This window comes from Strigops habroptila, chromosome 5, assembly GCF_004027225.2.
Source record: "Strigops habroptila isolate Jane chromosome 5, bStrHab1.2.pri, whole genome shotgun sequence".
NCBI lineage: Eukaryota > Metazoa > Chordata > Aves > Psittaciformes > Psittacidae > Strigops > Strigops habroptila.
The window spans coordinates 63,399,149-63,471,237 of NC_044281.2; the positions used below are offsets into that span (position 1 = coordinate 63,399,149).

Genomic DNA, 72,089 nt, shown 5'->3' on the forward strand with positions numbered 1-72,089 from the left:
TTTATATTACAGATTAAGTTAATATACAAGTGTTTGCTTTAAATAAAATTACAGACATCAGTATTTACAGAGAAAAAAATTCATATTTTTTTTTTTTTTTTTAAATTTCATTGGAGTAAAAAAATTCTCTGTGAAGTTTCTACCCACAGGAAATGTCATGTTCTGAGAGAAGTCAGCCTCCTTCAAGGATTAATGGAGACAAAAAAACCTAAGCAGGCTTACGTTTGAACTCAACAAGTTGATTGAGGAACTGCAATGGGCTGGTTACCTGCATTAAGTTGTAACAAGACTGAAAGAACTTTGGGGGCCCCTTCTGCATCTATGTCCTATTCCTTCAAGGAAGAATGGAAGGGAATCCGTGAGTATTTTCCATTACAATTGCCTCAGATATGGGACCAGGCCAGCACCCAGCATGTTCTCTCAGACCTCAAAGATTAATGGTCTTCCTCCTGCTGAACTACGAGGATTCTGAACCAAGCTTATGATCCCATTGTACAGCCACTGTATAAATACTCAAAGGCAACCTCTGCTGCCACAGAGGCGAACAACCACAGCAGACCAAGGTGGAAGAGAGGATTTTACAAAGAGGGCAGCTGGCTGACCCTTCATTATATGTATCTTTTGTATCAGTATGGCCGCGAGTCAGGAGCCAAGTTTGTTGATTCCCAAACAAATACTGACCTATGTGTTCCCTCAGACTGGCTAGCAAGTGCCAGAGAGACTTACAAGGAGGTCTCTGCATTTGGTAGACCTGCATAAAGAACAGGAGGAAGAACTGCATTGCTCAGTAATGCATGAGCTGCAGATGGTAGAGGTCTCTCAGATTAGCTCTGTGCAAACACTTATCCTGAGAGCTCTATGTAGGGGTGTACACTGCCACTGGATCATGCAAAAACTGAATAAGGTTGTGTTACTAAGAGACCTGCACCCCATCCTGGATGGAGGCAGGATACCTGCCTATTAAATCATAGGAAATTCTGAGCCTTAGTATACGGAACAAGCCCTTAATTTGAATGGCCAACTTAATATGTTTGAACTATTTCACATAACAAGTTCCAATTTTTAACAGTTTCCTTTGGTGTGCAGACACTCAAAGAGCTCTCCATGCATGCCAGCATACTCCCCAGAAGCCCACAGCTCTTTGAAAGCCAGCCTGAAACACCTTTCCATACAGCCATGGTGAAGGGAGGACGACTTGAAGCACAGCTGAGTTTCTGGCTCTCCTGCCCTGTGAACTGAAATGCCATCTCCTTTGGTATCTTCCGTGGCAAATGAGGAACTGAATCCAAGTGCACACCAAATGCAGACAAGAAAAGGTCCTGCTAATGGCAACCACACCTTGTTGCCACCATGTCTTTATAGTTTTTCAGGACCACATTTTCTTTGTCATCAAAGTAGAGAAGATTGAGGGACTTCAATTCATCTGGTACACAGCAAGGCGTACTGATATCCTGAGACAGTTTAAGTGTATGGACTATGGACTGAACTGTAGCATGGTTTGTTGCATTTAGACTTTCCCCCAACGGAAAGAGACAGGATCCTCTGCAATAAAATGCATTGTATCCATTTGGGTAAATAATCCATCCTGACCAGCCAATAGCACGGAAGTCAACGTAGAGTTCCCTTCGATGACAGGCTGTTACCTGGCTTTTGGCAGAAGGGACTTCAGCAGCTCGAGGTCTCCTGCTCATGCCTGCATTGCTGCTTTCAGTGACCTGAGTTTCACGAGGCATGCGTGAAGCATCATTTTTGGCAGGCTTCATCTCTGGTTCTGAAAGTAAGTCGTGTGTTAATCTTTCTCAAAATAAATTGATTTTTTAAGTACAGTGTTCTGCATGAAAGCCTATTCTGTAAATCTACGTCAAAGTCTTATGAGTAGATTTTAAAGTGGCACCTAAACTGTGAAAGTCCCAGAAGGGGTGTGTATTCAATTGCCATTTCAGCCATAGTTCAAAACTTGCCAAATGTTGTGTTTCAGTTGGTGGTGGCCTGAAAGACCTCAGCTTAACAGAAATATAAAGGAAAAGCTCTGTGATATGCTAAACACATTCTGTGAGCTCCACATGCCCTTTTCAGGGTTGAATCTGGTAAATAATGGTATTAATGGTCTTTATAACACCACACCTGCAACACATCACACTGAGCAGTGTTAAAAGAGGGTGGAGAACACAGGCTTTTTCTATCCCCAGTAGTATCCTCCTAGGAACTCCACCCATACACTTGCAAAACAGAGTCTGTGTTTCTGTAAAGTTTTTTGGGGTTTTTTTTTCCTCCAATTTTTGGATCTGAAAAAAATTACCACTAGGTTTATGGACCTTTGCTAGAGAATGAAGCTTAGTGACAATAAGTTTGCTTTCTTAGGGTGTCTTCTGAGAAGTCTTGTCAAATGTGTGTGGAGACCTCCAGATCCATGTACAGAGGCTGAAATAAACTGATGTACAGGCTGGTAGAACAATCTGCACAGATTCACTGACTGTAAACAACAGGCAGGTCTAGGGAGTTTCTTCATTGAGAAATGGGTATCAATTTCTCAGTCCTGGCACAGTATCCCATACAGAGCTTGATGCTCATTACTTTGGGATCTAGGACTTCACTATAAAAAATTTCTTTGGAAAACAAAAATAAACAGGCCAGCCTCATCTTTGGTTTTAATCAATTTCACCACCTACGTAATATTGACACAAGTCCTACCTACTTTCTTCCTTACATGCAGATGCAATTGTTTACCAGAAAACCCTGCAAATCCAAAACAGAATAATTTTTGTGCCTTCTCCCAGCTTTTGGTCTTTGCATTTATCAGGCTCTAAAATTCAGCCTTAGTTGGTTTTACTGGAAGACCAGTGGGGGAGGTAAAACACTGTGTTTTGTAATTTAAGGGAGGAGGGCGTTGCCTGTGATGAAAGCAGCCTTTAGTCACAATGCTAAATAGTCACTGAAGTTAAAGAGGTGCTTAAAAACCAAGGCAAGAACAGAGAAGTTTAAATTGCTTATTTAACAACCTCTTCCAGTCTTGAAAACTGCGCTTAATAACTCTACTTACAGTTGCTTTACCAGCTTTTTCACAAAGTTTTCCAGGTCACTGAGTTTTTTCAGCCTAAACCCAAACAACTTCCACACAAACTTCACCACCACAAAAGTAATATAAATAGTAATTTAAAAAAGTAAAATTCACACCCATTTCAAAACAAAATAAACCAGGTTTTCCCTAAGCTTTATGAGTATTTCCTGCAAAAACAGTTTGATTGAGGAGAAAGGCAGTTTAAGATGCTGGGTGACCTACTAGCAAGAACTGTCAAATCAGACGAATCAGTGACAAAACTGAACTTCAAACCTGTTCAAGACTGAGACTAGGTATATATGAGGCAGCAGAAGGGACCTGAAGATAAACAGGGAGTTCATATTCTAAAACAGATCTGCTACTCTCATGTGAACTTACTTGTGGCAGAGGGTATGAAGCTGGAAGACCTCCGTTTGTTACTGTTGGTGAAGAGGACAAGGAGAGCATTTCTACTCTCCTGCAAAGTGCCCTGGCTCTTAGCAAACTTAACCAGGTTGTGCTCAATTCTATTGTTGAATACATGTGTTGTAGTTATCAAAAAGCCATGGTTGGAGCTGCTGTTTCCAACCCACTTGGAAACCTGCCAATGACAGGGAAATGAAAAAATATTGTTTCAATATTCTTATTACAACATTACGATTAAGCAATGATTATATTAGGAAAAAGGAACAGGCAACAAGCTATGAGAGTGTAAGGACATATATTATGACAGAAGTGAGGTAAATGTAGAGCTGAGACTCAATTGAGTTTAATATTTAAACCAGTAATTCAACGTCTAAAAATACAAAATACCATATGCATTCCCCAAAGCTACATTTACAGGAGGATAATTAATTTCAGAGAATTTACTAGTGAATAGATGAGTCTAGGAGTTAAAATTAACATTAAAATAAATCCTCTCTGACTTTAGCCAGGAATTTATTTTTCATAGCAATCTTAATAACAGAATATGAACTCTCCAGACTTTTCATATCATTAAAACTAATTTAAATCTAACAAACATGGCATTTTAAGAAATTAACTCACAATCAAGCAAATTTACTTTCTCTAATTGTTATAATTACAGACTAACAGATAAGGCCAGGCCATTTTCAAGCAGGGCTATCATGACTTAAGATGCAACTCAACCAATTATTCAAGCATGCTGCTCAATCTGATCATAAAGCTTAGGCAACGAAAAACACTGTCCGAGAGTACAGCTAAAAACCCAAGAAACAATTATGTTTTAAATGACATTTGGATTTTTGCTATGGAAAGGCATTCACACACTGTTACAGTTTCAGGGTATCTACAAAACAAATCTTGAACTAACAAATAAAGAACTCTACAGAGGAAGAAGTTGAATGAAAAACAATCCAACCATTATAAATTCCAGAAATACAACATCAAAGCACACTACTCTGTAGTAATGTGATCAGAATAAAAGGAAAATGAAAACCTACTCTTAGTACGCTATCAGTGTCATCTACTTTGGCAGCCAAAAGACTAACATGTTTTAATCACAATGACATACTTGGCCTGATGTCCCTCCAATCTACTAGGTTTGGGTTACTCAATTCCCATCGTGCCTGAGCTGCTAGCAGCATATAAACACTTCTCCTTCAATTCAGGTAGCACCAGGTGTGCTTTTAAGCGTAGGGAGAAAGCTTCTCCCTCTGCTGCTGCCCTTCAGTTCAAATCGACCATAAAACCCAGCACGAGGGCAATGCTAGAGTCAGGAGCTGACTTGTCATTTTAAGAGATTTAGAACTCAGTCAGAACTCTGCTTACTGCCTGTGTGACGTTGAATACTTCCCAGCCTTCTGTGTAGACGGACAATAACCTTGAAGCAACGAGATGTTTTTTTTGTGGTTTGCTTCCACTCTCCAAGAGCTCATACACTTCCACCTGGATGAGAGAAATACAGTAAGAAAGCAGTAAGAAATGAAATCAATTATTCTTCCAGCAAAACCCGGAGCATGAAGATTATGCACATTTCTGCCACATCATAGTTGTAAAATTATACTATCATTCTAAGCCAGGTAAAAAGTAATTTTTGGGCAGTTTAACAGGAAAAAAAAAGTATCACTAGATACATCTACTTCTAGCTGTATTCAGAGGCAGGATACTGGACTGTTTGATACTACAGAAAAATATCCTGACCATCCCTTTTATTTCTGTTTTGAACATCTGATACCATGAAAGTCTTCTGTTCCTCCACATCTTTATCTTCAGGTTTGCAAAATGTCTAACCCTGCTTTTTCCCAAGGGAGCAGATACACTCAAGTTCGGAGTCCTCACCTGCCCTATTTTCCTATGAATCCATGACTGCTATTACTATTTTTTTAGAACAGCTCTAGCAGATAAATTTCGATTCTAAACCCAAAGCATCCCAAAACCCAGAAAAGCACGGTGTGGTTTCAGATAGGTCCGACACAGGTATTTTTAGGGAGAGCTCACTGCCATAGCGGCAAAGGACAGCACACATACAGCCAAAGCGAAAACCTTGTGTCTATTTCTTTGCATGCTGTAGGCAAAGTGAGGATGACAAACAAAAGTAAAGCACGGTAAGTGGTTGCACTCCTCACTTCCAGTATCATTAACAAAGAAAGCGCAAGTGAGTGTTTAGCTGACAGATTATTTCCCCACTTACTTTGCAGAAGTGTTTCACATCAGACCTCCTAGACACATGTGTCCTCTTCAGCTTGAAGACCCTGAACTCGGCTTTCAGCATCTGCTCGCCCTTCTCCATTGCGCTGATGTCGAAGTAGAAGTGGTGCTGGTCCACGTGAACTGGAAAAAAGCCCTCTTTAGCAACCACGCAAGGCCCCGCATTCAAGCCGTGCCCCGCGTTTCCACAGCAGCGGCCAGGCAGCTCCAGCCTGCAGCGGGACGCGAGGCGGAGGGTCCCGCAGGCAGCAGGCACAGCGGCCGCTCCCCGTCCGGGGAATGCCGCAGCTACGGGAACTGCCCTCCCGGCTCGGCCCCGCCGCGCCCCGACCGGGACCCTGGCCCACCTCGGTCCTCGAAGCTGCGCACCACGTCGCTCTCCAGCAGCCCCGGGGCGCGGGTGATGCCGTTCGCGTCGGCCACCTTGTTGAAGAGATCCACCATGAACTGGGGCGGCTTCTTGCGGGGCAGGACGTCGGGCGGCAGCTCCTCGATGTCGAAGACCTCCCGCAGCCGCTGCAAGGCCGCCGCCAGGACCTCGTCCCGCGGGCCGGGGCGCAGGGGCAGGCCGCTGGCCGCCGGCAGGATCAGCAGCCCGGCCAGGGCAAGGGCCAGCCCCAGGCCTGCCATGGCTTAGGGAGGCCGCCGCGGCTGTGACCGCCCTGGGGTAAGGGACAGCGGCCCTTCCACGGGCCCCGGCCCGCCGAGGCTGAGGGCGGTGAGGCGAGTGCGCGGAGCGCGGGGCAGGGTGCTCAGCCCTACGGCCGCTGCCCCGGGGATGGGCGGCCGCACCTCGCCCGGGCCATCAAGGCTCCTTAAAGGCTCAATGGGGCTTCCCATTACCATCAGAGGGCCGCCGGCTGAGCTCGGGGGAATGACTCTGGATTTGAGGGGAAGCCAAGTGTCCGCGAAGAAAACCGCACCTGCGACAACCTCATTCTTTAAATTCGCTTTGTTTTAAAAGGCTTTGATGTGGGCATTGCTGATCGCAGATGCTGCTTCCTGCCATTGCCACAGCAGTAAAGCGTAGACTTGAAAAGGCGCGGGAGCCTCCGTACCTTCCAGGTTCACAGCTTACAGCATCCACCCGGTGCGGTACCCTCTGGGCACTGGGTGGGCTCGGCGGGTCGGGGCCCGCCGTTACCCCGGACTCTAACCCCGGCCCACGGTCAGGGGTTTAGGGACGGGGTTCGGGTTTCTGCTACTGCAGTGCAGCCAGAGCAGCCAAGCTGCGAAGGAGTTAGCGACGGGGGGAGGCATATGCATTCCGAAAGCTACCTTCAGGCTTAGCTGAACCAGCTTTCAATAATTTGTCTTTTTTTTTTTTACATCCTTTGGTTGATTAAGGACGTTTCCCCCCATCCGCTCCAAAACCCCCCCCAAACCAGAAACCAAACCCCCCTAAAATCCCAAACCCTAAGCATTCTGTATACTAGTCCTTTTCACAGACTGACAACTTACTGAGAAGCAAGTATACATTCTATGATTCTTCATGCAGAAGTTCTGCTTGTGCCACAGAGCCCTGTGTTCCCTTTCCAGGCAGGAAAGCAAAGAGAGATAGGTTATAAGGCAGGTAAAAATATCCTCATGCTTAGGCATACTGTGTTAGACAGGAGTACTTGCACTGAGCGAGCATGTGGGCCCGTAAGGGAATGAGGTGGTGACAAAAAGGCTACAGCTACACAGACTCCCATATTAGCCCTCTGAAGAAATAAGAGGTTTAACCATCTGGACTGGTCGAATAGCTCTTAAAGAGGAATTTCTCACCTGCTGCTGCTCCAAACCTGAAGTTTCTGGGGCAGTCAGCTACTCAGCTCTTCAGCTCCAGACTCCCTGTCACTCATTCCAGCCTTCAGCTACTGTAGCCACATGCTTGGAAAAAAAAAAAAAAGACAGTTATTAGTGCTATGTTTTTTTTCACCAAGAGGCAAGCTTGTCGATCCAGTTTACCACATGAGGTGCAGAGGACTGATGGAGGAAAATGAGAAGCAGTCATGGGTTAATTGGAGCAGCATAAAGAGCACTGTTGCTGCACGTAAAGCTACAACCAACTTTGATCCTCAGAACTCTCCAGCTAACTTCTAAGGGCTGCGGGTGTCACAGCTCATGGCTAACAGCAGTGCTGGATAACGTAATATCCACTCAACTACCTGCCTAAGAGCATGGAAAGAGACTAGTGATATATGAGAAATCATCACTAGACTGTTTTTCAGTTTTCTTAAAAGCTTTCTTCCACTCCACTTCTTCTTCACATGCTTATCCTCATAAACCCTACCCTGCTCTTGGGCCTCTTCATTTACTCCTAGTATCCTCTTTAGGCACATACCTCCATTTCTACTCTCCTGGTGCTGCTTCCAGACATTAATGTCTGGAAACACATAGCTAGGGTTCCCAAAGAACCTTTACTCTGCCCTAGAGGCAGAGATTTATGAAAAAAACCCTCTCTGTTTAATATAAGCTGGGACCACAAACAACGAAATGCCTCTATCACAGTAGTGCGACTGCAGAAATTCTAGTGTACAGTTAGCCAAACGTAACCCACTGAGTGCTGTGTTCTTTTATTTTCATATTTCTGATTAGGCAAACAACATAATGAAAGCCTTGCTCCCTGTTCTTTCGTAAGGCTGCATGACTCACCACTTATGTAAGCCTTATGCAGGAGTTGGTCATAGCTCCACTGATGATACTACGTACTGGTTTGCAATTAGTGCAAGGCTTCAACCTCCCTGTTCTGTACAATAAAATTAGGTTCTCTCAACTTACATGTTGTGAGCAGTGTGGCTTTGGGAGCCCAGGAAAAGCAGGGAATCTGTAGGGAACTATGATAGATAGTTAACGACTCAAAATTTTAGGTGGATTCTCTAAAGAGTTCAGCATTGGCATTGTTTTTCCTTCTCTCAAATGACTGGATAAACAGCTTGGAGGGTTTGAAGAGTTAAAAGTCATCTGGTTTTCAGGTATAGCTTATGGGTAAGAATGGTGGGATTTATTATGTAGCCTGCCACATCATCTTTGATGCCATTATAACTAATATGAAATGGCAGTATTGAAAAAGCATGGTTCTTGCATGGTGTATTTAGTGGGCAGAGCAAAATTTACTCGTTAGCCTTCATTGTGCATTTCAGAACCTTAGGAAGTTTGGGCTTAAACGCAAGTCCAACCCTGCCATTCAGAAATGAAGAGGTCAGCTCAGAATATACACTCCTTTCTCCCATCATTTCATGTTAGCACAAACAGTAAGAAACTAGCGGATAGAGCAGGCTGGAAGTTGCTTCTTTCTCAACGCAGCTGTCTGATGTTTCATGTGCTCTCCGTGCAGGTTCTCTAGTTCCTAGTTTAGTGACTCAACACAGGGAAGAATATTTTTCTGCTCCCTGGATGCAACTATGATGCACCACAGTAAAATCACAGTGTTTTTTGCAGGCAAGGAGCAAAAACACAAGGTATTTCACTCACTTCATAGCAGCTGCCTTAGACCCATTTAAAAAAGAGGAATGGCCCTTGTATGAAAGATGTCAGACTTCTCTACTTTTAATGATAGTAAAGGCAGCAAAAACCAATGTTGCCAGCAAAAGTAAAGAATTAATAATGAAAGCTTCATTTTCTGAATCTCAGCTGAAGGAACGGGACTGTACCACATCAGCGATATCGCACGAAGGAGTGTTGACGTCACCCCAGAGCCTAGAATAGCAATCCCTTGAGGGCTGGGTAGATGGAGAGAGCCACTGAGTTAGTAAGCGTATATTCAGCATTTAGCTTGAATGTTAGAACAGGGAAATTATAAATGGCCCTAAGTAGCAGAGAGTGTTTTTACCATGTTTCTAATATATAAATATCTCTCCCAGAGGAGATGAACTCCCAAGAGCAGACTCGCCAGCACATCCTGGCTCCAAGACATGTGCCCTACGCAAGTCCTTCAAAAACTGGTCTCTCAGCAATTTTGTATGGTAGTTTTGTGTAAACTACAGTTGCTGAATTAATGGTCTAGACAAGAAGATACCATATTACCTCTGCTTTTCCAATCAGGACTCACTTGTACTGTGCTACCATTTCCTGAAGCATTTCCAAAAGACTTGAAAGATTTCCTGCCTTCCTTGTAAGACTGCATCTGTCAGATGGGGATATTACCACATCCAAAGTCATCCAAAGGTTTATAGTAGGAGAATCCAGATCTCCCTTCTCCTAAAAGGTCAAACAGGTAGATTACTCCACATTTTAAACCATCTCAGTGACTATGCTACCTAACTTAATACCTTCCTAATTTTTCCTTATGTTATTTTGGCCTATACATTGGGAGTAAGCCAAGTTTGGGTAAAGCTGCTATGGGGTCTTTTCACATCTAATCTCTTAGGCATCTTTATGTATCATTTGGGAAAGCACAGCCACCACCCGCACAAGAGACTTGTCCTTCTTTGCTGAACCACTGAGATATGGCTGTCCTTCAACACCTCCTCCCTCCAAGAGAGAAAACTGCTTAAATTGTTATTACTAGATTTGACATAGGAATCACACCAGTTTGCAAAAGAATAAAAGGAGGTATTATCCTGCAAATGTTATTATTAATCTACCCAGTTTCTTCTTTTAAAAATGATTTTATGTTGGAAAAGAGCATCAGCCTTTTGAAAGAACATTATTCAGGTTACTTTTTTCTCCAAGACTGTTTTGTCAAACTAATTGCTTAAATTACTGCTTCCTGTGGCAGCTCTCCCCTGAAGGATACAGGCTGTAACAGTAACTTTCACACTGCTTTTTCTAGTTATGTGATACCTGCTTGGATATCTTCATCGCTGAGAAAGTATGGTATATCATTATACGTAGATTTTTTCTTTTTTTTTTTAGTAGATCTCAATGTGTAAGATTTTGAAGTCTATTCAGATGGCTACTAATATCATTGCCATCACCGATCTCCATGATTTTTGAAAAGCACATCTCAAACGGCAAACTGTGTCTGGAGTTCAGTCAAAACTGAAGCCCACAAGATCATTCTTCATGAAAATCAACCAACAGCCTGTGCATCAGGCTATCCCTTTTCAGGAACAAAATTCACCTCCACTTGTCCTTTCCTTACAGCAGTATCAATAAGCACACAGAAACTGGAGAAAGGCTAATGTTCTGTGGTTCAGTCATACACGTGCAGCATCCTAGATAACACACTTTCTGGCTCTGATGAAGGCTAGTATCAGAAGGCTAGGTCCTTGAGGAACAGCGTCAGCCTGTCCATGTCAGTGGAGCTGCATTGACAACAGCTGAGGAACTGGAAACTTCTTAGTCCTTATGACTCAAAAGGAACCCAAAAAAGCTCAAAGAAAGATGGCTCAAAGAAGGGAATTGCTGCAGGATTTTATGAACAATGATGAAAATCCCATCAAGTCCTTTTGAAAGTCTTGTCCCTTTTGTTGTAGCCACTTAGAAGGCAGTGAATTGCACTACTAGAAGACAGTCAAAATTAGGCAAGTTTATCAATCTTGGAATCAAAAGCAAAGTTGACCTTGTGACTTGAATACAACTGTCTATAGATGACTACCACCTGAGGTAAAAATTTACAGATATAAAAGCCCGATTCTCTATATCTTTACTTGGGAGGGTAACATTTATTAGCTGTAATAGACTCAAATCTCCACATCGTGTAGCCCTTTGAGAAGAGGTTGAGCCATGGTATGGAGTTATGGATTTAAAAATACACTTCTCCATTTTTAATCACTATTTCTATCAATCTATCCATTCAGCATCTTGCTAACATTTCTTTTGTGGTGGGTCATTATTGTTCTGAAGAGACAAAGGCGTACAACCTTTAGTAGAATCTCTTTTCTCTGGGTCAGAATTTAGTTCTTATACCAGAGATGAGTGGGTCAGCTATACAAAACTTAAGTGTTCAGCAAAAGGATGAACACAGGAAAACAAACACCTGGAAGAACGTAAAAGGAAGATGGGATGGGTGGAGGGTGGGAACCATCTTAAAAAACAAAGCAAGAGGGTTTTTTACCACCATCCCCCTTACGAATATGGTTTGAAACCAGAAGGAACAGCTATGGTAAGTTTTAACTTCTGTGGTTAAAATACCAGAGCAGCACATTTTACCTGAACAGTGTACACAGTTCCTATAACTGCTTACAGACAATCCAAGATTTTTGGTGTTTAGCTTTCTAGATTTCTCTTCGACTGCATTTGTCTGCTCAGCTGCGTTGGTAGTAGGTCACTCCAATCTACATTAGCATGACATTTTTGGAATAGCATGGTGCTCAGCTTTTAGCATCTTTACAGGAATGAAATTTTCCGTAGTTCCTTTTGGTATACTTTTTTCTTTTTTTTAAGATTATACTCACTGTTTCATGCTGAAATGTCTTTCCTTAATAGGATTTAATGATTTTTTTTTTCAACTTAATTCCTAAATTAACATCTGTATTTTAATTATTCTTTAGCCCCTTTTTACTAAGGTAAGAAAACAAGTTACAAAACCACAAGCGTTCCATATAAGTGATTTCTGGAATCACACACAAATAAAACAGCAACTACCAACTATGGCACTGAATACTTGGAAACTAAGAAGGCTAAAATACAGGCTTTAAAAAGTATTTTGTATCTATAAGCTATTTAATGGTAAACATGTTTGACTATGCAATATCACTAGCCAGGAATTGTTTCAGATATTCTTTGAAGACGTGAAAGGAATTGACTTTACAGAGGTAAAGCTAAACAAAAAAATCAGGTAATGCTTTCTGGAGTAAAAGTATTGTTCTGAAATAGCTCTTCTGATTCAAAAGGTACAGCAGCTACGTCATATTCCAGAACAATTTTTGCCTATAAATCAGCCTGTAGACCTTTAATCACATACACTTTTGACATTAAATACTTTTTTTTTTTTAACTATTATACTAATATTCATTCACTCTTTAAAACACTTTAACAAGAGCAAGTACTGGAAAAAAAATCTAGTTGCTAGGATGCATAATTTGAAGTTGTATGAAAAATGAGTATGTACTTAAAGACAATATGAATCAGAGCCACACTATACAAGAAAAGATGTCTCCCAACCCCATTCCTCCCTCCACCCCATCTAGAAGATGACTTCTAGAACAGACTTTTTGTTTTACTTTTTTAATAAGTCCATAAAAAGCCAAGGGTTTATAAAAAGCACATGCAAGTCCATTTACATTAAGATAACAGTGAGAAGCTGCAAACTTTCCTTAGTACAGGAACTACGTCTTTAAGACTGGAAGCAGTAAACAAAACAGGATACCAGAACTGACAGCTAAGGTGACAAAAGCAGCTTTGCTGACAGCTGAATTCCTGGTTTGTTCCTGGGGCATAGGGATGTGGCGGGGGGGAGGCATGACACCCAAAACCAATCAGAAATCCCTATAGCTTTGGAGAGAACAGCAAAATCGATTTGTTTTACTCTTTTACTGATCCATTTTAAGTTGTATCAACAGACCTATGGTTTAGGTCAAGCTTAGAGTCTTGGTATCATCCTTCTCCTGCAACATGGAATGTAAAGGAATATAAATGGGATCAGAAAAAAAGGGATGTCAGGAAAAGGTGCAACAGCCCCACCTTCAAATGCCATGAGGAAAAGAAACAGTCTTGGACTGTCTGCCCACTCCAACTGCAGTTTGTGAAAAGCCAACTGAACAGTTATTGAAACAGTGAAGCACCACTTTTTGCAAATCTCTACAGATCCTTTAGCACTGAGCGAAAACCAGAGGAAAAGCCACTGGAAGTTATTTTAAAGACTTTTTTTCTTTGAGAACACAGTAACAGTTTGTATTCTTGCTTCACCATTCATCTTGCAGTATTTGTACTTTCACTTGAAGTAAACAAGATAACTTTCACAGTAAACAAAAAACAAAGTAGCTCAGCCCTTCCTTTTCTTAACAATTTAGGAAGACATTAGCCATATTTAACTATTCCTAGTTTTTAAGCCATATAGTAATTTAATGTTGCTGCAAGAATGTGGTTTTCTTCTTAGTATCTATCCATTCTTTTCCCCTTGACGGTTTCCTTACATAGCACACTGGTACTTTGAAGACAGACCCAGTGTAGCACTCAGGTTTGCTACAAATAATCCAATCCTTCCTTCCTTGGAAGGAAATGGGTATTAGAACTTGCCTCACTGTCAGGAAGACTGAGATCCTCCTTATCTACAGAATAGGTATAACCTGCAACTTCTGTATATGCTCCAATTATGTCTCTTGTCAAACGTGATTATGTTTAGTAAAATATAGTGAAACCATTCCCCCTCTGACCAACTAACACCCCAGTCTTTGTTAAGGTATAAGATTTTAAGTGCTAACAGGGAACTGTAAAGTTTCTGACATAAATTACAGCGAGACCATGAACATTTCATGGGATTTCAGTCCACAACCTGTGGCAAACATAACAGTTACTGTCACCGCAGTGGAAAGAAATATTTTACCAAGCAATTGCCAGTGGTGTATGAGACTGTAACCAAATTGACAATTATGGTGTAAATGGGTTTTCCATAATATAATGAGTTTTCCATAATTATCAACTGTCAGTCATCTCAATACCCTGCCAGGCTTTCCATTTGCTGTGATTAAACCTCCGTGGCAGTAGAATTATTTCCCAAGTTAATTAGTGATGTAAGTTACACTGCATATGCTAGATGGTGGCAACAATGAAAGCACCAATATTAAAACAAAATTCTCACTACCCATGAAAGACTCATACAATGATTTTGATGCACTTGTCAGTACAAGTGAATCTCCCATGCTGACCACTGTCATCTCTTTTTTTTCTTTCCTTTGATGGTACACTCTGTGCCTCGTGACCATTCAAGTAACATAGAGAAAATCAAGGAAAAAGTTCTTGGGATTTCACAGAAATCAAATAGAAGTCTTGCAACCCACAGCAACATCCATGGTTCTTATTGCAATAAGAAGTCAGTAAGTACTCTTCATCCCATTTATATTAAGATTTCTTTTAAAGAAAAGGTGCTGATATTTTGTATTGTTTCACTTATGAGGTAGATGGCACTTTCATATAAATAGTGTAAATCAGAAATTAAGTTAGCTCTGAGCCTGCAACAAGTTCTGCAGTCAATCCTTAAATCATTAATACAAAATAATTCCTTAATTTAATAGACAAACAGTAAGTCTCTGAAAGAAGAGTGGTGGCCGAGTGCCTTTCCTTGACAAAAGTCACCGGAATTCTGGCTTTAGTCTCCAGACACCTTCACCGTTTGGGTTCCTATGGAAGGTGCAGAGATTGCGGAGAAGTTCTCTAAAGACGCAGGACTGTGCCGCAGGCAGTTTGGACTCAAAGTGGTGCAGTATTTCCTGAGTGCTAGCCTCGCCGTCCACGCGGGCCTGGAACGCTATGAAGTTACGCACGTCCACGAGCAGTTCATCGTATTCTGTTGAACATGTGGCTGGGGCAGATGCTTGCTGATAATTCTCATCTCCCTCACTGCCCGCCTCTTGCGGTAATATAAGGTGGTTTCTTGCCCTCATCTTCGCTAATAAAGATGAAGAGTCTAGTGCACTGGATGACGATTCTCCAGATTTTCCATCAAAGTACCCATTGGAACTACATTTCTTTACATTTTCTTTCTTGATTGTGTCTGCATCCTGCAAATGAACATACAGACTATGGAGAAAGTTGGATTTTGAAATCTACCAAATCTGTTAAACAAAATCTGCCTGCTGTGTAGACTTAAACAACAAACACGAACAGTCAGAAGCTAGTCACCTGAAATACGCAATAAAGAGGCACTATGTTCTGGTCTCAACTTTAGAACTTAGGAAGTGAAAGAAAAACATTGCTGGTCTTGAGACAGATAACCAGACCATGCTGCAGTTTGTGACTGCTGTATCTAATAAGATTTCATCAAGATGCTATATCAAAACATGAAAAATTAAATTCATGGGTGACTAAATATTCTAGAACTCTACACAATCATATAGCAAATGGGTATGAGATCTACAGTGTAAATCAGGTTGCTACATAAATCAGAACATTTCACATGTATCAGCTATTAAAGGAGAAATGTCAGCTTGTGTCTCATACCTTGCACTTCTTCGCAGGTGATGCACAAGTGGAATGTGAAGAAAGCAGCATGGAGTTTCTTTTTTGACCAAACCGACTCCTTAAAAAAAAAAAAAAAAAAAAAAAAAAAAAATCACAAAATAATTAACTCCATAAAAGATCTTTGTCAAAATGATTAGGATAGTTTTGCCAAAGACACTGATTGGGTTTGCATTTTAGGGTTCTCAAGAGCTCTCTGCCAAACTCTCTCTCCTCTTCTGTGCAACAATAATGCTTTCTTTGTACTTTGTAATGGACTTCCTAGGCTTGTAATATGCCTTCCTGTCTTTATTAAATATAAAACACAAAACTCCACTTTGATACAGGTTACTGCAAATACCAAGTGGAAAAAAGAATAAAATCCATAGCATCCTAAGGAACTCTTCTGGTTTTGGAAAAGCAGCATGAGAACTGAACTTACTTTATTCCTGCTGGTGCACCTGAAAGACCACTCATGCCTGTCCATGTTGGCACACCAGAAGCAGCTCCTAAACATCGCTGTCGAGAGACTTTTAAGGCTCTTAAGGCATCCTGGGCTACTCTGCTTGCTTCTGCTTCCACCAGCACATGATCTGCACTGGAAGCTTCCATAATGGCATCATGCTTCATAACACTGTGTACCCCTAAGAACCAGAAGACACAAGAAAAGCTGAAGGAGGACATCTGTTAATATATACGGTTAGCTGTAAAATTAAATATTCACTATTTAAGTGAATGCCACAATCACATTTTTTCTTTTTCATGTTGATTATATTCAGCACTTCAGTATAGTAATTTCTAATAAGGGAACCTCCTTCTATATCAGTTAAGCAATCAATTTGACAGCAAACCACTTCTGGTGTGCTGATGAGGTCATTATTCAAAACAGACTTGGCAATTATGTGGGTAAATCGATCATTTCTATTGTTATGGACAGGACAGACAGAAGTGAAACCCTTGCGTAAATGAAGGTTTGTTACATCCTAATTTCCAGAAACACTGCACTACTTCTACATACAGAAGCATTTCTGGAAGGCTGCAGATCTGAAATATTTGTGCCAAGTTAATTAACACATTCCTAACTACAGCATTTCAATTATAAACATTTTAATGTTTCACTACAGTAACAGAATAGAAAAAAACACATTTTGTGTTATAACTCTAGCCATCAGAGTAACAGAACTGCTCCATCCTTAACTTGCAAGTTTTATATACCTTTTTGAATAGTCTGATACCATTGAGCAGCCAAATGTTACCTGATTTTTTGAAAAGTTTCTCCAAGACGTAATCATCATTTTTCTTTGAGTCTTCCTCCTTCTCTTCACTGTTCTCCCTTCTGTATCGCTTTTGTTTCACTAGATGAGGAATGCGCTCTCCTTCAAACTTGGCATCTTTGTGCCGTTTCTTCTTAGACTTATCTTTGTGGCTCTCATGTGACAGTATATCTACCCTGTGCTTTGTTTTTGAGGTACATTTATAATGATTATCTAATTGCCCATCTTCAGTTTTAGCAACCTGCTTTTCCCAAGAGCCAGCTGCATCACACGTAAGGCTAAAATCTCCCTTGACATTTACATTAGCTGCTCCAGGTATTTCACCAGCCACCATGGGGTCCAGACAGTTGGTATTCTCTGAAGACCCTGCATCACCTGGCAGTAAGTGGGATGTAGATTTGTCAGCTCCTTCCAAATCTTCCTCCTTGCTTTTATTGAATGAATTTATATTAGTAGCAGCTTGTGCATTATCTTTTGCATAGCTATTTTGGTCAAAGGCTTCCAAATTTCCTTTGGTTTCCTCACTTGTCTCTATTGCTTTAGAAGAAGAACTTGTCACGTGGGTGGTTGAGTAGGAATTGGATAACTTGGTGCACTTTGGTGAACTGCCTTCTGTAAGATGAAAATCACCTTTAGAAGCATCATTATCAGGTGGCTTTTCAAGCTTCCGTTTCAAGTGGTGTTTTGGGACTTGAACATCTGATCCAGTACCTGAGGGATGAATTAGTATCCATTTATCAAACACTTCAAACATTTTTCTCTTTTAAACAAATAGAAAAAAATCGTGTACCTGCAAAAATTGCACTTGTTTCTGTCCCCTGAGACACATCTGGGCTGCTCAGAGTAAAAAGTTCATAAAGGTCATTGGATTTGAAAAAGCGCCTCTGCTTAGGGTCTTTCAGCACTCGGTTCGTTAAAAACTGTTTGAAGATTTGTCTAAAAAAGAAAAAAGGTACTTTTGCATGAAAAAATGTCTAGCTATGTTTAAGTACTGAATACAGTACTTAAACAGAAAACTGTGTAAACACAAATGTTACCCTGTAGAACAATTAAGCAGTGGGAAGATGATGTTAGTTTCCAAAAGATAATCTTGAGTTAGTAACTTTCAAACAACCAACTAAATTGTTAAACACAGGGATTTATTGTTTTTCAATAACCCCATAACACAACAGGTAACCACCATCCTGAAATGACCTATGAAGCTTCCCTTAACTAAGCAATAAATAACTTTACAGCTAGATTTTTTTTGTGTGTCCATTAAAACGGAGAAGCTTGCATATATTACAGTAAGACTATCAGAAAGCTCCTGAAAGCAAAACAAGACCTTGCTAAAATGACAACATTTTAATGGTTCAATTGGTTGGAGGAATCAAAAGACAAAGAGTAGCTCAGTCTGATAGTGATGACTGGATAACAACCACTGAAAAGGGAAATACGAGTTGTAGTGGAGAGGAAGGCAAGAAAGAGCCCATCTCTTTCCTTCCAGAAAGGAACAAATCTAGGGGAGAACTAAGCTGCAAAAAGTCTTCTAGTACTGGTAAATCTACTTCTATGCCATGTTTGTACCTCATAGCTTTTGATTGCAAGTTCTAGGCACTATTTTCCTGTACAAAAGGTACGTCCCTAAATAAAGCTAGAAATCAGTTCTCAAGAAGGGTTTTAATCACGGTTTTGGCTCTGCTGGCATTAAGCAGGGAAACTGTTTTTAAATCCAATTGGCAAAAACCAAGTTTAAACACAGGTGCCAGCTACTGCAGTGCACATATCAGAAGACTTTAAATTTTTAAGAATTAACTGAGCTTCATCTCTGTGCAGGGATGAGATATTTGCAGGGAAGAGAACATGGGCAAAGAGAAAAGACAACTTGCTTAAAGTTCAAGGTCCACTGTACTGTTCTGGAAAGAAATGAATTTCTGTCCTGACCCTTAGAGCCCACTTCCTTGATGTGGTCAGTGCTGTTCAAGCAGAATTATGCCAGAGGGACGCAAGCCAACCAACAGCGGATGCTTTGTGTCCATGTGGTAAAACAGATTAAAGAAGGCACTCAATAAGTGCAGGTATTTCATTATTTAGAGCTTTTCATTCATCTTCATTTTCAAAGAGGATATTCCAGTTCTAAAGAGTAATGCCTAGTCAGAGGATTCCCATCTACATTCATTTGGAATTCATGTGAGTGAAGCTAACTACTGAGAAAGCTGAAAGGGAAAGCAAACCAAAAAGGTTTCATTGATTTCGAAATACAAGCACTTTAAGGCTTTAGCTACATTTTGGAATAAATAATGTGAATATGACTGCTGTTCTTGGGATTTAATTCTCTCTTTGGAATGATTTGGGAATAAAATCAAATGGGGTTTGCAAAGTAGTAAATGGATGTATGTACCACATACATCTTTACATATCCTAAGAACAATATAAAGAACTTGTTGATTTCAATTTACACTTCAGACTTGATGAGTCTCATGTTCTGAGTAAGGGGTTCATTTTTTCCTGCCTATGCCTCACACACTCTCATACACAGTGAATTCTTTATGTGCTAGACAAAGCTGCTGGAACAGATTGATGAGGTATATTTAGCATGTGGGTCTTGGAGCTAGAGAGGCAGCAGCATAGCCCTGCAGCTAGGAGTCTAATGTTATAGAAGTTTGACCATACCTGTCATGGTCAAGGTTGGGGTTTACCAGCCATGTGTGCACATGCACAAGTATGTCACTGTTACATCACCTCAGATTCACTACAAACATTTTCTTGAGCATATAGCTGTATCCAGGAAATTGTTCTGACTGACCTGTGGTATATCTTCTCTTCAATAGTACCTGCAGTGAGAAGCCTGTACACAGTCACGTGTTTCTTTTGGCCTATTCTCCAAGCACGTTCCCGAGCCTGGAACACAAAACGTTTGGTTACCAGACATTAGCCTTTTAGACATTTGTTTGAGCTATTGATACCACTGTTTCAAACCTAGTTTGGACATTTAACACACAGTTCGAGAAGTTACATGGCTGTGATATCTCTACAGTATTAGGACAACTAACTCAGCAGGAAAGCAGAACAATTTAGAAAGTTTACATATGTAAAAAGACAATCCTCCAATTGTACCAATTGTGCAAAAAAATATAAAAAAATAAATTATGTTAAAAGTGGAACTTCTATCTATGATACATACTTTATATGGACTTATTCCAAAAGAGATCTATTTCACAATAGAGCTTTAATATATACATTTGCTTTGAACTTTTCTTCTTTTTCCAAACTGAAAGCTTTCTCACAAACATCTTGAACCAACTGCTAAAACACACCACTCTAGGTCAGACTACATACTCGCAGAGCTCAGAGCTATGTAGGATTTCCACCAAAATAGGTTTTCCTCTCAAACATGTAAGCCCCATATACTGTTAAGAGATCTGACAAACCAGAGCCTCATCACATCATCCGATAAAGAAGAAATTCTTAAAGGTAGTGACTTAATAGCAGCTTCTAAGGACATAGCTACATATTATTTAGTGAGAAAGCCAATTTGAGCAGCACTTGTTCTCCTTTTCTTACCCAACATTGCCACCATGAACTGTCATGCCTGTTCACAAGTTTGCACAGCTGTACTCTCCCTTCATAAACATCTAGTTTGTTTATTTATTTATTTAACCCTCCCCAGCCCACTGTTCATTTGGCTACTCTCTAAGCAAGCTATGTGAATCAACAATATTGAAGAGTGGTAAGGTTTAACAGCATAAAGGGGATGTGGTGGGAACCACTTCAATTGGCTTTGCCACAAGAGTAGTCCTAATGTGGAACTGTCTCCTAAGTGACCATTGCTGGGAACAGCAACTTAGGGAAGAGCAACATAGTGTACTAACAGTATTTGAGAAGATAAATGTCCTTTTGTCTTATTTTATTAGTTTTATTTCAACTGAGCTGGTAAATGGATTGTAATGAACCAAACTCACCTGTGTGTCTGTACTGGGATTCCAGTCAGGATCATAAATAATAACCCGATCAGCACCAGTCAAGTTAACTCCAATGCCACCAACACGAGTTGTTAGAAGAAAAATAAAGATGGATTTGTCCTGTAACACAAGAGAGAATTTACTACAACAAGAATTACCACAGTAATAACAAGACTTTTTTTTTTTTTTTTTTTTAATTTCCTGGATTCTTTTATTATCAGCATTATTTTCAAAGATGCAAAGGGAGCCAAGAGAAGTAATACATTCTTTGTTTGCCCAATATCTTTTTTGACAAATAAAAGTAGCTGATCTAAATTTCATTTCCTGCTGTCCAATAAACCTTCTTTTGCCCCCTTTTCAACTGTGGTTTTTTTTTTTTCTTAGCAGAAAACCCAATTTAAGTGTGAAAGAAGTGGTGACTTTTTTCTCCTCTCACAAAGAAAGTGATTTTATTTGACTGAACTCCCCGGTTTCGTGTCTCAAACCTGAAGTAGTATATTTAAAAAAAGACAAAAAAGGAATGCAAGAACTCGATCATACTCACTAATAGGCATTAGTGTGTGGGATGCAACATCTCACCTCATTATATCTTGTTATAAGCGGCTGTCTGGAAGCTATTGTGGTGGTGCCATCCATTCTGAGGTAGGAATAGTTTCTCTCTCTCACAAAGACTTCAAGTATCTGCAGCATCTGTTGTGATGAGAAAAACTTAATAAAATCCAGACATAAAGACTGAGCGACTGAGCAACTGTCTGATCAAGTCATAAGAATTTCTCATACTAACTGCAGTCCCAATCAAACAAACAAGATGACAACCAAAAACGTTTTAGACGTCAAAACTTTTTACTTTTTTAGTCTTAATAGCAACTAAACCAATTAGCTCATCTTACCTGTCTTGACTGAGTGAAAAACAACACTCTGTGACCTTGCTTGTGCCATATTTTCAGCAAGGATTCCACCACTATCATTTTCCCTGAACGTTTCCAGTATCCAAATTGATCTGCTTCCTCCACTTCAGCATCTGGTACACCCTTCAAAATTTTTGGACCACCAGCGAAGAGGTCAGGGTGGTTGCAAATCTTCCTCAAAGCTACTAGCCCTGAGAAAATCTAAAGAGTACAGAAGAAAAATATTTTTAGTTTCTTGACAAATAGTTGTATCTATATAAGACAAAAGCAAACAGCAATCCAGTCATCATCAAGAAGCTTGTTTTAAATAGTGGTTTGCTCTTTAGAGAAGCCAGTGGATGCTAATTCTTGTTTCATGAAAAGTTTTAGGGAAAATCAGTACAATAGAAGGTCAATGAAATTTTGTGCTCTTGTAAGCCTGTTCTGGTGACAATGTTAAGAAAATTCTGCAACAATTTCCACATTAGCAAAAGTGGTCCCTAGTGGGAACTCACAGTCAAACTTTTACTACTGAAAAGGAAAAATTCCACTAAGTTTCTTACTTGAAATTATCATCTGTCCTTTCAACTCCTGCCATGTTTGCAGGTAACTTAAGACAGACCTTGAGGATAGCATGTATACCTACCAGAATGCATGGTAACAAAGAACAGAGGAGTAAACATATTTAAGCATATGAAGCTGAAAATTACCACTTTTGATGTCATGTTAGAACGGTTCTATTCAGTTACACATTCAATAATATTACAAGTTTTATTTACTCTTCTGATATAACGTGCACCCATAAGAATGAACTAGCTTGAATCAGCAAATCCCTCAATCTTCTACGACTACAAGTTGGATGAGCCTGCTTATAATTTATGGTTTGTTTGTACAATGGAATTTTTGTTTTTCAGATGGGATTCACTGCTGTCATCACATTTAGTAAAAGCATTGACATTTACTGTTCAAAATTTTCAGAACTCTAGCAAATATGATAGCACATTCTGCAAGATCTTAGGGAAATTTCTGCAGGTAGCCTTGTACAAGCAGTCTCTTGAAGATCGAGCTCCTTAAAATAATTTCCATTGGGATAACTAAAATGGCTAGGCACTTGAAAAACACATGGCTACTATACCTTTGTGAGATTTGGAAAAATAAGTCAAAACAGTGACAACATCAGTATCTGCCTTGTACGGCACTGCAATACACATAGCTGTGTTGATCATATATCTAACCAGAGCTACTGGAGCTGAGGGGAGAAGGGATTTCACAGCACACAAGACAAGGAAACATGTAGTAAATGACAAATTATAACCAAGATATATTACTTCTCTTACAAACAATAGATCTCTGGACACTGAGCCATTGACCACATGTCAACTCTTCATGTGCAGCCAACTCTTTATCCACCGAGTGGTCCATCTATCAAATTGATGTCTCTCCAATTTAGAGACAAGGATGTTGTGCAGGACAGTGTCAAACGCTTTGTACAAGTGCAGGTAGATGACATCAACTGCTTTAACCCTAACTTAATCCATAAGTTCTGTAGGCCCATCACAGAAGGCCACCAATTGTTCCCAAGATCATAAACATATTGCAAAGCCCATTCCATTCCTACTTTTATTTGGTCATGCCACTACATATGGATCACTAACTCTACATATTCCAAAAAACATTTCTGAGAAAAAAAAAAAAAATAGCAGACATCCACAAAAGCAGAACTTAGACCAGTGTGCTGGCTTCCTTTCTGCTCAGAATCCAGCTAGAAGAATGTGAAGATCAGTCCATGACCTTATCCATCAAACTCTACCTGTCTTTAACCTTAATTAATGCCAACCTGCATGTCTCCATTGAGAATCTGGTAAACTTCTTTAGAGTTGATGAACTTTTGATAGACTTCACGCTGCCCATCTGTCAGACGGCAAAATAGGACCTACCAAAACAAACAAACAAACCAACCCCTCAAGCTCAAAGATTGGATTTTAGAGAAGGAGAGGGGTCAGATCTAATAGCAAAGATAAGCAAACCTGTTCATTTTTATCTGGAAGTGAAAGGCTCATTTTTACATCAGCCTTCATTCTTCGCAGCAAGTAGGGGTTTATGGTGTCCCGTAACACGCAGGCACATTTGTACGCAGTTTTTACCTGAAGAAGGAAGAAAACGCAAAAGTTGTATTTTGGTTCTTGATATTAATTTTAGCAATAAGCAAAGTTCCATAAGTAGCAATACAAAAATCCTAGTAAAATGAGATGGTTTATGATTTATGTGGATCTACACTTAGGTATTTGACATAACATGAACTGCAATGAAATTCATGTCAGCAACAATAACACTGACTAAGTATTCCTCAGATACCACCAATTTACCCTTCCTAATTTAGTGGACTTTAAAAGAGACTAGAAATGAGGTATTTCTTTTAGAAACCAACCCAAGAAGTGAGTGTAAACTTGCACAGAACCGAAATCCTAATGAAAAATTGCTAATACATATCCTCAAGATCAAAAAAGAAGCCTGCAGCAATGGTGATTACCAGACAATAAGTGAAGATTAGTGCTCGCCTGAGACTATTAACACACACACACAAAAAAATCAGTACAAGAAAATCCCCATGATCACAGAAACTAAAGGTCACTCCGGCCTTAAATGGAGCATATGGTTCTATAATGGGTAATGGATGTGTGAGATGGGCTTTATCTGCACATAATGGCTAAAAATACCTTCATTTCTCTTAAAGCAAAACAAAGAATATAATAAATTATTAATATATATATATAAACCAAATTGGATGTTCAATTTAGTGTAAGCTTTATACAAGTGAAGTACTTGAACTCAAAAAGAAAATAAAACTTTAGAAATGTATGCGTGCAAAACATTACAGAGAATATTTTAAAGGATACAAGTTTATTAGCATTTATATGAAACTTAGTCTGCAGCTTATTATGCAGACAATTTACCTATCAGCTAATTTGCAAAATGTTTAAGTCATAAATACTAAGAACCGCAACTACAGAGATTAATAGACATATTCATTCAAAAAAATATTCCAAATAATTTTTCCTTTCAAAATTGAACAGCTAATCTACTTTCGGACTTTCAATAGTTACTTTAGCTTTTAAAATGAAAGTGTTTTCAATTTGAATTTAATTTGATTCCTCTGTTTCATAATTTGCTGAAAGCTTGACATCAAACAGGAAAGTTCTATTTAAATACATCAAAATACAAGATCAGGTACCTCCCACCCCAATTTGCTTATCTTTACTTTACATCAAAGAATACTTCAAATGAATTAAACTGTAAGGCTTTTGACAAAAAACCCTGGTGTATAAGCTATACCCTTGTATAAATGGAATGGTCTCATTTAGTTAAACAGGTCTTCTCACACACCCAGCAGTAAAACACACATGCAACTCTCTTGGGTTAGGGTCTAGAACACACACCATGAAGTGTGTTTAAAAGACAGTTTTCATAAAACATAACAGTTTCCTTCACACAAAGTGATATTTTTGAAGCATTTACCTGGACAGCAGAAGCATTGGAATATCCTCCCATTGTTATTGGAACAGAAAATTGCTCCATGAACACAGGCAGTGTTCCCAGTTTCCCTGGGTATACAAAGTCAAAGAGGGACCAGAGCTCTTTTAGGTTATTTTGCATAGGGGAGCCAGACAAGATGATTCGATGTGGTGTGCGGAACTGTTAATAAAAAAAACCCCAAAACAACAGAAAAAGAAAGTTATTTTCATGATATAACCTGCCTCCTGCCTCAAGGGATATTCAATTTCACCATCAATGAATTCTTATCTTAAAATATGTGGCCTGATATTCTTGAAAGGAACAGCTTTTGCAATACATTGTCCATAATTTTTTAGCAGAAAATGAACACCAGCAATCTGACATTTGTCCCTAATGGTAAATTACAACACAGTTTAAAATTTCTGATTTTTTTTTCTCTACCAGACTTCTGTAAATTTATCAATGTAAACTCATTTAAAAAGCTATGCAAATTAAATAGTCATATACAGACCACTGTAATTTACACTTTTATTCTTTATTAATGGTCAACTGTGTATTTCTATCATAAAGCAATACAACTATTAGATTTTGGAACCGCCTCCCAGAGCGCTTAAAATCTTTAAGTACCTGCTTGCATGCAAGTGTGACTGCAGCATTTGGATTTCGGATTTTGTGACCCTCATCCAGAATCACATAATGCCAGTCATAGCTGTGGATGTTATCCTGCATCAGTCGAATGTATGAATAAGATGTAATTAAAATTCCATGGCATGAAGCAATTTCATGAATTAGTTTCACCTAAAATCAGAAAGTGCACATTGTCAGTAACAGTGAGATGGAAAACTCAAACCTACTGAACTACAGGTTTGCTGCCCAAGGTTCATGCAAAAAGTTTTGAAAAAGCAGCTGTATAATTGACTTAGCAAAGAATAAGCACAAGCAAGATTTTGATTATATGATTCTTAACTCATCTGTAAAACAATGAAGCACTTGAATACTGTAACAGATCAGAATTTGACTTGAAGCCTGGTCAGAAAGAAATGGTGATTTTTATTTTTTTACTTTTTTTTTTTTTTTTTAAGGCAGCGCCTGAAAAAACAAACATTAAAGTAACCGATTTCTTCAAGTTCTCTGATATTCACCTCACAAACCCAGCTTTGGGTACTGCACACAAGAACTAGAATGTTAGAAGAAAAATAAGTGAAAAACAATGACAAAAATCTATGTGGTTAATCCTAAATTCTGTCCAACCTCTCTCATTAATGGGAGTCATACATATGTTATTAAAGTCCACATTTTGTGCTTCTCTTGTAAGCGACATCCTTTCTCCAAGTATTTACTAGCCTTTATAGCTGTAAATTGTGTAGGCAGGGACAGTCTATTTCACATTTCACAGCATTTGTAATATTCAAGACATCTTTCTTGCATTTATCCTACATATGTAAATCTAGAAGATTCAAATAGAAGATGATGGGCTGGGAGGAATTCTGGATGAAACAAATACAAAAGAAAAAATAAAAAAAGTAGAACCACTATAGAATTTGCTAAAGGAAAGACAAACCCCTTATTCCTAGAAGTGCCTTTAAGGAAAAAAAAAAAAACCAAACCAAAAAAACCCTGAATCCCCCCAAAACACCCCTCCCCTCCAAGAAAAACCAACCAAACCTCAGAACCCAACAAAAACAAAAGGGAAAAATCCATCTCAAAGACCCAGATGGTCTTAAAAGTCCATCTCTTATTGTAAATTTTCTTGCTCAGACATACCCCAAGATTGAAAAAGCTCTTCTGCATTTAATTGTTCAAGAATTTCTACTTTCTGATTATCATCTTATAAGACCATGACCCACTATTTAACGTTGACATCTTGATTCTCAAGAGAATATGTAATCTTTAGAACAATGTGTATTAAAGACAAGAGTAGGATTTCTAGGCAACTGTGGACATCCAAAGCTTAATTTTACTGGTACATTGCCCATACTCGGCACTTGTGTCCTGCAGTCTCAGCACTGGCCTATCATAGAATATTGTAGACATCTCTACCCAAACACTTTAGACAAATCATCTCGGGCGATTTCAAATTAAAAGCTTGTAAAATATGTAACCTCTCCTAGTTTTTGCAATTAATAGGGTATGTCTGCAATTAGCCTGACTTACAGAATGCTACATTGTTGTCATTAAAAGATGTTTTGTGAAAGTGCTGCTGTTATTATGGAGGCTCAAGAGACCAATCCCTCCTAGAGGGCAAACAGTGGACTAGTAGAAAACAACAGCCATAAATCACGTTGTCAGGTAGCAGAGAGAACAGAAGTGAAACACAGGCACATGAAGGCCATTCACTGTAAACACACCACAGCAGAATCCTAGTCAGGATTTACTGAACCTGTAATTAATTAAAGTTTCCTTCAAGCTAAATTTTTAATAAACAAGGATTTGTGCTGACAATGAAGAAATACACCACCACAATTTTATCAACTTGCTCTGCAACACTTATTAACTCTCATTTTACTGCACTGGGTACTTTTTCAGAGGTTGCCTTCAATTTAGTTGCTGCTCTTGGAATAATGTTAAATATTTTAAAATATGATAACAGATTTAATATTGATACACACTGGTTTGAAGCTGTGGCATTTCAGAATTTATAGTATTTTATCATGTATTCTTTAATTCACAATTTCTGCTTGGTTAGATTCAGATATGTTTAATTCCCTCCCGCCCCCCCCCGAAAAATAGACTTTAATGAAGTATTTCAGGCCATGCATTTTTAAACAAAAACATTAAAAAAAATATTATTAATAACAAGCTTAAGAGAGACAAAAAGACTGATGCCAAACGATAATGCCAAAAGAGTACACAGCAGTTTCTAGCTTTGAAATTCTGAACTGTGGCCTTTAAAAGATGCTAATGAATCAAGGAATGTGCAAGTAGATTGAGTAATTCTGATCTTGCATTTCTGTTCAGCACAGTATTTCAGGCCTTTATGATTCAAGGACAATTGCTCCTAATCTAGGATGGTAAGTTGATTGTGTTGCCTTGTCTTCTCTGGGACACATGCAATATACAAAGACTGGAAGATTTCTGGCAAGCACTGTTTCTTAAGGCTAAAATGTTTATGGTTTATTCTAAGGACACACCTTTAATGTTTTTTTCCTGGTGGCACCTCACTGTAGCTACAACTTTGTTTCTGAAGCTACAAAAACAGAACAATTTTTTGACTGATGCTCAGAGAAATAAGGTTTATCTTTTTTAGCATAGTCTTTTAAAAAATTTTTAAGAGGACCTGAATTCTGTAATATTCTGTATCAAAAATGTTAATTTTCTTAAAAAGAGATGTGTATGTTAAGCCTGAACTAGACTAGTGATAACTACATAATTCTCTAAACATTCAGATACCTTTAAGAGAAGTGTGAACTTATGAGACAGTATCTAGTCACTTACACAATCATACATCACTTATGAATCAAAAATGCTTTCTTCAGCAGGCTTATCACTATCTCATAACCAACCATTAAGCCCAGAGATCCATAAATTCAACCTATAAAACCTCTATTATTTCCCTGCCCCCAACAAAACAATCTAAATGGCACCATGAAGAGGCTTCAAAAGAACACATTACAATGTTTAATAATGTAAAAGTTGCAATAAAAAGAGCTAAAGCACTTACTACGTATTTAACAAGAATGCTACTACTTGTGGCATGATACTAAGTTTATCTGAATTTGCTCCTTAACTCAGAAATAAAGCGTTTGGCTAAAACAGAGGTTCCATATGCAGTCATGCAAATAACTAACCTCTGCAGCTTATTTTCTTTACATGTTGATTGTGTACTCTACTGTGAGGGTAGAAGGTCCAAAATCTTCAGTGCACAAAGTCATCTTCAAATAGATGGTTCTACAGATGCAAGCATCATGAACTGACAATTGCTTCTGAGGGCTGCATTGTGTCCAGCATTTGACCAGAATAAGTAAAGTTATAGCTTTACAAATGGTATGTGATTACCACCAGAAAGAATTGTTAAGCTCAGTGATACCTGTTCTGAAGATCAAGAAATGAAAAGTTCAGCCTTGATCTTAAAAAATACAGCCTCGTTCCATATGTAGCATGTTAAACCAAGATAATCAAAGTTCATGTTGCCTCTTACATTCTATGATTTACAAATGCCCATGTACCATCAGAAGTTTTGAAATAACAGGATAAGATCTTTGTACAGAAGGTTTTTTTTCCCTGCACTTACAGAGATTTCTTCCCTTTATCTTCTGTTCTATACCATACATGAAACATTATGATACACTACATCAGATTTACTTTTTTATCTTCTCTCATCTTTACAGGTCTCAGAGCTCTTGATATTTACAAGTCACTTTAAGCTACATCAGATTTGAGTGTAAAAAAAATAGTCCAAGGTTAATAGTATTAAGACAGCACCATAGGACATTACTTAGCCACAAATTCTGTACCTTGTTCAAACTGAAAGCAGACTTCACATGGGAAGACTACCACTTAAATCTGGTTCTTCTTACTGCTTCCATCTTAGGCACATTTAACATCATAAAAGAAACAAATGATCTTCTATGATAATAAATAATAATAAAAAGGCAAGTTTTACATTTCATCCAAATGCCTTAAACTAGCTCTGAAGTCTTGGAAATGCATCCAACTCTCTACTGTGTCTTCCTTCCATCATTTAAAATACCAATCTGTCTACCCTGGTGGATAGCTGAAGACCTTTAAACTATTGGTCATATTTCAAGGGGTGAAACTGGAACTTTACACTTCTTTCCCTTACTGCCAAAATTGTCTACCATTGTTATTTTAGCAAAGGAATGAAGTACTCTCTTTTGAAGCGTCACATATGCTAAAAACCTACACAAATACTATAGCAGCAGAGATATCTAAACAGGATGTCTCAATGACTCATCTGAAACAGGCTGACCACTTCTGCAGCCAACAATTCAGGCTGTTACTTCACACTACTATTGTGGAAAATCCCGAAGTTGTTTGCAAAGAAAAACCAAAATGGGCTGGGAAGAGGTAAGGTAATAACTGGTGAGCCTTTCATTTGCCACACTGCTCAGAAGTCCTTTTGTAACACTAAATAAGTGTCACTAACCAAAAAAATATGCAAGGTATTGCCTAGTATCGCTTTACGATAAAACAATTTGAACAGATGTCTTCTCCACTCCACTGTCAAGCAAATACTTCTGTGGGCAAGTCTAAGAGAGAGGATCTTGTACTGAAGCTTGGGTACCTTAGAAGGTGCAACAGACAATACCTATTCATAAAAGCATATATTTCACCATTGCTGAAGGATTTAATATTTGCTAATATTTCAGGATTCCTGACAATGTTGTAGTAATAATTATGTAGACCTAGCTCACCTAAAAGATCAACTTAAGTTCTAACAAATGGAACTTTAGCTGTTGTCTCCTTCTGCTTTGGAATACTGTCTTGCCTTATGGGACACTTGTCATTGCTTAACTCTTTTCCTCCAAATGTAATGATGTAGGTTATAAAAAGACGGAACTGTCAAGAGATCAGATCAGCACTAACATATCCATAGAAAGAATGTATATCGGAAAGAAATTTTAGGCAGGAGTGAATTTACCTGGCCTGTATTTTACGTGATAAATTTTCAGTGTACAAGTGTTATTTAGGCTAATAAATCAGTAGTAAAATTTTCTTGCAGGTATAAGGACAAAGAAAATGGGAAAAGGTTTTTGTTTGGTTTGGTTTTGGTTTTTAACTTTACTTTAGTCATATGCTTGCTCTTCTCTGATTAAAAGGCATCTAAGAAAAAAGGTGCACAAGGTGAAGATCACATCAGCAGTGACACTTATTTAAAGCATACTGTTGCAGTTCTCAGAAGATGAGGCATTAGGGCAGAATTAGAGAACTGAGCCTATCTAAAGGGATCATACAGTATTCAAATTCCTTAATTTTAAGTTGTTGAGTACGCATATGTGGGAGGACAATAGGAAGGCGAAATCCTGAAAAACCTGATGATTCCTGCAGATGAAAAAAATTAAGCCAGTCTATCAAGTGCATTTATTAACAAATATCCCAAAATAAGTGCACGATTTAATTTAGGAAGACATGCAAGCATGTTATTGAGGTCAACAGACTTTTAGGGCTCGAAAACATACCAAGTTAATTGAACAACAGGAAGCTATTAGCACATTAGAGTGTGCTATTCCTTTTTTGCCATGTACTGTAACTGCATCAATTACCTCAGAATACGTTTAATCAAGTGCAATTAAGCACCATATTATTTTAATGTTATTACAAGAAATTCAATAAATATTTAAAGAGAAATTTAAAAATGCTTTTCTAAATCCTGAAAATCCATTTAAGCATCTGAAATATGAGGTCAAGGGAAAACAAAAATCTAAGTTTTCCTTGTTTTGATCCTTCAAGGTATCAGCGAGTGAAACTTCAGACAAGTAAGGCTTGTCAGCTTAAGCAATGGAATAAGAACATGCATATTAAGAGACTGTCCAAAAAAATTTAGGCAGAAAAGGCACTGCTTGAAAAAAAAAGGAAAACCAACAAAAGCAACATTGTCATTAAAGAAAATGAGACTATGTGATATCAACTGACAACTCAAAAGAAATTGCCTGTGCAAGCAAAATGTGTTAAATACTAGATCGATGACGTACTGATGCAGTGAAGTGCAAGGAAAGAATTCACTAGTAGAAAGTACTAAAAGCATATATCTGGTGCACAAGCAGTCTAGTTGTGAACTTCTAGAATGCGCTACCGTACAAGCAAAGCTCAAGTAAGAAACCTGTTACTATGTTTAATTTGTTCATGCAATGCTAATCTGTATCATAATATGGAAGTATTTGTGTCATCCCCTTTTTGCCCAGTTTCCTACAAAAATCTACACAAGACAGTGAACTTTTTTCTTTTAAAACAATCATAAAAAGAGCACAAGCTTGCTGACAAACATGCAGGAACAGGGGATTTTTTCTTATTCTTTGGGTAGCACAAAAAAAAAAAAAAAAAGAAAAAAAAAGGCTTTTTGACAAAATATATGTCTACCATTACCTTTTTGTTGGTATAAGAACCAGTTTCATGGAGAACGGCAACTCTAAATGGAGGCCACCAAGTGTGGAATTCTTTTACCCACTGATGCATCACAGTTGCTGGACAAACAATCACTGTTGGACCCAATCCCTGGTACCTAAAATAAAGTATTCAAGAAAAGCAACCTTAACATGAAATAAATACTCTGTACAAAATGGCTCATCAAAAATACATACTAAAATGACACGTTATAGTTCAAGTGGCATATGAGAGCTAAGGAAATTAATTGGCACTTTGTTTTTCTGGAAGTCTGTTTTCTAAGGGAAGATGAAAGGGGTACTGCTGTAAGAACGTATCCGCTGAACAGTTAATGGATGCATCTATCAAGATAAACACAGAAATAGAAAAGCTCCAAACAATAAGGCATACGGGAACTTCCTCCTGCGATAATACAAATCAGGTTTGGGTGACTGCTGTTTCTATAAGAGAAAAGAAACATTAACAAACAACTATTTTATTACTTCTATTAAAAAGAATGTGTAGCTAGAGTCTCATAAATGGACTTACATGCAGGTGTTCTGTTTCATGTTAGTAATATACTGTACTATTATCACCATAATTTACAGATAAGAGATACTGCTCTAAAGCAGCAGGATATATCACTCATGGAAGTTGAGATCTGAGCTGGGCTTAAACTGTCTCATAAGTTCCTTATTCATAATCATATGATTGTTTCTGAGAATTACTGAGGACGTTTGAAACAAAGTCTTTCTGTATACTAAGTTCAGAGCTACTCTTAAGGTTAAGAAGAGAAAAATTTCTCCCACAACAGCCGAACAAGAAACATCACCATCATGAACAAATACCAACAATCATATAGGAAACACACTAAGCAGTGGTTACTAGTAGCTATTTTTCAAATATATTTGCTCTTTAAAAAACAGAACAAGATGACTTTGCAAACAAATGCAATAGCTAGTTATCACATACTGATCTGTGTCTGGTGGACTAAATACTATTCAAGTGGTAATAAATTAACAATTCAGAAGATCACATTATACATTCAGTATCACTTGCATATAGCTATAAGGAAGGATTTCCCAGACACCATCAGCACCCTGCTTTAAAAAAAACTGTTAATGCCTTCAGAAACTGCTGACATTAAGAAATAATATTCTTTATTAAAAGCTTATACATATGAAGAATAACAACCTGGATGTTGCTTCTCTCTTTTGCTATGAAAAAAGCATTATACAACAACCTTACATAGTCTAATTAAAATCTCCCAGCAATCCAAGGGGAAGTTAGAAGTTGGAGATGCAAAAAAATAGTGTAAACTATGCTATGAATCCAAACAACCACTCCTACCGATCTATTTATAGCAAAAAAGCCAACTGCTCTTAAGAATATCTAAAGCAAGGAAGCCATCTTTCCCCAAATGTATTAGTTTCTCATTCATCATGGGTTGTAACAAACTACCTCTGTTTATTCCCCTGGTCTGCATCAAACAAGCTCACATGCTGGGTTTGTCCGGGTTTTTTTTCCCCACTCAGCTTATATAAAGAGTTCACGCTCCCTCTGATCAATTTTCAGAAATCTACTCCACTCGGTTGTTCAAAACCTCTTCTGTGCCTAGTCTGGCTCTAGTCACTTTCCACTAGTCAACATTTGATTCTTCTCTTGAAAGCTTTTATTTATATGAGAGTCATCTAACGTCTTCCAGTCTGTGCTGTTTCACAAAACCAAAGAAACCACGCACTTCTGCTTGCTACATTTAGGAGGGATCCTTCATTCTCCTCATCACTGCAAGAGATTTGCTCTGCTGCCCATCCAATTTATATTTGTTTTCCTTGAAAAAAGGTGACAATGATGACATTCCAAACCAAAGTTTTACTGGTGCTTCATACCAGGATACTAATACTGCCCCATTCCTATATATTGTCATAATGTGTTCTGTCCCTTTTTCACAGTTGCATTGTACTAATAGCTTACGGTCAATATCACACATGATCAGTATACCCAAATCTCTATCTTCTTCTGTTGCTTCTGGCTTATAAAATCCAAATTCATCCATTATTAGTTCTTATTTAATTGGATGTTATTAGAGTTGCAAACAGTATCTATTCCTGCAACTTATTACCAAGAGAAAGGAAGATGTACTTATACTGTATTTATAAACTTCAAGTATTTAAAAAATGAGCAGAGAAAAACAATCTACATTATAACCAACTCTACTGCCAAGCACTGGCAACTCACACCTTCAAAATGAAACTGAAATGACAACTAAATCCTAGTAGAAATAAAAGAACAGAGCAGCAAGAGCAATACAAATTTTCTGGGGCAATGGATTTCTATTTATGTAAGCACCATGGAAATTAATCTCTCTGCCACTCATAGTAGAGATTGGGCCTTAAAGTTTAATCTGTATGATTCTATATCACTATCTTGAAGAGCACATTTGAGTAAATAATGTCTGAACTTTTCAGCAGATTTTCTCATCTGATTTCTCAAATCAATGATGCAAAGTTTGTAGTGAAAGGTAACATCTTTGTTAAACAAAATAATGTATTTGGAAACAACCAAATATGTCGATCCCCAAGCCCTTCAACACGTTTCAACAACAGATTTCATCCTAGATACAGGCTAGAGATGGGTTTCTTGAAGTTTGCTGCTGCTTTGTTTTTTCTTGTGAGGGACCATTGGTCTGAAAGCTGTTGCTTGTTCTAACTCTCTCAGCTTGTCTAACAAAAGACCTTTCCCCCTCTATACATCTTCCTTCCCTTATATCCTTATACCACCATAGCTGCAGCACTTCTACTGATCCTTCACATGACATTTGGCTTTACCCAGCTGTGTGGCTCAATAACTTGTATTATTTACATTCCATGCAACAAGGAGTTCCTTACTTCGGCTAGTCCTCAGGCTCCCTCAGAATCAGAAAAATTATATTAGATTATATTTTGGCCTTTTCATAGTTTTAATGTAGTTTCACTGCTGTATCTTAGGCCTTAAGCTGTAACTGTGTAACGATGTCAAGAGATGTTCCTGAAGGATTTCCATCAACTCAGTGGTTCTCCAACTGGGACAGGGAATATATCTACACAAAATAATCTGTACAGCAGCATCCTTAAATCAGGCAGCCATATCAAAGTAAATGAATTGGCTTGAGTGAGGGAGGACCTGGAGGTTTTGTTTAGGTAAAGAGGCTGTAGTAGGAAGCCACTGGAAAAAAGGCAGTAATATTTTCTCTTTAAAGAATTATTTTACAATTTATGTACATGCTGAACATGATTTAAATATGCCTCTATATAAAGTTAATTATTTTTGTTTAGTATAGTACTATGATATTTGCTTAATTGCATGTAGTAATTTACATGAGGTAAACAGGCCAACAGAACTAGAAAAATCAAGCATTATTCATGCATGCATTTGTAAATCCAAGGACACCAACAAGTATCTTTTCCGGTAATTTCACCTATGAAGAAGGAATTTAAAGCATTTTTCAGTAATTAAAAAGCATAAAAGATCTCATAAGAAAGGCCAGTCACTGTAACATCATTTTGAAAAGCAACAATAACATCAAAAAAAGCAGACGGGAATTCCTTTGTATAAGTTACTGTTTTACTATAACTACTGTTTTTTTTGCCATGGATAATTCTGTGCCGATCAGAAACTCTAGCTTTCATTGCAAATCAGCTTGCTAGTTCCTGTAAAGCATTTACCTGGTGGCTTGCCAGAACAAATATTTTAATGTAAAATTTAATAAATGGAACTAAAGGTATTACACCTAATTTAAAATTCCATATTGTGTAAACTATTGATATTAATGTAATTGAGTTTGTAAACAATCCATTTGTGGAAGCTAACCTTAGACACTGTATTGACCCAAAATATCTAGTGCGGCTCATCTGCAAAATGAAGCATCAATGCCTGGAATTCATTAAAAGTGTTACATGTTTAATTTTTCCTGCCCTACAGCTCCATTGTCTCGTAAAATTTTTCCTTTGATGTCCCCCACTAAAAGAATTAAAGGAATATTGTAATTGAAATGTCATTAATAATTCACAGGACCCTCCTCCACCAGCAATACATCTGATGAAATATTAATTGAGCTCCACAGACTGACAGTCTGCAGAGGAGCACTTGCCTGTAATTTGAACCACGAGTCCTGATCTTGCTGTAGCTCAGACCTGCCAAGAAGGCAATTATCTGGATGGTCTTGCCCAATCCCATCTCATCTCCCAGAATTCCTCCTGCCTGCTGGCAGTGCAATTCCCAGAGCCACCTAACACCTGTCTGCTGGTACCTAAAACAAGGAAAAAGAAGATGGCAAATGTTTGACAATACAGATCATAACAGAAAGTACTCATGAATTAATCATTTGGCAAGGTTCTCGTACTAGTTACAGTAACATGCTGGATGTGTGTTTTACATGAGTGCTGTATTTACTAGGTCATACATTTTTGACGCACGCAGACATTACATGTGACTTTCATTCTTTATGTGACACTAAAACATTTCTAATTAAACTGATAGTCATGGTAATTAGAGGGTATTTTATTTCATGTATATTTTAAGTGTTAAAAGCAACTTGGAAAGCTACTCTAACAAAGCATTATCTTTTCAGAAGAGATGACATGTAAGGGTCTAGTAAATTATGTTATTTGAAACATACACCTTGAACCGAAGGAAAGGCTTGTTAGGGGTACAGACTTTATACTCCACTGTGAAAACCGATCACATCTGCCAAAACATGCTTTCTTTTTACATAAATTCATTTAATAACATCTAGTCTCTTTCAATGAAGAAAAAAAGCCAACAGGGCAAAATGTTTTGGAAGGGAAATCAACAGAAACTATTCCAGTGATTGGGATGCAGCAGAGCATTATTAAGTAGAGAGTATCTGGGCAGTTTCTACTCCCAGTCATTCACTGGAAATTGTATAAACAACAAGGTAAAATACATTCCAATTAAAAGATATAGACTAGAAAACAAGATTTACACTGGCAAGCAAATAGGTGGCTATAAGATGCTGAACTTTGGACACGCTTTTTTAATAATGATATGAAATAGTGAGACCAGTAGGAATAACTCCATGTGTGCAGGTTAAATTGAAAACAGAACAGAACGAAACGAAGAGACAATATATTTAAATTACAATTACAAGAAAAAAACCCCAAAACATAAGACCCATAACAAAACGAAACACATATCAGCACTTCTGTGTCTTGTAACTTAGAAGACAAACAAGGTTACTGATACCATTTTCTTGATGGAATGCATTCCTGGAGTGCAGAGAACAGCAAAGAGCAAAACCCTTTTTTTTTTTTTTTGTGAAATAGAGATTATTCATTTTCAGGGCATTATCTTACGTGCATTTCAAAAAACCTGTTTCATTCTTTGAATAAATAGTATTTAGGACTACTGACAGCTAATGACACCAGTGTCTACAAAGTACTATTAAAAATCAATTTACGATGAGTTCTGTATGGATTTAGAGAATGTTAAACGGAGAAAAACGGCTTGAGTAGTTAGAAAAAGATGATCAAAGAACACATCTAATGGTTCATACATCATACTATCTGTTGGTGTCTCAAATGCGTTATACCAAACAGCCCTCAAAAAGACACTTTTATTAGAAAAAATTACCAATCTAAACTCAACTATGAAATGGCTTGCAGGATTAGCTATGATTGGGTTAAGATGCTACCATTACTACACTTTATGAAGAAAAAACATTTTCTGACAGAAATACTAAAGAATTTGAGAGAACCCTAATTCCAGACAGAACTCTAATTCCAGTCAGATCCTGTCTCATACACTAATGTCCAGCATGTCTCTTCAGAAGACAGCCACTCAAGAACTTCCTCATATATTATTTCTTAGGATTACACCCAGTGCTTAAAAGCCAGCTGCATTTATAAGCATCTTTCTTCTCAGAAAGCTTCACAGGCAAGAAAAATTCTGCTCCAAGGTTCTGAAAAATTCTGCTCTGAGGTTAATTTTTATCGTTACATGGAAATAATAAATTCTCTTTAATGGTGCTTTCTTTGCACCAAATTTTAGGGTTTGTTTTTTCACTTCAAAAATACCATGGAAGTAAAATAAAACTGTTGCCTGCTCTTCCAAAATAGTTACGTTTGGACTGTATTTCACATGAGCAATCATGCTGTGCTGTAATGTGTCCCTCAAAATTCACCACAGTAGTTAGGAAAGTTTAGCTGCATTGTTGCTGAGACAAAATTGTATTTTCAGACATATCAGCAAAATTGCATATTGAAAGCAAATAATGAAGAAACCTGGTTTATAAGACAGCATTATCTCAGGCTAAGTGCAGACAGTAAAAGCCAACATTTGTAAGTCACTCTTGCTCACTATCTTTGGTTTTGTTCCATAGCTGCAAGAATGGCATTCTTGCTGAATATTTCAAAGCAGACAAGTATATAGGAAAGAAACGGATTGTCCACTTTAACAGGCTTACCAAAGAACAAACTTAAGAGTCTACTATTTCTACTGTGAGCTACCTTCTTTGGAATTCAATTCAGCTATGCAGGCAGATCACTTAGAGTATACTGCTGTCCACCTCCTTGGGTCAATATACTTCCATGCTTTGTACTAAGCTTGCTCAGAACCCAGTTTAATGCCTATTGAGTACGGGCCTTCCTACATTGGAGATTTCAGCATTTAAGTTATAAGTCAGACAAATCATTCAACAAAATTGATCTTTCTAACCACTTAAGAAGTTTTGCCAACTGACTCATGCTTGCAGGGATACCCTTCATTAGTGAGGCTGGTATTTCTAAGATTAATTTTTAGTTGTCTGCTTTATCTCAATTCTCTTTGGGTTGCTCAGACCACACATATCCGTTCTCTTCTGCATTACCTGCGCATAAACAACTGGAGACCACATATTGGCTGTGTATGGTCCTGGCAACCAAGTCATTAATTCAATTCAATTTCAGAGCTAGTGCTTCCCTTCTGAGGGACTGCAGGACAATAGTAATAATTTCTTTGAGGTTAAGACTAAGTGGTCCTGTTGGAAGGGATACCATGCACATCCATTATAAACCAGGGCTTTCTACTCCACTAATTATGAGATTTTTAGAGAGTTAGCTTTTCAAAGAAAAGCCATTTTTCCTGATGTGTGAAATGTTGCCAACAAAAATGAATTCAAGCCTACTATGCATGGAACTTAAGGGAGAGATTATGGATGAAGTTAACTTGTCAGATGCTAGCTTGTTTGGGCTGCCTTTTGTAAATGGCTTTTTGAGAGGAACCTGAAAGTGTCACTGGGCACCATGGTCTCAAAAAACTAAACCAGAAAACAGTCATGTCCAAATCTGTAATCCAGAATTAAATAATTGAAGAATAAGCTGTAGAGTGTTTTCCATCTACTAAATGAATTAAGGAAGCACTCTCTATATTTTAAAATCTTATTGGACAAAATGTTCAAGACTATTTTATAATATGAATAAGTAGTTACTTTGGGTAGACTTTGTTTATTTATTTAAAAAGTTGTCTGGTTTTTATTGGCAGAAAATGTCACTCATTCTACCCAATCACAGAAACACCTACATCTCTTGCTTTCGTTTACCACAACTTGCCAACACCTTATGCTTCAAAGCTATTCTAGCGTTCCACACCTGAATTAAAAGCAACCACTTATCAATAAAGCAAGCATTTACAAAAATAGACAAGGAGAGCTTCCCAATTTATAGTTTAACTAATACACATTCACAGTATTCACATCAGCCGTTTATCATCCGTATTTTCATGTAATTGCATTTTGTGCTTGTAATAAATTAGTTTCTTCGTGGTTTAATCCTGGAGCCTTTTTTAAAGAAATAATCCTACAGAAACAACAGAAGTAAAAGTTGAGGCATCACTGAAGTGAATGATGCCTGAAGTGACTGTAAAAGTGACAGAGCAGGGCATCCAGAAATCACCATGACTATTACTACTACTATTATTAACAGAATACAGCAGCATAATGTTATAATAGAGTACACGATACATACTTAAAAAGCTTTTTGAAGAGAAATCCTGGTACTTTGAAACCCTCTTCAAATTCAGTGTCACTTTCTTCAGAAAGTTCCTCAGCTGTTTGATGTTCTTTGTCCTTCAAACGTTCTTTTTGCCACCTCCTAGAGTGACGCAAGGATTCAACATTCAATTATGGCACAGAAAAGATTGCATATGGAAACTACACTGAATTTTTGATCAGGTAAAAAAACAACAAAAATGCATTCTCCGATGTCATATTTAAATAGTGATCCTTTGGAGAAGAGAATTAGGGAAGTAAATGCTCAAAAACTACTTAAACACTTCCATTATCTTGATTTATATCCTGACCTAACTAGACAAAAGGAAGGAGACAGAAGTCACAGTCAAAATTTTTCCTCAAACAACTTCCCATGAGACAGCTACTCTCCCTGACATTTTGCACTTCCAAGCTGGCCAATAAACCAGAAGGTACTATAAAACATGTCAAGCATTGCTACAAGTCCTTAAGGCTTCAGCCATACTCTTATCTAGCTCAGTCATTTAGAAGCAGGTGCAAGTGGTGCAGTATCACAACAGTACCATAAGTCCTTCCAGCCTGGTATGAGAAGTGCCTTCTCCACTAGAGAAAAATCCTGTCAGCTAAAACTGCTTAAAATCAAATTTGATTCCAGTTTTCTACTTTGAACTCATCAGTGAATGAAAAAAAACCCAACCCAACAACCAACCAAAAAACCCCAGGCAATAAAGGTTTAGCGTTCTCTTTTGATTTTTTAACTACATAAGCATTCTGGGGGAAATTAAACCAATGATGCCTGTCTTCTCAAGCACACTTCTCTGCATTTTCTCATATGAAATAAGGTGAAAACACTAAAAGAGACTTTTCTTGCTGTTAGGTCATTCAAAATCAACTTCTATGAGAACTGCAAACTTCTCACAAGACTTAAGCTCGAGCTGTGTTTTCTACAGTGGCAGCATTAATAGTTTCTCTTGCCTTCCTGACCACTTACTCCAGTGAAACTTGAACTTCCACTCAAAGGTTTCTGCATCTCTGGCAAACTTGTTTGAAAAACCCTTGGGTTAGGAACAAGAGAACAGGGGAGAAGTTCAACACTTCATATACAAACTACACAATCATATGCCCTTTCTCATGAAAGCAAGCTAATTATGGCAGGTTTCTACATCAGCTTTTCACTAGCATCTTTTTAGAAAAAAGTGTCTTCCCTTACGGAACCAGTCACAAACTCGGAATTATGGTATTGTTTTAATAAGTGAAAATAAACACCACCATCTCCAAACATACTCAAGTTAATAGTAACTGCCAAAAATGGTTGCACTGAAAAAACTAAGGCAACACGATGCTGGACAGGTGTAGAGAGCCAGCTTCACTGGAATATATTGTGATCTCTTAAGTCAGCAAGTTTTCAGAAGAAAAAATTATGATGGAGAAAAAAAGCAGCACATGCAAGGAAAAAACCCCAAGAGGGATAGTCTTCAGTTTTCTGATTAAAAACTGATGAGTTACTAATGTTTATTATCAATTGCTCTTATTTCATTATATGAAATTGTGTATCCAGTTAAGTAGTAAAAAAATCCCGAACAACTTACTAAAAATAAATAAAGTGTCAAAGTTTTCCCCACAGATAGTTTTACATATCTATCCTAACACAGGAATAGAAATCTCTAAGACTAGCAGTCTGTTAAATGTTTGGTTTAAGAAAGTAACATTCATGCTCTGGAGTCTAGCAGGCAGATATGATACATTCTAGGGGCACAGCAAAAAAATGCATTTATGTTTGTTTAGTACTACAATGTTGTGCTATCAGACACAGATGGTCAATTACTGAGTTCCAGAAAAAGATCAACGATTCAGATTGACAAATGTTGACAGACATTGCTTCAGACTGTCATTACTGGAACTGAGACATTTCAGAACTTAATTATTTTATCTGACCGAGTTATGACAAGACTCAAATCAAGGAAGAGTACTCCTACTTACCACACTAAAATCAAAACAATCGTACATTAGAAAGCTTCCAAAGTGACAGCTCAGTAAAGAGCCCATATTAAACTCAAGCAGGGCAATAATTTGTACAAGAGCTTGCTTCTAATTCTATACTCCAATATAAATCGTCACTAGCCAAAAGAGAAGCTTCAGTCTCCCCTGGGAAGAAACAGATTGCCCTCTAGTGTACATATAGAAAAAGTGATCCAGCAAAAACCAAGAAACATTTCTGAGACGAGCTTGTTGCTGTCCAGGGATTTAGGCTCTTCACCTTAATATAACTACTACGTTTTCTGCAAGAAGTTTGATCAATGTTGGGATTTCTCTTAAAATTATTAGATACCTAGAAAAGATGTCTGTCTAGAATTTGAACTAATAAATCATGTACTTAATTTTCCTAAATGAAAGCTTATTTTACACACGCTATATCTGTTACTTTACTGAAATGTATAATTACACAAGCTGTAGTATTGAAGGCTCTGGTACTACTACTACTCCTCTTCCAGAAGTGTGTAGGTTTTTTTGCCCTCAACTATCAGTTTACAGAAAAAGCAGCAATTTTTTGTTACCACTAACAACTTTCAAAGTTTGAAGAAGCTATTCAGTTTTTGAAAGGCTGTGAACTTAAGTAAGATATTGTATTAAGATATTCTACACTAAAACTCCATTATTTTATTTAGAAAAGTGTAAATATCTCAATGGCTGAAGCAATGGGAGGACAAACACTATTTGCTAGACCAGAGCAGTCAGTCAGTCAGTCTGGTCCTGTACCTTTCCCCAGAAGCGAAACTTTGTAGGGAAAAACGGCAGTAGCTTATATTTGACTTAACTACACAGTAACATATGGACCATTTGGTCACTATATTCCTTACGCGCCTCAGTTAAACATCATTAGTATGCATAATGAATCAGAAAATACAGGTTTTACTATATCGCCAAAGCCTCTTGAACATAAAAGTACGACCTTGAGAAATCTATTTTATGTTGTCCATGGTCACAGACACAAATACAATTTTATCCTGCAAGTGCAGTATGAAAGCCATATATCATACAATTAAATCTTTCTTAATATAAGAACATATTCTGATACTAAGCCCATTTCCCACTTACTGCAATACCCTAGAAAGAAATTCTGCATTTGAAACAGTAATGAGCACAATTTCATTTAAAAAAAAAAAAAATACAGTCAGGAACCAAGCTGAGTGTTTAATATAGTTTGCATTTGTGAAGTACAATATGTTTTCTATTTTATACAGCTAAGAATCCCTTACAGATTATTCTAATTTGCTAAATTGACACATTCAGCATTACTTTTCTGATCTAACTTTTTACGGTCTATATGGGCGGATTTAATTGGAACATCCTAACAGATGAAATACATGCAGTTAGTACCACAAGTCTCCATAAGTAAATTAAGACTGATGTAGACAATTACACACTTGAGCTTAGAATGAAAGGTGTACTTGGCAAGTGAGCCAAAATATATCTTCATTTGTGTCCTGGCTTTGTCATTTTAAAGAGCAGTTAGGATGCTCTAAGAAAGTATCTTTCAGGAAAGGTAATATTTAAACCTTCTCTAATTTATAACTTTGAAATATCAAGAGATTCAGTGACTCAGATACTTCAAAGACAGCTAGCACATGAAAACCGACCTGATTTGAGAAAAACAACTTATTTTTAAGCAAATTTTATTTTTTGTTTGATTCCTTCTATCAATTACTTTGCGCACTGATAGCCACAAGTTCCAGCTACTCAGCTGCTTGGATGTCACTTGGGAGACATGGAAAGAAACAGCTTTGCTTCTGAGCTCTTGACAGCAATTGAAGGATTCAAACAACTGTACTCCACAAACTATACAGAATACACAAGACAACGCAGATATGGCACTTATCTCCCATAACATGCAACTCCTTTGTTGAAGCAGCAGGCAGTTACGTATTGACAATTGCTATGGGAATAGTGACCAAAAGACTGCTCATTTTTTGTTTTGACTCCAAGCTATTACCTTACGTAGTTAACATATTAGTGATGTCAAAAATGTAACATATAAACTACTTACTTCATAAGCAGCAAAAATTACTTGGTTATACATATGCTTTGCATTTCAGTATATGTAAAGGAAAACTCTAATATGCAAAAGAAAAACAAATCTTGATAAGTTGCAGTTTCCACATCTGCAAAGTCTTGAGAATAATACAAGGAAACCATGCAGTAGTTTTCTTATTGAGAACAAAGAAAAGGTTAATTTCCTATGCATTTAACCTGCATATAAGATACTTTTATTTTGTGATCTTATTTTGTGATCCTATGTAAAGAAGCTGAAACCATGTGCATTTTCACTTATTCGTAGTCTTTAAAGAAGCTGGCTCCACCATGACCTGACCGTTCCACCAGGCAGAAGGCAACAGGTTAAGATTCCACCAGCACGAGTTCTGAACACTTCTAGACCAGGGTGGTTATTGTTGAGTATAACAAGATTTACGTCGATAACATACGTGTTGACGGGGATCAAGTTTCTGAGACCTTCAGCACCATCTTAGAGACCTAATCCTCTGGGTTCAGCTGGCAATAGCCAGTATGAAGGAGAGATGGGAATGATGACACGCTACTTTACACTGAATCTTAAACTTACCTTTTAGATGCTTTAGAGTATCCCACTTATTTACCTTACTCTCCATAACTCTGATGTTCCTTGCTACTGGTCACTATTCTTGCAAGCTATGATTCACCTTAGACATTAACCTTTCAAGAACAGAAGATTTTTCCCCTGCATGTCTGCACAGCAGCATGGCTCCAGTAACAGTAACTAGAGAAAGGCAAGACCCACACAAGGGAAAAGAACTGAAATTACTGAGAGTGGGAGCTGAATTCTGTATAGCTAACTTTTACTTTTTCACATTCCATTGATCTCATTTTGCTTTGAGTATTTAGGCTGACCACCACCAGTAGCCTTTAGAAGGAAAGAGCCAGGTGCTCTCCCGCCTGCTCTGTTTACTGCAGATAACACCAGCTCCTGTTCTGAAAGCAGTTGCTTGTTCTAGAGATGCTTTGCAGTCCTGCAGTCAGCTAATTACCATGCTTTAACAACATCAATGTAGTTTCCCCTTGACACAGACCAATCTCTTCAAGTCCCATCTGTGAAAAGTTTTAATGTTAAGGAAACTCGTTTTCAATCTTTAAGAGTGTACGGCTGTATTTGGCAGCAAGCATAAGACTAGATGTTCAGAAGACTAAAGTAATCCTAAAGGATTTTCCCCTGCTTCTCTCAGGGGTAAAATATACCATAATCTCACCCATTCGTTTGTTTCAAAAGTAAAACTGACATGAAACAAGACATAAATGTAAGCAAATGACAGCATTTCTATAGCATTCTTAATATGTTTCTTAATTCACTACATTTTATTTTCTCATGGCATTTCCCATAATGAAGATTACCTGGGGGTGTCAGCATAAAAACATCAATGTGGACAGCTGCAGCTTAACAGCCACAATAACTGTAGCTATGAAATTTTTAAGAGATGTAGTGTTTTGGTAGCAATTACAGTTATTGATATTTCTAAAATTCATTTAAGTTTTTATTGTAACTTTAGTAACCAAAAGAAATGTAGTCTATGATATGACTTTGCTAAGGATAAATTGTCACAATCTTAACGTTATTAAAAAACGTGTCTGAATGAATTTAAAGTGTGAGTCATATTAAAACTTTAAATCAAAATAAATTACTCTTGATGAAAACACTGAATTAAAAATGATTTAATATTGGTCTCATTTAAATGTGAAGAATACAGTTTTATTCAATAAAATAGTAAATATTTCACCAATTAAGTACAATTAATTTTTGTTAATGCATCCAATAAAAAACATATTTATTTTTGACTCTTTGGACATTGTTCAGATTAGCCTCTTGCCAAAATCTTCTATTCAAAAGCAATAAACCATGCTTTAACTTTGAAAAGCAGCATCCTGGGATTGCAAACCTACTGTCTCATATCAGCTCCTATCTGCTATTGTGATCTGGGATGTGAAAGTGAAGTTGGGCTCTTCCTACCTGAGGTTTTGCTCAGTTACCAGTTACCCTACAACTGTGAGTACCTCTGCTATCAGAATATACCTCTTCCTCCACAGCAACTCAGGCTTGACTCTTCTCTGACACAGCTTCATTTAAATCCATAAGATTTTATATTTCCATAGAAGTGTAAAATTCAAGTCTCCCAAGCATTAACCAAGTTTCTGTGCTAGGCCTTATCACTGCATTAATCACCTTTCACTAACAGCCCTAATATATATATATATATTTTTTTTTTTTTCTTCCTTTCACTCTAGAGTAGCTGTTTTCAGGTTGGAATCCATCTAGAGGACTATAAAACTATTTGAAGGACATTCACTAACGGTAATTAATGAAAAGTAAGCAGGAGATCAACAAGCTGAAATCCCATATACGAAGCTCAACCCTTATACTAGAAAACATGCCCGAGTTAGACAACAATTACAACTGTCCCGGGTTCAGCTATTTTAGTGATCTTGATCTTTTGACACCAGTAGGTGCAAAAATGTCTTTTAACTTCACTGACATGTCTAGTTAGCATTTTAACAGCTTAAAAAATGACATGTTTGTTGCCCCTTCAATATGTTTTTCAGGCAGTTGTGAAAATGGCAACATTGCTTAGTCCTACTGTTAGGAACTCAACAGCTATGCTACCAGTAGAGAAAACATCTCAACAGCACACTGTAGCTACAGAGAGATCATCATAACACAGGTTATACAAATTTAATAAATCACAGATGAGCACAAGGTGTTTCAGCTACCATTTTCAGAAATAACTTGTGTTCTTAGCTGTATTTCCCCACCTAACATACTGTATTCTCCTTAGAAACCTCAGTTTACAACCTCAGGTCACCAAAGCAACAGAAAATACCACTATTACCACCATCATCGCTCTCTTTTTAGATAAGGATGTTTTTATCCTCACTCTTATGAAGAATACAGAGGAAAATCACTGTCTAACAGAGCAGCTCTTTTTAGACTTGACTAATAGTACAAATGTCCAGGTTTCATTAGTTATGTCTTATAATGTAAGTTAAGCAAGAGATACTATGTGCTAATAATCAAATAATATAGATATTGTCCTTTCCAATATAATTTTTTTACAAGTTTAAATTCAAAATATCCTTTTAATACTGATTTTCCAATAAATCTGTTAGCCATATAAACTATATGTAAATTGCCTCAAATTTTGGTAAACGAACAGATTCTACAAAAATAGTATGTAACTATAATTTATTCAAATTATTTCTTCTTGACTAGTAGTTAATTATTTAAAGCCGAAAACTAAGCATCTCACCCCATCCCAAACCAAGGATTTCTCTCTCAGTGGAAAAGTGCTCTCCCTCTGAAGAGGGAGGGCTTTGTCTGCCTGCAATGTAATTTTACCTACAAAACAGAAGACATTTTTTTGTTGTTGTTGAAAGGCAGGTATACGATCTACAGACAAATGCAGTACTTAAGTATAAAGCTGTCAATTAATGCATTATTTTATATATACTCGATTTTGAACACATTCATAGTTCTGCAAACAACAAACACACACTGATCTACAAACAGCTTATTACCGAAGTATCTGTAACAATCAGAAAAATACAACAGCAAAGTCCTAGTAATTTAAAGGTATGTCTGATTCCTTTTGGAAGGATCATTCTGACTCTCTTGTTTTCTTTACTTCAATTCTTAGCAGTGTATTATGCATGTTCAGCATCATTTGTTAATATTACTAATAAAAATGTATAGGACTAACCTTAGTCTCTGTTTATAATAGTCTTTATCTCCATCATCTCTCCATCTCTTTACTTTGCCTTTCTTCGGTGTATGCTCTTCATCCTCAGAGCTTGGAAAGAAGTCAGCATCATCTTCAGCTTCTTTAAAATCTCTCTTTACCAAACATTTTCTTTTTCTTGGCAAATTCCTGAGTTCATAATCAGAATCATTCTCAGCATGAGAAGATGCCTGCTTTTCTTCCTCTTCTGTTGCTTCTGGATCAAAGAGCTCCTCATCAGGTACATACTCAGACTCTCCACTATCATCCTCCTGTTCACGCCCGGACTTTTTGGTCTCAGGATATTTCTTTTCTTTTGGAATATCTGCCTTTGATTGAATCTGAAGGGCATGCTTCTGAAGTTTTCTAAGGTGTTTTTTTAAGCGCTTATCTGTTTTTGACAGAGCTTTACCCCCTTTTTCCTTCGTAGCAGATGTGGGAGCTATGCACTGGGCACTTTTGGCTTGTAATTTCTTCTTTGCTCGTTTGTGAAGCGATAATTTCTTTCTTTCAGACGACAGCTTAGCTTGGTCTGCTAAGTACTTTTCAAAATCAGATGCTTCATTTAGCATTAATTGTCGTGTTTTCCTCTCTGGCTTCTGAGGTATTTTAGTTCCAAATGGAGTCATCTGACCAGTACGAATAAGCTCTTCCCACTCTGTTTCCTGAACTGGCATAAGCATACTGCCAAGACATGATGGACCAGGTTCTACAACAAAAATCAGAACATCCATCATGCCTTTAACACTTTCTTAAGAAGTCAAACACAGGAACAAGGGTGTTTTGATTTCTTCCCTTCCACCCCCAAGCTGTATATGCAGTTCAGTTTGTGAATGCCCCATCCCTGGAAGCATCGGAAGGCCAGATTAGACAGGGCTTTGAGCAACCTGGTCTAGTGGAGGACATCCCTGCCCATGGAAGGGTGTTGGAACTAGATTATCTTTAATCTTCTAGGGTTGGTCCCTTCTAACCCTAACCATTCTATGATAACTTAGAAATCCAAATTATCATCATACATAATACTTGAAATTCAAAAAGGGCAAAACCCAACAAAACATAAGACCCGAAAATTCAGACTGTAACTTTTACTTCAAATTACTTCTAAAACTTAACATAGGAAACATTACACATGCTATCAAAATGCAAATACTTCTGAAACAAAGCACAGCAGGACCTACAAAAAACTTACAGTCCCCCATGGCATATGAACTCTAATGTGCTCTCTATGCTGTCAATTCAATCCATGTCATCATGTTCAATACAAGAAATCATTACACTCCCATAAGCAGCAACATCCTCCATTTCTATTTTATTATTGCTTTTTCAGTCCTATTCATAAGCTTGAAATTTGACATTTCCATTACCATACCAGGACAGACACAAATCTTACAAAACATACATAAGACTCTCTTCCCACATGCTTCAAAAAAAAAAAAAACCAAAAACCAGAAAACCACAAACCAAACTCATCTTCCTACTCTAGAAAACTAGTATTAGGATTATGACTTTAAAAGTCAGATTGGCTGCACAGCACATTGCCATAAAAGAGCACTTTAGTTAAACTGCATACACAATTTACAATAGATGCTAACACAAACTGTAATTGGTGTTTGAAACCAAAGATGGGAAAAAGCTCTTGAATTCCGGAAGCTGAAGGGGATTCCAGCCTGAAATCTATTATTAGGCTCCAGAATTTCAAAATAGCTGTGTAAGAACTGCCAGCATGGCATACTACTGTATATGGTCCCATTTAAAGCACTGTATTTACCACCAAAACCTGTGTAACAAGTAAGAATGATGCATCAGGCATAAAACTCTTCCCTCTCCACCCCCTCAGTTTCTCCAGCTACTGGAATTGCTCAACTCCATTTTTTCTGTCCTGGGCTCCATTCACTTCCTAGTTACATTTCATCACACTGTGTGCCTGAGTTATACTGCGTGAACCCATGCAAAGAAAAAGGATTTAGGATGCTTTTCTACTAAGAAAAGTTTACTGAGGTTTTGACTCCTGCAGGTTTTGCTGAATCAGGAAAGAAGCATGAGCTTCTGTGAGATCTGCGATCCACTCCAGTCACACCTGCAGTGGACAAATAGCAAGAAGAGTTTACACCTCTGCAAACAACATAACTCAGAAGTGATGAGCAGATGGCAATGTGGTCCAAACTTGCCCTGCAGAATACTGCAGGTTAGTGACTAAGGCCAAGACACAGCCAAACTGGAGTTAAAAAATCCAAGCTCAGTTTGCAGACAGCAGTGAGAAAGACCACCTAGTGAAACACTGGGAGAACAAATATTCCCCTTTGGAAGAAGCCTTATATTTTTTTTTTATTTATTTATTTAAAATCACAGTGCAGCTTGACAAAGAGAAGCATTTCCCCCTTCCATTTCTAGTGATACTTCCCAACAGTAACAAAAAACAATTTTGTTAATGCTGATTGATAGCATCCAGCATATAAAATGTAATTCAATCATAATGTTAGTCATCTTTATCAAATTAGCTGCGAAAAAATGTTAGGATTTCCAATTTATTAAGCCCAATACTCTAATGTGCCTCAGCCATCCCTACTGAGCTGAACATGGATTAACATCCATTTTTTAAAACTTCCCAGATGAATATGTCAAGATCTGCAAGTCTGCAGGTGCACAGAATAAGCATTCTTAACTCTCTCTTTGAGAGCAAACCACTGAAATGTATTTCCTTATTGGCAAAGATCTCGCAAAACAGCTTCAAACAAAGAAAGGCATTACATCAAAGTAGAACAGAACTTTCATCCTTCTCCCATACCTTCATCTTCCTCGAATTCAATCTCATTTACTTTATCAAGAATCTCTGTTCCAACAAGAATTGCTTGGAGGCGCTTTTGTTTTGCTTTTATCTTCTTTAGCTGTTGTTCCTTGAATGACAAGTAGATACATAATTTAATTTTAATCTGGTTCATAACCATGCTACCTTTTTAAACAAGACTTACATTACTACATTTTCAGTATTTTTCCCAGAATCTCATATTCAAATGTTCACAGTATGGCATTTGAAACAAAAAAGTGCAAAGAAGTGTCACCACAATATCTGTAGGTCTCCAACCCACAAAACACACACAATTTTGTGTGTGCAATCATCTTATATGTACAGTAAGATCAGACTGTTTATACACACAAATTTCACATGCACATTACACATTTTTATGTACATATTTTGAGGTAGTTTTATGAATGTGTTGATTCTAGTGAAGGAAGCACACTAAGCAGACTTGTGAGATGCATAGAGAACACCAGAAGACTTGTTTATGATTTGCAAGATAGGGTTAATGGTTGATAAGCCACTAAAACCAGCTTTAAGACTTAATTAGATTTATTTATCATCCCAGAAGTTTTGAAATGTTTTGTTAGAAAGAAACTGAAATTGTAAATCAGTCCATCAACCTAATACATGTTTGTACACACTTAATTCACGAGTGGTGACAGCTAATTTAACAGCAAAAACTATGAAGTCGAATGACTTTAAAAAATAAGCAAAAAAAAAAAATCAATGTTACAGATGCTGTAACAAGTAGAGTTCATCACTGCTATGAAAATAATTCATAGCTAACTCTTCTGCTACACGTTTTATGTGACTGCAATATCCTCAACTGTATATATTTACTGGTGACATTGCAATTCCTTGGTGTTGCCAACTTTCACTTATGAAACAAGAGAAATTCCAACCCGTAAAACAAAGACATAGGCAATGTAACTTTTCACATTTGTAACTCTATTCTTTGGAAATATTTCCCTATCTAGAGAGACACATACTTCCGTAAAAATCAATATTCATGGCAAAACGAACAAATTCTTTTGTTTCCTTTTTGGTGAAGAACAGTTCACTAGCCTGCCCATGTCCTCATAAGCACTTTAAAAACCACAAAGGGCGAGTATATTAATGTATGGTACAATGTATTATCTCCAGTGTATGCACTATTATCCTTGCTACCAGAGTACGTTATATCATAAAACACTCACTGTACGACAGCTCTAAGGAAACAGCTGCCTTGTACCAGTCATTAATTTCCCATTTGTCTCAATAACAGAAGAATTCAGTCTTCTTTAACCTTTTTTTTTTAATACTACAAAAGGAAAAGTACTGAAAGGCACTTCTCCATGCAGAAAGTACACCAAGAGCCGCTTTAAATACACTGAGTCCAAAAAGCCTCCTAAATTCTTGAGGTTCGTAGGACCACTTTTTACAGATTATAGTTTTCATACAGATCTATTGTTACACGTCAAGGACTGTTAGAGGTGACCAACAACGAAATCACGAGGTTTGGACTTTCCCTGAAACTAACACATTGTTAGTTATTAACTAATTATTAACACATAAATTACTTTTAGTTCATAATAAAAAGTAATATGAAAACAAACAAAATACAATTACATGATCACTCTTTAGTGGCACAGCTGGTTTAATGCATTTCTTCCCACTACTTTCAGTTCCTACTTCTGTGCCGCTGTTCAGTACTGCCCCCCTCGCTCTCTTCATTAGCCAAACTGTGAGCACAATCTTATCCAAGTTGCTGAAATGATCAAGGTTAAAAATTGTACAACTGAGTGAGTCAGTGGCAAATGGCCTGATACTGGAAGAATGTGTCTGAGGACAAAGGACAGTAAGTTTTTCGGTCAGGTTTATCATTAGAGAAAATATTAGAATGAATTTCCATCAGAGAGTGAGCTGATCAAAGTGCTACATTCCTGCCCAGGTAAATGTTTCCCTTTTCTCAAATTTCCTTCTTCCTATTCACAGCTGTTTAGGTCTATTGCTTACATTACGCTGGTGCCTGCTAGATTGCTCTACGAGCTCCTTCAATTTGCTACTCTGGCAATAAAAAATCTGGAGCGGTTTTTGCCAAATCAATGAATTAATATGGTTCACAGAAAGGAATGATGTGTACCAGATACTGACAATGAAAAGAGGATTAAGGAAATGAAGGTAGGGAATGAAGACCAGGAGAGCTGAGATTTAGCCCAACTATTAAATCATGCCCTAACGATGCTTTGCTAATTCTCAAAATACTACTGGGAAGGATTTAACTAAGTTAATGAAATTAATGCAAGTCAGTCTTCTGAGCAGGTCCTGGATTTTCAGTTTTACAGCTTGTTCCGAAACTAATAATAACAACAACAACAACAATAATAATAATCTCTCACTTTCACACCTTTAAATTATTTACTTTTTTTTGGTAGACAATTGAAACATTTAAAAGGGCAGGAACAGCACTGTTGACTGACTCTGAACTATATAATTATGCTAGAATTGTATCACATAATCCAAACCTTAAGCCAAAGTACAAGTTAAATATTGTCAGCAGGAAACCAGTGTAATCCAATCACCTTGTTATATTTTTGCCGTTTCACAGAATCTAGTTTTCTGTTTATATCTTTGTTGTCGGCAGCTTGAGGTGAAAGTTGCTCAATAATTTTATTTATTTGTTTCAGAGATGTTGTACATGATCTGAAAAAAGAAGATTGCAATGTACTGGTCAACTCTAGAAAGAAAAATAGCACGTTCTCAATTCAGACAATTTAGAAATTCTAGGAGATTTAAGCTGAGATTTTAAAAAGTCTAAGTTTCTAAATAAGTATCTTGTATGTCAACAACACTGGAAATACTAAACACTTTAAAAGACTGTACATCATAAAATTTTCTGAACAAAATTTTGCTAATACTAGAATTCCAAAGGCAAGGAAACTGAACAAACCATTGCAATATTTAGTGCTCAAAGTTACAAGTCTGATGATGACAATAAGCAAGCAATAGTGGTTGCTTTTATTATTCCAGGCAAACAAAACACAAACCAAAAATCTAAATGGGAAATCCCATGTTTTCATTTTCTGAATCTGTTTATTAGTTTGATGCCATTACATAAGGAAGCCTATTTCTTTTACCTTTATAATGTCTCTCTTAAACAAAGAGCAGATCACAAGATGCAAACAGTTTCACAAAGATGGACTAGCTCAAAGAATTAACAGCATATCAACATCAAACTTCCCTTACTCATGCACTCCTGTTTTTCATTTTTCCGAATACAATACGAAATTCAGGTTGAACCACATCCTATAACCCAGTATCTGCTTCTGCTGTTAAATTCCACTGTCAAAAGCAACGGGTTTGTTGATTCAAATAGCAGAACATTTCATAAGGATACGCAAATTAGCATCTCAAAGCATTATGAAAAATGTCAAAGAAACCTGCAAAGTAGCCATTATTTCTCTCATACGTAAAGAAAAGTGCTATATAAGTGCCCTCAATTGTCAGTGAGGAAATTGTTGAGACACATTTCTCTCCAGCAATAATCTGAATTCTACCACTTTTGTCCTAGGAGACATATTCTACCAGCTCCCCAGCTATCACTGACATCTTCACTTCTCCATTCTCTTTCACCAATTTTGAACCACCCCATTTCCTTTCTCGGTCTTCTGTTTTGTTGCTGTGAAGTATACCATCCTTTTGCACACCTCCTACCTTTTGGCACTTGCTTCCTTGGCCCAAAGGTGTCTTGACACATACCACTACTGTCCTCTTCCACAAACGTTTATTTAACAGGACTGTGGGATTTAAACAGGATTTAACTTCAACTATTTTATTCTCCTCCTTCTGCTTAGATTTATGTATATTTCAGAGTCATGCAACTTCTATCGTGAACTCTGTGCCAACTACTCAAAAAAACTCTCCCTGCCTGATTTTACTTCTAGTCATGCATTTTCCATGTTACAGGACTTTAACCAACTCCATCATGCTCTACTCATATGTCTTTACTTCTGTTAGTCCCTCTGCTCAACAAGCCAGCTATACCTCTGCTAATTTTCTCCAAAATCAACTTTCAGACATGCACATTACATCTTATGAGATGAGGTTCTACAGGTCTGCATAAAACATTTGCATTCCCTCATATAAATCTCATTTTACAACTTTAAATGTAAGACAAAAATAGAGGGGTAAGAAAAATCATAGGATGCCTCCTAAAGAAAAACAGGAAAATATGAACTAATCGACAGTGTCACGTACCACTCTTAACAACCACATAATCTAACTGCAGTGGTTACACTGCTCCATTCTTCTTCTCAGTGACCATCTTATTCACCATAACATCTGAAATTTGGTTCCAAGTTTGCAAACTTACGTAATTTCATATCTCCACAACCAAACTGGAAAATTAATGAAGTGCATCAAATTAAGCTTATGCATAACAAGGACGACGCAAGAGTTCACATAATTAATGGAAGTCTACAGCACTCTTGAGCACTAAACCTCAACATTAACGCAATAGAGTGAAAGATGCACTTGTAAAATTATTTACCTGCAGTAGTTCACACAGTAACTCTAGAATGAGACTAGAAACAGAAGGGAAATCTAAGATCTGAACTCAAAAGGTTAGTGGCTCCTATCCCACAAAGTCTTTTACTACCTACATACCATGTTAATTAGGCATTTGATTATTTTAAGATGTCATTAACTACTTCATACAAGCACTTGTGATAAGGTTGTTCTGGCTGCAGTACACTCATGATATGGAGTTATCCAAGTTACAGAAAGCACGTAACCAGAAGCAGATAACGCTATGAAGCATACAGAATTGAAGAAGTGGCACTTCTTCTGACTATAACTTTGAATAATAGAATATAATGCAGTTCTCCTCCACTGCCCAGAAAACAGACACACTTCTTGATAAGGCAGGAGACAAAGCAGAAAAAGGAGATGCGCTGTCCTCTACCGCCTTGATGCATGACTAAATTATTCAAATAAGACCAAAGAAGCATTTCTCTGATGTGAAAAATATTTTATCCTTTTTTAAAAGGTGGGTACTCAGAACACGTGATCTAGTGCTCTCATAACATCTTTTCATCTTCCAGCTTTTAAAAAACACAAGACACGAAGCCTTATCAGATAGTCAGGAACAGAAAAGAACAGTAAGAAAGGACACAATTTACCTTAAGTCATCCAGCACTGACCGATATTCTTTCTCTGCATCAGCTATTTTTGTTGCTTTATTAGCTTCATTAATTGCATTATCTACTTGCTGAAGAACTCCTTGCTCCAATACATCCTGGTCATAGACATCAACTCCTAAACCTTTGAGCTCGGCAGCCTGTGCACTATATGAGATGGACTGAATCTGCTGCCTGTTGATCTGTAAAATGGGTTGTCCTCTTCTGGGCACCTCCAAAGGAACAGCCATGGAAGTAGACGGCTGGCTGGCAGAGCTGGGAACCCCAACACTATTATCCAGGTCATTGTCACAAATGCCATTTTCTTGTTCAATTCCCAATTCCTCATCATTATGTAGGCAATTACTGCTTGAAGTGGTAACAGAGTCTTGTTCTTGGACACTGTCTGGCAGGTGGCTGTTGTCTGTTGGCATCCTCTGCACAAAGGCAACAAAGAACCATCAAATAATCATAAGGATGTTCACATACACAAAGCTCCTCATGCAGACTGTGCCCACATAAAAGTAAGCAAAACAACGGGCATGTTTCTTGAGAAATTCTTGTTTTAAAACACCTAGTACTCTACTCCTCCATAAGTCCTCCCCTCAAAGGCTTCCTCACACTGATTTCCACAATCAAAAGGAAAACATGGCCAAAATTTCTTAAAGACAACTATATGCAGTACTACTGGAATACACTGATATCAAGTCAAATAAAACAACCTGTAAAAATTCCTTGCCAGATACTGAACTCAATCTTGTGTTTAAATAGGCATGCTCCAGAATACTGTGACATAACTAAATCACGTGCAACTTAACATACCCAAAATCAAAAAAATACAAGTGTTTGAAACAGCATAAGACTTGGCACTGATGAGAACAGTTGGCCGTAGGCTTTAATTTGACAACTCAGCTTTGAAGCAGAACATAAAGCTTCAAACTTAAACAAGGGAGCTTCAGGTTAGATATATGGAAGAAGTTCTCCACTGTGAGGGTGCTGAGGCACTGGAATGGGTTGTCCAAAGTGGTAAATGCCCCATCCCTGGCAGTGTTCAAGGCCAAGTTGGACAGACCCTTGGGTGACATGGTCTAGGGTGATGTGTCCCTGCCCATGGCAGGGGGGTTGGAACTGGATGATCTTAAGGTCCCTTCCAACCCAAACCATTCTACTGTTCTATGATAAATCATCTCAGTTGTTAGGAAGTAAACACCAGACTGACTTACCGAGGCAAGCCTGGTTTGGAGCCTTCAGGGTGAAGCTGTCTTCTGAAAACACGTATTTTTATCAACTTCGGGAGAAGCAAGCGTTACTAACTTGCAGGAAGACATCAATGAAGCAGGTGGGCTCGCTCAGCAGCCGCTCCCTGCGCGGCAGCCCGCGAATCCCAGCCCCAGCGCACGGTTCCCTGACGCCAGCGCCGAACGCGCAAGCCGCACGCTCGGCTCCGCATTCAGGCAGCGCGTACCATGACAACCCCGCGCACCGGCCCACCGGTGACGGCCCCGGACCCCATCCACCCCGGCCTGCACCGCACCACAAGCTCGGGCGCTTCACCGCGTCTCTCCGCAGGCAAGGCGGGGGCCGGCCCAGGCAGCGAGCGGGCAGGAGAGGAGGGGCCGGGCCGGGCCGGGCCGGGCCGGGCCGGGCCGGAGGTGCCGCTGGCGGGAGCAGCACGGCCGGACGCGGGACTCACCTCGCCGCTCGGCTCCCGGGACACCTCGGGCAGCCGCGCCTGCGCGCTGCCACTCACCGACCACGCACGCCGAGCGCGTACGCATCACTTCCTTAACGTCCGCGGTCACGCGTGCGTGGTGCAGGGAGGCGGGTCGTGCCGCGGTGCCCGGATGTGAGGCGGGCAGCCCGCGGCCGGAGTTTCGTCAGGCTGCCGCGGTAACGCGTCTGTGCCTGGCAGTGCGTGTGCCCGCCGAGGCTGCCTGCCGTGGTGGCACATGGTCACCTCGGGCCGCGGCTGGTGCTTGTGGAGAAGCGCCTGTAGGTCCCAGCCGCGGAGGAGCTGCTGTGAGGGACCGCCTCGAGAGTTCCGTCTGCTTCTTTGGCAGGCCTTAGTGTCGGGGGTTGTCCTTTAGAAGGCTTAGGGGAGGAAGCGTGAGCTGTGGGTGCAAAGTGAGCCCGGGGGTCAGAAAACAAGTGGTGTTGAGTAATGTAATTTGTTTGCATCAAGGCTCCACCAAGGCACGAGGAGGGAAGGATGCTATGCAGCTCGGGATGTGCCAGTAAGGTTGCTTGCAGGCCCAGTGGCTGATGGGCAAGAGGAACAGTCTTGTAAGAGCTACTGTTCTCCTGCCTGCTGGGCGCTGTACCAGCAGTTTCTTGTGTTTTCTGCATTCCTTTCTGTTTTCCTCATAATTCTCTGGTAGTGACAAAAGCAGAAAACTAGATTTTCTTTAAGAGCCCTTTCACTTTCTCTGCCTATTTTTCCCATCCTTCTGTCTCCTCATTCCAGTGGCATGAGCGTCCTGGACCCAGCTCCTCCTCCTTTGGGCAGCAGAACTGAATTTATTCACTTGGGCCAACTGTGAGAGTATAAATACATAGCAGAATACATTTGGAAATGTTTTGCTAGTTAAATGCTGAGGCAGATAGAGTTTAACTCTTGGCTTCACTCCTGGGACAATTCGTGATTCAGTTTGACCACAGAGTTGCTTTCTTCCGTTGCCTTTCAGTTGTCCTTCTCTGTGTGTTCTTAACGCTGTCTTTCTGCGGTGAATGTCTTGAAATAAGAAAATAAGATGCAGATTTAAAAAAATGTGGTATTATTTTCTAAATTTTTCAGGGATGAAGTCAAGGCATATGTGACACACTTAATTTCAACAAAATGCTACAGACTGTGGGAGAAAGAAAGCTTGTCCAGTAATGATGATACATTTGTAGTGCAACTTTGATCCAGAGAAATCCTAGATCCAACTGATTAGCCACCCTGCATCTAGAGGCTTGTGAGTCTGGCTATGTAGAAATGTCACAGTTGTTTAACAGAGGAATAGCAGAGGTGGGGTTTGTGTATGATTAGTTATAATGCTTTAATCGTGAAAGTTTAAGGATGTAGGTTAGGGTGTATAGGGAGAGAAAGTGACTTTAGATTTTGGGCTTTGTCTTCTTTACACCCTGCTTTTAGATACTTGTGCACATGGATGAGATCCTCCCTCCTTCAGGCTATTCAGTCCCAACCTTTCCTCACAGGGGAGATGGTCCAGTCCCTACTCCTATTAGTTGCCCTTTGCTGGGCTCTCTCTAGTAGCCCCGTCTCTCTTGTACCGGGAGGGTTGTAGTCTCTGTAGACACTGATTGTCTTGACATTTTCTCAACTGTGTTCCTACAGTGCTGTGATGGAGCCTACATGGCAGTATTAAACCACTGTTGATAAATGAAGTACCCAGCGATCCAAGCATTTCAGATATCACTGAAACTTTGTTTTAACAGGATTTGTAGCATACCTAACACACACACAGAGTTCCTGCACACTTGCTCCAGGAGAAGGGGTTCTGTTGCTATTTCTCAAGAATTGCCACTACATTGTTTTTTGTAAAATACTGTATCCAACCAAGTTCTCCATGTTGCCAGCTCTCTATGACACATTGTACCATTTCTTTACACTCCACTGGTGTGAGTATTAGTGAATAACTCTCAGAATTGTTGGTGGCTTTATTCTGAATTTATTCTGAACTACAATTTCAGGCCCTTGACTGAAGGTGTTCGCTTCAGTTCCCTTCCCTAATTCCTTTCAATCCCATTATTCCATCCTTCCCCCAATGTCTGGAACTCCCAAGAAAATACAGAAAGGATTCTCTAAGGTCTGTAAGACCAAGATCCAAAAGGTCAGCAGGCAAATAAAACTGTGCTTACTTGATATACTTGTTTGTTTCCTTTGGTCTGAAATATGCTTTTACTGCAAATATCCTTTACTTAATATTTAATGACTAGAATGAGGAGGCTTATTTTTAACCTTTGTTGCCATGTTCTAAGTACAAGGAATGATGCTTTGTAATTGCTGAAACAATTGAAAATGTGGAGTGCAAAGTTTTTCAGCAGAGTGAGAAAGGCAGCAACCAGGGGACATTTAAGGACAATGCAACATCAAGCTGTTGTCAAAACTAAACAGTAGGCTCAGTTTTCCAGAATCTGATTAATGAGGGGGGAAAAGACAAGTTGTCCTTAAGAAGAAAAACAGAGCTTTGTATCATTTGCTAGGAGAGGAGTTTTCAAATGGAAAGCTGCTTCTTTCCCAAGCTTGAGAGCAAGATGAGTGGAGATTTTCCTGAATGTTAACAGGCTTCTATGGTTGAAGAGATTACTGACAGTATTAAGTTGAGTATTAAGTCAGTATTAAGTCGAGAAGAAGAGGCTGTAATCCAGCATTAAATACTATCATTTCAAGGCAGGTACTTGCAGAACAAATCAGTTACACTGGTATCCTGACTGTGACTCCAAAGATCTGTAGTGGAGCTTGCTCATAAAGATCCCTGTAATGCTCTGCTATATGAGGGGATATATGGGACCAAAGATGATCATTTTGGGAGTGTTCTGAAACCATGATATAAAAATGTGGGAGGCCCTTCAGGCAGAGACTGATCAATGTCATCTGTCTGTGAAACACCATATACACTGGGAATGATGTATAAATAATAAGCCTGTAGCACAGCTAGTCTGTTGCGAACTGGGTCAGGCTTCCAGGTGGTGTGAATGAAGGCTGTTTGACTGAAGTCTGCTGAAGCCAGGTCTCCCAGCAGTTGAAAATCAATATGGATCCATTAAAGTCATAGAAGGGATAGATTCAATAGACCTTTAAAGCTCATTCCTTGGTGGTCCATCCTTGATGCATTTGCAACACTGTGGCTTTGTATTATCTCTTCTGTTACTTCTACTTCAACACATAGTTTTGCCTAAGCAGGTGACCGTCTGTGTTTTCGATCTGTTCTCAGCCTCAGCTATTGCCTGAAACTGTCCATTACAAAGGTTGTAAAAGTACAAAATATGTGTTATGAAATAGAATGACTTTGAAGTTATATTTTCAGGACAGTCATTTTCAGACAGAAACTTAACCTCTGATGAACCAAAATCTCAGTTCTGCTCTTGGCTACATACATACATGGCTTCTGATCTTTTCACATAGCATGCATGCATGTTTCTCCATCTTTTACAGAAGTATGTAGTTGTATTTACCTTAGACTGTTAGCTGCAGTGCAGCCACTCTTCTAAGCCACTGGCAGTGTGGTTTTCTGAACAAGATCTGCTTGTTTGGTTAGCTTTTTTACATGTTGTTAATGTAGCCACAATCTTCACCCCCCTCGTATGCAAGCATCAGTGGTGACGCTTAATTCTTGCCGGAGCTGGCCCTGGCAACTTTTGACATGCAGTAATTATGCTCTTTTACTTGAACTAGCAAAACTGGGAAATTAAACTGCACTTTCTATCATCAGCCTTGTAGTATTACTGGAAAGGATCCTGGCAGAGCATGTAAAGCAGCAGCTCAGAGCTCAGCTGTCAGATCTGGAGGGCTGTGTGGAAATGCAAATAGGCTTTCAAAGAAGCTCAGATAGAACAACAACTTGGAAAGGAAGCAGTTTGTTAATGTGACTCTGAATTGGGCAATGAAAAATCAGGTTCTGTAAATTACTGTCAGTGATGAGGGGGAAAGGGGCAATGGTTTAATTTTTAGTCCAGGATTTTTGTTCAGTTTCCTGCTCTAAAAAGTTATACCGAGAGTCATGGCCTCAGAATTCTATGAGAAATGCATGCCAATGATATACCCAGTAATAACCTGCCATGTCCCTGGTTCATAGCAGGAGATGATCCTCTCAAGCCCTGTAGTGGCCTGGTTGTGCTGTTAAGGGTGTGTACTGCTGACAGTTGGCCAAATCTTCAGTCTTCTGAAGGCCTTTCCTCCAAAGATTGTAGTATATATTTGGCCAAACTGAAGGCCAAAGAAGGACTTTGTGACAGATCATATTTATGGATTTTGTTCTGAGGAAATCCTGCACATGAACTATGACTGATTGCAACAGAGCAACTGCGCAGAAAGGCTTGGACTGACCAGCTAAGAAAAAAGTAATCTGAACTGCTACATATTCAGAGTTAAGTGACCCCAGGATTTGAACATCTTCAAGCTCTCATCACACAAGTGTTTACATGCATTAAGGTGACCTGAGGTGGCTGAGCCTCAGGCATGTGACTGCTACTCTTATTTATGGAGCAGTCCCAGTGGACGCAGTGCTTTGTTAAATATTTAAAGACGCTCCTTGTCCCAAAGTGCTTAAGTCTGAGATTTTCATAGATTCATAGAGCTTAAGGCCAAACAGGACCATTAGATCACTTTTTCTGACCTCCTGTGTGACACACAGCAAAAATTCTCACTCAGTGACTCCTACTCTGTCATGGAGCTGAGGTAGCACAGATGTCTTAGCAAGACATCACATTTTTATTTAAATACATTGAACAGTAGAAAATATACTACATGACTTGGTAGATTGTTTTAAGGACTCGTTTCCCTTGCTATGAAAAAACATGTTTCAAGTAGCCTGAAACACACTGGCTTTACAAAAGAGCCGGGTCCTTAAATGAGAGGCAGACCTATTAAACACAGTTGAGGGAAAGACTCCAGAGGAATTTTGGAAGAAGCCTCAAACACAACTTTGTAACATCCTGAGGCTGAATTTCAGGAGAACAAACTCTCCCTTACTTGCTTAGAAGTCTGAAATGGGGCGGACACCTCACGTTCCATGTAAAACTCCCCTAAGCAGTTATGTGCTTCCCTGTGCTATGGCTATTCCTAGAAATGCCACTTTTGTGGCTGAGCTGATCAGCTGGGCACACTTGTCCTGCCTGAGGCCAGCTTAGAAGCTGAAAATCCCAACAGTTAGGCAGGTATGGAGTGTCCTCATGGCCACAGGCAGCACTGTCCTATTAAAAAACAGATGGCAGTGGCAGCTTTTAGTGCATATCAATTTAGCTTCTCTAGTTTTCAAGCCCCTCCTGATGAAGTATCAGCTATGGGACTGAGCCAACATCCTAGAAGGTTTCTATATGAGTGGTGAGAATGCTATAAACCGAGGCACACTGACACTTTTAAAACAAAATGCTAAAACTGTGAAGTTGTGATGAAAACAGATAATAAATGATTTAGGGTCTGTATTACTTCTCAGGAGGGCACAGAATTGCTAGCAGTGTTGGCAGAAGAGGGAATTCCATCCACAGCAATAAAGCATCTGTATCTCTATGCACCAGCGAGTTGAGTGGCAAGTATCTCTCAGAGCCATGCCAGTGTAATAAAGCTAATATATCAACTTAAGAGAGATGCTAAGCTCTTTGAAAATAATTGTGTAGTTGGCAAGCAATCGCCTTTACTCATTATGTTGCAGAGAAATAAAACTGGTTTGGTTTTTTTTTCTCCCTGCTGTGGTGCATTTAAGAAATTAAATGCAGAAATCTTCTCCTGTTGCACTATTAGGTTGGAAAAATCATGACTGCAAATGGGAACATATTCCAGAAGTGAAGGTTTCTCTCACTGCTTTACTGTGGTTAAATTGCTCACCTATTGTATTTCCAACAGATATTGCTGGACTAAGGCTCACATGTAAGGCATTTCTTGACAATACCAATTTTTTAGGAAAGCTCTGAGTTTGTGCTTATTTGGCCTTCATATTTCTCCAGAGGAAGGAGAAAGTTACTCTCTAGTTGAATCTGCTGCTGCTCGTAGAGGACTGTTCCTGAGCTTGCAGCCAGATCATTGTTTCACATGTGTCTTTGCTATCAATCTTTTATAGCTGTGTACACAGCACTTTTTAAGGCCCCATATAAAAAGCAAACAAATATATATTACTTTTAAGTACTGAGTAAGCCTGTAATAGCATGTTGCCAGACCAAGTGCATCAATCTCCTGCAGGCAAACAGGGAAGCTGAATTTGGAAGTTTATCGAGTCTTTGCAAACCAGCCGTTCCCATTTTGTGTACTTCATAGCTATTCAGCGGGAAGCTTATGACAAGGCTCTGGCCTTTGTGTTCCAGAACCAGGATTTTCTGCTTCCATCTTACCCAGGCAGCCACAGACTGCCACTTTGTCACCTGCTGACAGTCTGTGCTAGGTCTCCTTGCAGTGACTAGCACTAGCACATATAATGATTCCAGAAATTCGCTGGCGGAATCAATCTAAGACTGTGTTTGAACTGTCAGGTGGGGCCAGGAAGAGAACCATATAAATATCTCAGTACTTGAAAATCTTTCGCCTCCTCAAAAACTGGGCTGACAGACATCCACGCGCCTGCTTTAACACTAGAGGGAGGCATCGCCTAAAAGAAATTGCAAAGGCTTCAAAAATAGCACAATTTAGAACGATTTATGTGTCTTGGAAGGGAACAAAACACTGATTTCTTTTTAAAGCCTCTGTTTTTATTGGAATACATTATGGGAGGCCTCATTTGTTGCCCAGAATGCTTTTGGCCACAGTGAAATTCAACCTTCCTGATGAGGCGGGCAGATTCAGCTTATGCTGCTCTGCTTTGTCTTAGCTCAGTTCTCCTGGGACAACGTTATACACAGGGCCTGGAGGTAGTTCAGCCTCTATAAATAGCTTATTGCTGAATGCTTGTGTGAGCAGATTTGGAAGGCTGTTCCAAACGATGAAGAGTTGTGTTTAGTTCACTTTAGACTGACAGGCTCAAAGATTTCCCTATCTGGCCTCAGTTTGTACTCAAAGCAGAGGCCAGGAAGATGAAATGTCAGTGCCTCACTCTGTATTTATTTCTCTGTAATTACAAGCCTATAAGCAAAATAATAGTGATTGACTTAATGATGGTGGCTATGTAGGGATGGTTGTGGTCCCTGAGGAGGCTTTCCCTCTCCCCCTTTACCCCATTAGCTTCTCCTCTTGCAGCATGGATCCTGCACCCTATAAGGGGTAGATAATGCATAGCTCCCTCATTCATGGTAAGGCTGTTTCCAGGCCTGTAAACTGTATTTTGCTAGGTTGCACAAAAAGATCATAGAACAATGTGAATAGTTATTTGAGGGCTTCACAGCAGCTGACAGTAACTTAGAGTTGTGTAAAGCATTTATTGCACTGAGCAGAGAACTGGAAATTACATTTCTAAAGTAAGGACCAGGTAGCGGAAAATTCTGCAAGTTAATTCCGCTAAGCAAAGGGGGAGGGGGCATATGATTGCCTTTTCTTTCATCCAGTCCTTATTCTCAGGAATAAAGGTGGTTCATGGAGAAGAGAAGTGATGTGGGAGAAACAGCCCAGGAGCTCTGGGTATCCTGCCTAAATCTTTCAATGAGCTTTGTTCAATGGAGATGCTTATTTCTTATTCTCCTAGACTTATATCTGCCTTGCCTTAGCTACACCTAGCAGGGAAAGGGGTGAAGAATGTGCTCTGAGGCAGTCTTTTGCAGTCAGGTAGGAGGGATGAAACACTGCTGAGGGAGCAAGATAGGCAGATCTGGGATGTGCAGATGGAGACAGAAACAGATGTGGAAAGGAAATGTGTAGAGGGAGGCTGGAGAGGGAAGAACAGATGTGAAGAGTGAGAGAAGGTTGGTCTGTATGAAATCTGGGGACCAGAATTCATTGTTGTGCAGGATGGTGCAGAGGTGTATGTGTGGCTGTTTTGAGTGGCTGTTTTGAGTGGACATAAATCTTTGGATCTGAGTTATAGCATATGTGCTGATGGGCCCAGGTGCTCTAAGATCACTGGGATGAAGGTCTTGAGAGATAGAAGGTCTGTTGTCAGAAGGTGTAACTTACAGACACTTCAAATGAATGGCAGGAATTTAAAATAATAAAATGTGCAAGTTGCAGCTATCAAGACCCTGTTAAAGTCACTTAAGCTGTTCCATGAATTTATCCTTCAACAAGTTTCAGATAGTGCCTTTTGTCCTTTTGGCAACACTTAAAATGTCCTGAGTCTCTGCTGAAGTGAGACTTGGTCCACTGTTCCTATTGCATCATGCTACTCCAGCTAAGCTATTTACTGCTTCTAATAAAGGAACTTTCGCAGTGTCTGTCCGCAGATTCCATTGAATCCCTTGGACACCTCATCATCTGTGATTCTCACCAAAGACCTTGAGATATGTTTTGTTAAAGAGCTAAAAGAAAATTGCTCTGGGAAAGCTGCTGATGTGGTTCCTTTTGCCTTTCAGAACATAATCCTGCAGACCTGTAGTTATTATAGCAGATCTCTGTTTAAAGCAAGGAAGATTTCTCAAGGTGCTGTTTAAGACTTCCTGGTTTATGCTGCAAATTGTTAATCAGTCCATGACAGCATAAATAAAATTAAAGGGTTTAATTAAAACTAATGAATGAGTGAATGGAGAATACACAGCATGTTCCACTTGCAGAACACTGGTGCTGTGAATAATTAAAATGTCACAAAGTAGGAGATGTCTTAGTAAAAATGTTGGAGCTGCAAAAATAGAGGCCCCTGAACTTCAGTAGTTTGGGAAGGCTTTGCTCTTTAAGTTGGTTAAAATCAGTTTATATAAGCTAGGGAAAAGATACAAAAATATATACAACTCTGATTTTTATTATGATGGACTAAAAGTGGAAGTTTGGTGCCAAGCAAACTCTACTGAATTTTGGATCGGTTTGCACATCTGAAGATCTGTTTTCATACTGTATTATCATATCCATATCACCCAGATTAGTTTCTTCTTTTGAATCATGTGACTGTATTCTTGCAAAGTAAACTTATTATAGGCTATTATGTTGTTACTTGTTAATGTTCTATTTACTCAAAGCACAAGCATTCTTTTGATTTAAACCTGAACTACAGCCTGAACTGGATCTGCCTTTGGCTTCGGTTTAGCGTAAGTGACATGGTCAAATAACAGGCCAAGAAAATAATTTTAGCTGGATTGTTTTAAATAGATCCAGGGGGCATGAGGTGGGAGTTAGAAAGACGAGAACAAGAGGCTGATCAGACTGCTATAAATCTTAGACCCAGAATATCAGTTCTAGGACTAACAGGAAAACATCTTCCATGTTGCTGCTTCAAGTGGCTTGCTATTGTCCGTGGTACGATGTGTTTGATACTACTCCTCTGCGACCTATTCCGAGTTTAGCATTCCCCTTCTCATCAGCTCTGGACTTTTCCCCAGATCTCCTGACCCTATGACATCTTCTGAGGCAAGGAGCTTGGTGGAGGATGAAATAGGATCTGGATAGATGTCCTGGCTACTGACATCACTGATGAAATAGTAAGGCCCCTGCAGCCTGCTTTCTGTATTGTAATGGCCCAAGCTGAGCATCAGTGAGGGACCTTACTCAGTATAGGGGTTTAACTACATGTGTTGGGAGGTTTAAAAGGTACCATACCTCCATCAAGTGCCTCTAGAGGCCGTGATTTAATGGTAGGCAAGTTGGAGTGGGGTGAAAAGGTGAAGATCATCTGTGAGGTAAGTGGCTATGCTGTTGTATAATCCTAGCTCCATATCATGTAATGTCTTGAGATGGCTGAGTAAATAAATTCACCTTGAGAATTTCCACCAGTTTAGCCTGGTAGGTGAAGACTAGAAGAACAATGGAGATTCCAAGTAGCACCGTGGAATCTTCCATGTCCAAACTGGGTATACAAAGCCTCACTACTACTGATATGCACAATATATTCCCCCTCAAAGCTTGGCTGTCTGTTTAGCGGAAGATCAGACTAGATTAAGATAATGGTCCCTCTGAGCCTTAAACATTTATAAAGGAATGAGTAGACTTTGCCAGGAACTCAAATGATTTCTGAATATTACGTTAAATACTGTTTAAAAGTATGGCATAACCCTAATGTATTTGCTGTTGGCTTAATGCTTTGGCATTGTGAATATTGTGGTAAAAAGGTATCTCAAAAATGTGTATCATCTCTCAGGAGAAAACTTTTCAAGAATATGGCATTTTATGCTAAAAAATTTCACTTTCCAAATATGTTTTTGGCTTATTTTGGTCCAAATTTCAAATATTTTGGAAGCAAAACATTGAGAGTTTACCTAAGAAAAAACTTAATTCTCCGTGCAACTCACTTTGGATGTGTTTGAATTGGGGGAAGTTGTACTGAAGAACATGTGGACCTTTCAATATGCTACAAATACCAAATATCTATATGTTATCAAACCAGACTAGACTTTCTGGCTCACCCTATAGCATTGGGGGCCTTGATTACCCAGAAAAAATAATAATTAATAACCAACAATTGGAGTTAATTAGGTATGGTCAATTACTCAGATAAATTATGCTGATTTATGTGAATTCTTAGACTTTCAGGGTTATTAATAATTAACTCCAAATTAAAAATAATCAGAAATGCAATTGAGAAAGTATCTTCCCACTGCTTACTTTATGATTCAGTTTCAATTAAAGGGTTTGGTACTCATTTTCAGTCAATTGGGGCTTGTAAGCTGCTCCTGGTGACATCACTGTAAATCTGGGGTGAGGTTCTTATGAAGTCAATGGCATTACTCCAGATTTACGTAGATGTTACCAAAAGTAAAATAGAGTCCATCGACTAAAGCATTCCCTTATCTTCAAAGGGAATTGGTTTCATCTGTAATAAAATATCTCAGGGCAGCCTAGGCTAAGCGTAGTTGTTTGGCTTCACTGAGGCTCTTTGTTGAATCTTTTCAGATTTGAACCTAAAACTTTGAAATCCATAAGCAACCTTCCATAGACTTCACTGGAGTGGATCCAGGGTATAGAGAGCCTCTGCTAAGAGGCTTTTCATTGCAGCAAGATACAGTTAAGTTTGCAAAAATTTATTGGGCTTTTCTTGCATATAAAAGCTTGTATTTGCCGAATTCCAGAAGCTGCAAATATGATTACAATGCAGCTAGAAAGAGAAAGGGAGGAGGTGTTTGGGACTCTGTCTGTGCTGATCTTTTTTTGAAAGGGATAGTTCTGGTTAACTATATTCTCTTGTTGTAAATATCAGCACAATATTTTTTTCCGAACGTGGCTCAATCAGTTACCTCATTAGTTAACTTCTTAGTTACTTGTGAAGTGATCAAAAGCCCAAAATTTGGATCAAGATTCTTCAGTGAACAGTCCCATGTTTTTAACTTAAGCTCATTGAGTTTAATGCTTGGTACACGGTAGGGTATACGGTGTATGCTACAAAAGCAATACCTTTTCTATATACCTAAACAAAGGTATTGCTCTGCCTTTCTTCAGGGTGCATAGTAACTGTGAGCCAGTAAGTTCTGCATTAAAATATATGTCTTTGCTCAATCCATTCAGGATGTTGGCACTTTTTCCCCATTCCTATATCTCGCTGCAAGAATAATATAAAGCAGATCTAGAATTGGTTTACAGAGCCCAGATTTTTATCTTACGCATTATTTGCATCTTTTCTGTGTAGGGGAATTGTGGCATGATGCAGCTTTTCTCCTACCTTCAGGTAGGCTGGTTGATGCTCATAGAAGCTTCTGCCTTACTATGTATCGGTATCACTGCTGGCGGCATGTGTAGGGAAAATGATGCTCCCAGAACTGCTGGATGAGAATAGATAGTAGCACATTGCATGCACTAAAAGGAGGGGCTGGAGAAAAGCCATCTGGGGGTAGACTGCCGACATTAGTATGAATTTGCCAGCATTCAGTATGCTTTCACGTTGCTCACAGAAGTGGTCCTAGTGAATTGTTCTAGAAGAGTCCACAAGCTGATCTAGCAGTTCTAGGAACTCATAGCTCCTACATCAAAAGGAAACTTGCAAGAATTTTTTCAACATATCCATGAACAACCATGCCAGGAAGAGGGGATTTATCCTTTGATTGAGTGGGATCCACTCTAGACATCTTACTGTTAGGGAAAACTTTGTTTTCTCTGAGTATTTTGGGTGAAGATACACTGTTTTACAGCCTTTCTCCCTGTATAGTATGTGGGGGCAGCATTCATGTATAACTGGAAGTATTGTGACATTCAAAAAAAAAAAAAAGACTAAAATATCAAAGAAAGAACTTTGCGACAGCTAAATTTCTTGTATTTAAGTCAGCCTAAAGTAACATCACTAACGCTGTATCATGGGTCACATACAACTGCGATATACACAAACCTGGGACAGTATCGTGTAAGGAATAATTTTAGATTGATTTATCTGGATGATTAATAAAAAGAACAGTAAGGAAAGTAAAACACTGGGGCAGGAGTCCAAAGGGGCTCAGAAGTCTCTATCCCTAGTATCTAATTGGAATTGCATTTGTTGCATCTTGTGTATTGCTGCTCACAGTATTCATCTGATTTTAGACTGTTTATGCCAGCAGGCCATGGAATCATGCGGCTTTAAACCATCTCAAATATCTAGGGTAGGATCAATACCTAATTCTATAAAGAAATCTTCTTTAAAAGGGCAGGAGACCAAAACTAGGATTGATAGAGCCCTGCAGCATACACCTCCAATTGCACGTCAGAGTGTTGTCAGTATCCCTGATACAATTTACACTGCATCAAAAACACAAACCTCAGCAAGTACAGAAAGTGAAAGCAGTTTTCAGAATGATCTGTGCTAGAGCAATTCCCTCCACGATAGGTCTAAGCTTACCCAAACTGATGCTTTTTACACAAATGATTATAAATAGAAGCCAAAATTTTGTCAGACGAATAGTGCAAACTTAACATATTGGCCCCTTGGTGTCATTTGAAGAAAATTAATGCAGAGGGCCAAAGAGACAGAGTCTGCAATATGTAATGCTCCGGAGACATAGCTGAGATTTTGTTCCTAGTGCAGCAGAAATAAATGCTCTTGTCAAGTCATAGGGGAGAAATAAGATGTGCATAAGTAAGATTAATCAGTAAAGTCAGTGTCTATCTCATGAGTCATATCTGACATCAAAAAGGCCTAGGTTGTTGTATTTTAAATTTGTGCTACTATAGGAAAGGAAAAATAACAAATAATCTCCTGTGCAAATTGTGCTGTAGATTTGGAGAATGTGCAAGCACTAGTGAGAATGGGGGCAGGGGAAGAAGGAGGGGGGCCTCCTTTTTTCTCTCTCAATAGAAAACAAAGTGTGGAATCATGACCCAAGCAAAATCAGTGACAATGCTCCCGTGGTTGTTAGTGGGGCTGGGTCCTGCCCATGGTTTGTACATACTGGGTTACAATGGAAGAGCTGAATTTCTCAGCCTTTACTTGGGTAAACCCTCAGAGAACTAAGTGGGAGTGACAGCTGCCCAAGCAGCCTGATTCTCTCTGCTGAAAGTGGTAGATCTGTTAAATCAGAGTCAAGGGAATTTTTTTCCTCAGTGAGGGTCAAATAGGCTTTTCCTATACTTTTGTGAGCTGCCAAAGTGTGATTGAATAATGAGGGATCCAGGGCAAGAAGTGACTGCCAGAGTGTAGAGCTGTGGTCCCCAGGTTGCAGGTCCCCCGCTCACTTCTCCTTCCATGCAGTATGTGCAGGAGGGACCTGGTGCAGCAGTGCCTCTTCTCTGTGTGTTGAACAGTGATGGCCTGGTATGTGCTGCTTTGTCTCCCTTTGCAGCAAACCACTGGGCTAGTTTGCTGCCCTTTCTGCAAGGACAGGGAGGTCTGGAAGCAGAGGTACTGGGTTTCTGCAGCGTTATTCTCTGTTTTACTCCTACATTTCTTGGCACAGTTGAACTTCGTGATGCACTGGGCATGTTTTTGCTCTGCATCGAAGAGAGTTTTCAGCACGGTCTGGGAGAAAACACATCAACAGAACCAAAAGGTGTTTTTTTCAGGACATGGGGCAGAAATACCTAGTCTTGCTTTTTTGAAGAAAAGTGTGTTGAAGTGGGAAAATACAAGAACTCTATTTACTGCTCTTTTCCTGCTGGTCCCTTCCCCAGCAGTTTTATGGGTCTTAATTTCAGAGCTCAGTGGACTTCTCAGGCACAAGCCACCCTCACTGTTAGGAGGGGAAGAGGACAGTGCTTTATTTAGTATAGCAGAGATGACTGACTGTCAATGGAAGGACCGCACCTCCTCTTGGAGAATCACATTTCTTG

At 38.7% G+C, this 72,089-nt stretch overlaps 2 protein-coding genes across 4 annotated transcripts; both read right to left on the reverse strand.

Annotated features, from left to right (window-relative positions):
• Positions 1–1,322: 1,322 nt before the first annotated feature.
• LOC115608774 (bone morphogenetic protein 7-like) lies at positions 1,323–6,337 on the reverse strand. The gene is made up of 5 exons (XM_030488097.1): positions 6,055–6,337; positions 5,691–5,830; positions 4,829–4,945; positions 3,437–3,638; positions 1,323–1,771 (listed from the first exon to the last, which is right to left on the reverse strand). Exons 1-5 carry the CDS (start codon positions 6,335–6,337, stop codon positions 1,323–1,325), a joined length of 1,191 nt encoding a protein of 396 aa, XP_030343957.1.
• Positions 6,338–12,786: 6,449 nt separating this feature from the next.
• ERCC6 (ERCC excision repair 6, chromatin remodeling factor) lies at positions 12,787–57,946 on the reverse strand. 3 transcript variants are annotated; one of them, XM_030486725.1, is made up of 21 exons: positions 57,364–57,946; positions 56,144–56,577; positions 53,546–53,666; positions 50,970–51,078; positions 48,167–48,893; positions 40,387–40,512; positions 36,516–36,674; positions 32,390–32,525; positions 25,973–26,143; positions 25,349–25,525; positions 23,860–23,976; positions 23,670–23,765; positions 21,836–22,054; positions 21,525–21,635; positions 20,946–21,065; positions 19,790–19,884; positions 17,795–17,940; positions 16,987–17,715; positions 16,173–16,374; positions 15,734–15,812; positions 12,787–15,294 (listed from the first exon to the last, which is right to left on the reverse strand). In XM_030486725.1, the coding sequence occupies exons 2-21, from the start codon at positions 56,572–56,574 to the stop codon at positions 14,866–14,868; spliced, it is 4,500 nt and encodes a 1,499-aa protein (XP_030342585.1). In that variant the 5' UTR covers positions 56,575–56,577; positions 57,364–57,946; the 3' UTR covers positions 12,787–14,865. The 3 variants fall into 3 exon arrangements, with proteins under 3 accessions (XP_030342585.1, XP_030342586.1, XP_030342587.1); XM_030486726.1 differs by having other exon boundaries at positions 57,834–57,855; XM_030486727.1 differs by lacking the exon at positions 12,787–15,294 and having other exon boundaries at positions 15,333–15,812.
• Between the last annotated feature and the right edge of the window lie 14,143 nt (positions 57,947–72,089).

Coding starts and splice junctions, on each gene's coding strand:
- LOC115608774 (XM_030488097.1), bottom strand. CDS start 6,337: ATGGCAGGCCTGGGGCTGGCCCTTGCCCTGGCCGGGCTGCTGATCCTG. Junction 5,831..6,054: donor GCGCAGCTTCGAGGACCGAG/GTGGGCCAGGGT, acceptor GCTTTTTTCCAG/TTCACGTGGACCAGCACCAC. Junction 3,639..4,828: donor TATTCAACGTCACACAGGCA/GTAAGCAGAGTT, acceptor TGTCATTGGCAG/GTTTCCAAGTGGGTTGGAAA.
- ERCC6 (XM_030486725.1), bottom strand. CDS start 56,574: ATGCCAACAGACAACAGCCACCTGCCAGACAGTGTCCAAGAACAAGAC. Junction 51,079..53,545: donor AACGGCAAAAATATAACAAG/GTGATTGGATTA, acceptor TTGTCATTCAAG/GAACAACAGCTAAAGAAGAT. Junction 21,066..21,524: donor TTATAACAAGATATAATGAG/GTGAGATGTTGC, acceptor CTTGTGTTACAG/GACAAATCCATCTTTATTTT.